This window comes from Syzygium oleosum, unplaced genomic scaffold, assembly GCF_021117445.2.
Source record: "Syzygium oleosum isolate NSW1041296 unplaced genomic scaffold, Sole_v2.1 Sole_v2.55, whole genome shotgun sequence".
NCBI classification, from domain to species: domain Eukaryota; kingdom Viridiplantae; phylum Streptophyta; class Magnoliopsida; order Myrtales; family Myrtaceae; genus Syzygium; species Syzygium oleosum.
Genome location: NW_026607539.1, coordinates 197,393 through 263,613, shown reverse-complemented (window position 1 = coordinate 263,613; position 66,221 = coordinate 197,393). Strand labels below are relative to the sequence as shown.

General features: G+C 40.1%; 2 protein-coding genes, 3 long non-coding RNA genes and 2 pseudogenes across 6 annotated transcripts; 3 read left to right on the top strand and 4 right to left on the bottom strand.

Annotated features, from left to right (window-relative positions):
- Positions 1–16,058: 16,058 nt before the first annotated feature.
- On the bottom strand, positions 16,059–16,460 carry LOC130136931 (protein PELPK1-like). Its single transcript, XM_056307556.1, has one exon. The coding sequence runs from the start codon at positions 16,458–16,460 to the stop codon at positions 16,059–16,061; it is 402 nt and encodes a 133-aa protein (XP_056163531.1).
- A 23,510-nt stretch (positions 16,461–39,970) lies between these two features.
- Positions 39,971–40,920, top strand: LOC130136946 (uncharacterized). The gene is made up of 2 exons (XR_008815625.1): positions 39,971–40,621; positions 40,737–40,920. It is a non-coding gene; the product is annotated as an uncharacterized LOC130136946 (long non-coding RNA).
- A 2,320-nt stretch (positions 40,921–43,240) lies between these two features.
- Positions 43,241–46,127, top strand: LOC130136949 (uncharacterized). Of its 2 annotated transcripts, none has more exons than XR_008815626.1 (4): positions 43,241–43,622; positions 44,320–44,448; positions 44,854–45,146; positions 45,990–46,127. It is a non-coding gene; the product is annotated as an uncharacterized LOC130136949 (long non-coding RNA). The 2 variants fall into 2 exon arrangements; XR_008815627.1 differs by lacking the exon at positions 45,990–46,127 and adding an exon at positions 45,419–45,659.
- On the bottom strand, positions 45,863–46,441 carry LOC130136948 (G-type lectin S-receptor-like serine/threonine-protein kinase At5g24080). Its single transcript, XM_056307581.1, has 2 exons — positions 46,346–46,441; positions 45,863–46,222 (listed from the first exon to the last, which is right to left on the bottom strand). The coding sequence occupies exons 1-2, from the start codon at positions 46,436–46,438 to the stop codon at positions 45,878–45,880; spliced, it is 438 nt and encodes a 145-aa protein (XP_056163556.1). The 5' UTR covers positions 46,439–46,441; the 3' UTR covers positions 45,863–45,877.
- Positions 46,442–48,551: 2,110 nt separating this feature from the next.
- LOC115687758 (uncharacterized) lies at positions 48,552–51,100 on the top strand (annotated as a pseudogene).
- Positions 51,101–53,090: 1,990 nt separating this feature from the next.
- Positions 53,091–57,689, bottom strand: LOC130136945 (uncharacterized). Its single transcript, XR_008815624.1, has 2 exons — positions 57,378–57,689; positions 53,091–53,475 (listed from the first exon to the last, which is right to left on the bottom strand). It is a non-coding gene; the product is annotated as an uncharacterized LOC130136945 (long non-coding RNA).
- Positions 53,818–56,179, bottom strand: LOC115687759 (protein FAR-RED IMPAIRED RESPONSE 1-like; annotated as a pseudogene).
- Positions 57,690–66,221: the final 8,532 nt, after the last annotated feature.

Genomic DNA, 66,221 nt, shown 5'->3' with positions numbered 1-66,221 from the left:
ACCTTGCGGCTGCGGCGTGCGGCGGCCGTTGGGGCAACGGCTACGCCCCAACGGGCATTTTTATAATAAAAAAAAACATAACCGTTGCAATTTTGCAACGGTTATGTTTTATTTTTAATTCTAAATTTTCTTCTATTTTTTTCCTATAAATTCTCTCAAATTCTCACAATACACACACAATTCTCTCAAATTCTCTCCAATTCTCTTCTCTCAAGTCTCAAATTTTCTCAATACTCGAAATTCTTTCAAATTCTCTGAAATTCTCTCAATTTTTTCAATCCACGCAATTCTTTCTTAATTCTCCCAATTAATCCGCTCAATTCTCTCAATCCATTCGAAAAATGGCAAGTGGAAGTCGAGTGCCAACCGGCAAAGGTAAGAATATCGCGACGGAATCCCATCATTCTTTTGATCCTCGTGAATATGCAGATTTTCAAGATGATGAAATCAACATTTTTCACGATGTGGAGCGCGTCCCCGACGCAAGAAAGTTTTCATCCTCCCGCTGAAATATCTACAACAAAGGAAGCGGAACGGGAATTTACATCCGACATTTGGAATCACTTCACGAAAATGGAAAGGTTTGATATCGGTCAAAAAAGGTATGATATAATTTGTAAATATTGTGGAAAAATATATAAATATACAGGTGGACAAGGATATAGAACATTTAAACGACATCTTATGAGCAAACATCCAACTGAAACGGGAATCGATATCGGGCAACAACAAATTTCTGGGTACGTCAATCCTAACACTTCCCCTTTATTTCGTTTTAATGAAAAAACTTATAAGGAAGAATTAGGCAAATTTATTTCCGTTGAGCATTTAGCATTTAATTTTGGAAAAAGATTTGGTTTTAATGAATTTGTACAAAAAGCATGTGCTCCACAAGCAAAACGTGTTTCTAGAAATATAACTAAACGAGTAATTAAAGATCTTTACAAAAATGGAAAAAATGATTTACAAAACTTTTTTATGCAATTTAATGGATGCGTGCATATAGGTAGTGATATTTGGAGTGATCATTGGCAAAATCATTCTTACATGGGCATAACATGTCATTGGATAGATGACGAGTGGACTATTCAAAAAAGAGTTATTGCATTTAGAGTTTTCGATGATCATCATACGGCAAATAATATTTATAGACTAATTATGCAAGTTTTAGAAGAATATTATTTGCTTAACAAAATTTTTTCAATTGGTTTTGATAATGCCGCAGCAAATACCGCTTCAATTGCCGAGTTAGAAAATATTTGTAAACCCGCTTTTGGTGGAAAATTTTTTCACATTAGATGTGCTTGTCATGTTTTAAATTTATGTGTACAAGATGGTTTGAAAACTCTTGATATTTTTCTTCAACCAATAAAAACGGCGATTCAATTTTTATGGAAACATCCCAAAAAAATGAAAGAATGGGGTAGATTTTGTAGAGATAATGGCAAAAAGCCAAAAAGATTTCCAAGAGATGTTCCAACTCGTTGGAATTCTACTTTCCACTTGCTTAGTGAATCTTTAGCATATAAAGATTTATTATGTGCATTCATTTCTAATAATATACCTGAGATTAATTTATACCCACAAGAGTGGCATATTTGCCAAAAAATTTTAGATCTTTTAAAAGTTTTTAATGATGCAACTTATACTTTGTCTGGTGTTTATTATCCTACTACACATTTATTTTTAGTAGAGTGTACTAATATTGTCGGAACTTTTGATGAATATGAAAATGATGTTGAATTACAACCTACTGTAGTTTCAATGAAAATGAAATGGCTTCATTATTATAGTGAAATTCCCATGATTTATTTAGTTGCTTGTGTTTTTGATCCGCGTTGCAAATTGGATGGCTTAAATGATTTTTTGCGTGCGTATTATCAATGTTTACATTATGATGTGACAAATGTTACAACCATAGTACGTGAGGTTAAAAACGTAGTAATAGAATTATATAATGAATTTTATACTAAATATAATTTAGGTGATATTAGATCTTCTCAATCTACGGAGATACAAAATGACAGTACAGGTAAAATTAGTAGAGGGTACCAACTTTTATTACATAGACAAAAAAAACAAAAGGGAGTAATAGGAAATATTTCTAAATTAGAGAGTTATCTAACCATTTTATTTGAGTTTACTGAAGCCGAAGGTGGTACATATTTTTTTTATTTTGGATTGGTGGAAGAGGCACGCAAGCCAATACCCAATCCTTTCTCTTATTGCAAAACAGATTTTTTCAACCCCTTGTTCTACATTGCGGTCGAACAAGCATTCGGTCGGAGGTAATATTTTGAACGAACATCGTTCAAGATTATATCCGAGAATCGGTGGAGATGCAAGCTTGTGTTGCTTGATTGGACGAAGGCTCAATACCGGCAACAAGAGATAGATCGGAATAATGAATCCGAATTCTTTAACGACGGAGATACTACCGCTACCACTATCGGTCTTGGAACGGGTAGTGACGATTGAGGTAAAAGAACTATTGGAGTTGGCAAATATTTCGGGAACTCTTGTTTCTCATACCGACGCCCACGTGAGCTTAGGGAAACCGAAATATAATCCGATGATATGTGACCTCCGGTCCCCTGCGCACGGAATGCTTAGGTTTTGGGATAATTTTAGGGTATATATATTGTACTCCTTTTTTTAAGATCGTTGTAATGAATTGTAATGTGCTTAATGATAATTTATTAAGTTGAAGCCCTCTCTTTCTCTCTCTTGTCTTTTTGTCCCCAAATTTGAATACAATTTACATTTTAATCACAATTTATATTGAATAATGTTCTATCACAAGAATAGTATTTTTTTTTTTTTTATTTTCATTTCTGTTTTTCCTTTTCTGTATTTCTTCTTTTTCTTTTCCTTTTCCTTTTCTGTTTTTCCTTTTTCTCTTTTGTCTTTTTCCTTGTTTCGTTTTTAAAATTATAATTTATATTTTAATTTTTTTTCTTCCTCCGCGGCGCCGGCCGGCCATGGCCGGGCCGGCGCGGAGGTCGCCGGCGTCGGGCGAGGGGCCTCGCCGGCGTCGGCGAGGCGGCCTCACTGGGGCCGGGCGAGGCCGGCCTCGCCCGGCGCGCAAGGCTCGGCCTCGCCCGCAACCGGGCTAGGCTCGACCTCGCCGGCGTCGGGCGAGGCCGGCCCTCGCCCGGGCTGGGCGAGGCCGGCCTCGCCCGGCGCCGGCAAGGCTCGGCCTCGCCCTGCAACCGGCGAGGCTCGACCTCGCCGGCGTCGGCGAGCCGGCCGGCCTCGCCCGGCCCGAGCGAGGCCGGCCTCGCCCGACGCCGGCGAGGCCGCCTCGCCTAGAGGCCGGCGACCTCCGCGCCGGCCCCGGCTATGGCCGGCCGCGGAGGAAGAAAAAAAAAAAGAAAAGGAAAAGGAAAAGAAAAAAAACAGAAAAAAACCGGAACCGGCCCGAACCAGGTTCCGAACCGAACCGGCCGAACCGGTTCCGAACCGGGCTCGCCCAGAACCGATTTGGTTCGGTTCACGCATACGAACCGGAACCGCCGGTTCCGAACCGGAACTGGTCGGTTCCGAACCGTGGCCACCTCTATGATACATACTTCTTTTCAAGTTGGTCCTTCAATTGAAATTATACACGGAAATGTGCAGAGGTGATTGTTGAATGCTGATGTATCACCTTATGTTGCATCTTATGAGGCATTTAGCCAATTACTTTACCAAAAAATATTGGGTTAATACCACGAAAAACTCTAAACTGATATAATTATGATAAATTTATCTCAAACTAATTTTTTGATCACCAAAAACCCCTAATGATACATTCATGGCATATTTACCATTTGTTAGCTGACATTGTCAATTCCACGTGAAAATTCATATCACTTTGGGCTAAATTTATCATAGGTTTATTAGTTTGGGATTTTAAGTGATCCATTTTTTTTGTCTGTTCTATCTCTAACTCTCTTTACTTTCTAACTTTTGCTCTGCCACTTGCAGAGTGCGGGAGTTGAACCCCACACTTGTAATACTAGCGTCCCCAACTCCCAATCCATTTATCAGAATTGTCGCATGCCTATTGTCTAGTGATCCAAAAATTAGTTTGAGATAAATTTGTCATAGGTGTATCGGTTTAAGTAGACTTGTCAAATGGGTGGGTTGAGTTTAGGTCGAGATATAAATGGTTCGACTCAAATTGACCCATTTAACCTGTTTATGATCCATTTATTGCAATGCTAATTTCTTGATTCATACTCGACTCGACCTATATTGCTAAAACACTTGCATACTTAACCAATCTACAAAAGCTTATTTCTTATGATTTTTTTAAAAAAAATTGCATTACTAAAATACGCTCATGCAATACAAATCTAGTTGACAATTTTTATAATTTTTTTAAAAAAAAATTGAGGTTTTGTTTGTTTCGCAGAAAATGTGACAATATTTTATGGCGTTTGGCTAAAATTTGAAAATGAACTGGAAAATATTTTTCACCATTTGGTATGGAAAATATAATTTGGTTTTTTTTCGAGCACTCTTTTTGATAATTTTTATTTTTCTTTCTTTTCTTTTTTCAAAAAATCAAATTTTTAATATTTTTTAATTTCTTTTTTATTTTTCCTTCTTCTTCGGCTAGTCGTTAGCTACTGACCGAGGAAGAAGAAAAAGAAAAAGAAAGAAGAGAAAAAAGAAAAGAAAAAAAGAAAATATAAAATCATAAAAAAATAAAAATAAGAAAGTAAAAATAAATTTAAAATGACTTCTTATTTGTTAATGATTCATTTAAGCTTGCTAGGTAACCCATTTATGACTTATTTAGGCTTGTTTCTAAATTTAAAGCAACCCTTTATGACCTACGCCATTAAATATGAGTTAAAATATACGTTATAGACCCATTTTGCCATATTTATTTTGGGATTTTTCGTGATATTAATCCAAAAATATTTTCAGAATTTCTTAAAAAAATGAAAATCTAGCAAAAATAAAAAGAAAGAGAGAAGGAGTGGGGTATCTGTAGTTGAGGTGCCATCATGGCCACAATCGCCCTAGCTACCCATGCACCGGCAAGGGGCTGGCTGTAGCGCTGCGCTTTTTTTTTTGGGATTTTCGGGATTTGCGCACTAAGGAGATATTTCCGTATAAAGGTCTCTCCCAGACTATACCTCATATAACAGCGGATGGTAATTTCCTATTTGATCTAAGTTTTTTATATTGGAGTCGCCACTAGTCATTATTGATAGGTTGACTAGAAACCTAATCGGGGTACTGGAGAAATACCATAATTTTACGAACTAGAGATTCTGAATACGAGGACTTGGTTACGCTAATGATCCTAAATTGAGATTCCTAACGTCCTTTCGGTACCTAAGAACGATACGATGCCTAACGTGTCATGCAAGTTTCTGAGTCTTACTTACTAATTCTATCCATTCTAATTACAGGGAAAATCAATCAAGAATTAAATGCACAATCAATGTTAATCAAATCAATCAATCCTAAATGGTCTCTGAAAATGAAAATCAGTTAAAACATCCAAACCCTAATGAAGTCCTAGAGGGTTGTTCATTTCATGATTTGTGTATTTTAGGGTTTTAGGATTTTTTAGGGTTTATAACCCCCTGAATTTGAGGTTTTCTAAAAATGTCACTTGGGCACTTCCAAAAATTCAAATTTCACTTTCTAAGGTTAGCCACAGTGTTTTTGAACTATTATGTGAATTTTTGAAATTTTTGATTTTTTTTTGAAAATTGAATTTCTGATTATTTCATTAACTAAGAATTGATTTTTATGATTTTCTGAAAATTTTATGAATTTTCCATTTCTTTAATTTTTTTATTGATTTTCTAAATTTTTCACATTTTTATTTGTATTTTCTAAATTTTCTAAATTTTATGAATTTTCTGAAAATTTTTATCTTTTATGAATTTCCTATTTTTCTGAAATTTTTTATGTTTTCCAAAATTTTCAGAATTTTTTAGATTTTTATTATTTTTCAATTATTTTTCAATTTTTAGATTTTTTAATTTGGATTTTTATTTAAATTTCCCGCCGAAGTGGTGAACCAGATCGGCCCGGTTCAACCCAGTTTAGCTTGACCAAACCGGGCTTCACTGGTGCCAGTTGCCGGTCGTCCTCTTTGACGAGCTCAATCGCTAAAACGGCGTTGTTTTTGGCTCTTTTCATTGAGGCATTTTGTCGAACATGTGGTGTGCATGATTTTGTATTAAGCATTTTCGAGGTCGCCGATTCGAGCCCATATTTGGTGAACTTCTGACGAATGTTTTACCATTTCTTTTGATCCATTACCAAGCTCATATGTTCTAATATGGATCTAGCCTAATCATAGTGCCGCCGGACGTTTGCCGGCCAGCGAGAAATTGGTCTAAAAACCTTAACTTGCAAACTGTTTTTGACAAGTTTTTCCAGAATACAAATCTTGATCCGTGCTGCCCCAGCTTGGTTCTGACCAGACAGCGACGGTGAGAGGCCGCCGCCATTCGTCACTCTACAGCTGCGAATAGGGGAGAACAGGGGAAGAGAAAGCGACCGGAGTGGGGGGGAAGAAGGAAGGAGAAGGGGAACTGGGCCGGGCCAGGCCAGCCCGAGCGGGGAAAAGAAGAAAAGAAAAGAAAAGCGGGCTGGGCCTGCGCGAAAGGGAAAAAGAAAAGAAAAAAGAATGGGCTGGGCCCATGCAGGGGAAAAAAAAAGAAATGAGAAAAGCGCCGGGTCGCCCCAGCCTGGCCCGGCCAAACTCGAGAATTTTTTTTTTAATTTTTTTAAAAATATGATTTAATATGCCCTATTAATGTAAATATGCCTAATGTCTATATGCAATGCAATTAGAAACTAAATAATTTTTTGCTTAGGAATTAAGGACATTAATTCCTAAATTTTTGTGTAATTAATTTTGGACAATTAAAAATAGGTGCCAACAATTATATATAGTTAAAACTGGAGTTAAGAGAGCGTTTGCTCTTATACTCGCCACATGGGACTTCTCTTTAGATTTATGCTTGCCATGTCGCATCAAACTCGGCATTGCATTGCCACGTGCCCCAATAACCTTACCAATGACTTACATGTGATCACGCACTCTTTTATGTTATTGTCAAAATGTAGATAAAGTTAATTATCTTCATATGCTAAAAGAATATACAATATATTTATCCAAGACAATTAATTTAAACTTACCAAAATAATTGAATTAAACTAAGAATTGGATAGAGATGTGTGTTTTATGTATTATAAATGGAAAGTACATTCTGCATTAATAATCTTCCTCCTCCACCTCCTTTGATACATTCTCAAATGGGTTAATAATCATTTTTCTTTTGCATGGCTCTAACATGTGCTTATAGTGTTATTTTTGCATTGCTTTTCAATTTGCCCTTTTTGTGTTGATTTTTTTAACATATTTTGTTGTTTTGGTTTTTTTTTCATATGAATTGGAAATTGTGCACACTTCGGAGAAAATAGTAAATGATGAAAATTCAATTAGAAAAATAGTAGTCGAAGAAGCTAGATTTAGGAGAAAAGAAATGGGGAGTGAGTTGAGTGAATATGCATCTGAGCTTGTACTACACCATTTTTACGGAAAAATTATCCAATCAGTTCTAAACTTATTATACAGGTGTCAATTAAATCCTAAACTTTTCAATATTGTCAATTGAGTCCTAAAATGTTGCACGAAATTCTAATATAGTTCTTTCGACCAATTTTTGCTGGAAATTGCTGACGTGATGGTATGCCATGCAAGACGGCCGGTAATGTTAAGATCGTTACATTAACGATTTCTAGCAAAAATTGACCATAAAGATTATATTGAAATTTCGTGCAAATGTGTTGAATTCAATTGGCATTCGCACAATAGATTTATGACTAATTGAGCAATTTTCCCGTTTTGTTATTGATTGTGCAATTCTATTTTTTCGCAGTTGCTAATGCAATTTTATATTTTAGTTGATTGTCGAGGAGGCTGGACAGCTCTTTATATCATAATTTGATTCGGAATTTTGTTTTACTTTTGGATTGATCATCAAGGATGGTAGATCACCTTTAGGTATTGATATGATCTTGGTTTTTTAGGTTCATCATCGAGGAGACTGGAATACTATGTCATGTATTGCTAGATTATGAAAACATTTGTTTAATTTTATATTTTCTCATTTGCTTAGTTTATGATGTGTCAATAGCTGCAAAAACAGAATTAAAAATACCTAGATTTGCAAAAGCAATCCAAAATATAAATTCGAAATTTGCAAAGGACTTTTAGCAATAAAACTTCGTATCGAATAATATACTTTGGGCCACGAAATTACTCGATGTTGTCGCCAAGGTCTACCCCGACTTCTCCGCCACGAAAATCCAGGCTTCTAGCGACGAAATTCCACCGTGGCCAAAAGTCGATTTTCTTGTAGGGTCCACTCTCTACTAACGACGGAAAAAGGAGTATAAAGCAGCACGTGGGAAACTCTTCTTTATATTATTGGTGTTTGTTATGATTACTTTTTTTGGTTTTGCTAGAAGTGTTTGTTATGATTACTAAATAAGCTTATAAGGAGATAATTGCCCAAAAAATTTTAAACTTATCGTACGATGGCCAATTTAGTCATAAACCTTTTAATTATGTAAATTTAGTAATAAACCTTTCAATTGAGTCGATTAAATCCTAAACTTGTTATTTAGATATTTGGCTGGAAGGACTACATTGGCAAATCGTCAAAACGATTATGACTAAATTGGTAAATCATTAAAAGGTTTAGGACTAAATTGATACAATTAAAATGTTTAGTACTGAATTGACCTCCGTACAATATGTTTAGGACTTTTTGGACAATTTTCCCCGTTTGGAAGCGGTGAAAAGGACATAATACAAGAATGGAAGCCAAGTCACTGATCAATACGTATCAAAGTAGGTAGGTACAAGATACTGGAAAAACATTTATTCGCAGCAAAAGAGCTCACTAGGAAACAATGTGAATGACAAATAGAATCCCAAAATACATCTCATGACACAACACACGTATACATGAACATTCTTACACACATAACGGGGGACGCCAACAATTTGAAAATACTGAGGTGACCTCACATGATGTTGAAATCTTCAAGGGCTGGTGGCTGGAGGTGGAGTGAGGAAAGGAATAGAAGGAATCTTAGGGAGAGAGGTAGGGATGCTTGGCATTGGCGGCAAGGTGGTCGGCATGGTTGGCAAGCTCGGAAGTGGTGGCAGAGTAGTTGTGGGGAGTGTAGGTTGTGTGGTGGGCAGCGTCGGTAGTGTGGGTTGAGGCAGGGTCGTTGGGATGGCGGGCATAGGCGGCATGGCGACCTTTGGCAATGTGGGCATGGATGGCAATGGCGGCAGTGACGTCGGTATTGGTAGGGTTGGTATTGTGGGAAGAGATGGTATAGATGGCATAGTTGTTTGCAACAGATGACGAGCTCCGAAGCTCATATTGATGGTTGAGAAAATTAGGGCAACGAAGAGAACAAAGCTCTTTGAAGAAGAAGCCATATCGATAAATGAAGTCTAGCTCTTTTGTTGTGATAGGCTCAAGGACTTGAAATCGATGAGCTGAGAGGAATGGGTTGCTAATTGTGTCTGGGTAAATGGAGGAAGGGGATGGGAGTTTATATAGCAGGAGATAGTCATATAGAATTTTGGGTTGTGATGATAAGTTGGTGACTGGCCTTTGGATATGGTTAGGGAAAAAAGAAAAGTAGAACATCTCTTTATAAATTCTTTGTTAGCTCACCTCCTCAGCTCAATCTTCCACCGGCAAAAATAAATAAATAAAGGTCAAATCTGCTGTTCTTGTTCTGACAAGTGGCCATGCTTTCATGAAGTCAAGCTTCGCATACAAGTCTTGGTGGAAGGTAACTGAACAACTTGCTTCATAACATCCCATTTTCTAGGTTGGTTGTTAACTTGTTTCTTGATTTTAACATGTCAATCTAGGTTTGTGTTGGCTTGACTGATCTCTCCGAACGTTGGACTTCATCAATTACGTGGTCTTCTGTTCGAGGGATGGGCTTTAGCCTTTAGGTACTGTTTTTCTTTTTGTTACACAAACGATAAAAAGAACGAAAACAAGACACAAACATTCCACCGAAATATAGTTCTGGTCTTACATCCTTTGATATTGGTGTTAAGCTTTAACAAACAAGTTATTTTCCTAGGATTCTACCTAATATATGTAGTTTAAGCTGGTGTTGAGAGAAAGTTCGCTCCTTTACTCGTCGTGGGGCACTTCTCTTTAGGTCCGCCCTTGCCACGTGGCATGACACTTGGCATTGTGCTGCCACGTAGCTCACCAACCTTAACAACTATTGACATATCATCCTGTATTCTTATATTTTATTCTCAAATGCCGATAATAGACGAAGATAATATATAATTATCTTCCAATACTAAAAACAAAAAATCTAGAGTAAACTTACTTTAAGAAATTAATTTAATCTTATTCAAAATCATTGAATTAAACTAAGAATATGATAAAGATGTGTGTTTTCTAAGGGTGATTAGTTTTATGGTGGATAGGTTCAAGACTTAGAATGTATTAGGGTCGGTTCCTAGTTTTTGGAGTTGGGAACCGACCCTGTTGTCCCTAGAACTGAATCAAGGTCTACTCAAGAATTGGTCGGTTTTTTTTTTCTTTTTTTGATTCATTTTATTATATATGCAATATACATGTGTCAATCATGACTATAGTTCTTCTGTTGAGGATAATATATCAAACTGATTCAATTTTAACATATATTTTCTGTTATAAAAAGAGAGTAAAAGACTTATTTAGGGTTATAGGTTTACTAATTCCTAAAGGTGTGGTTCCTGATTCTAGGTTTCAAATTCCTAGGTAAAACTGACAAGTTCAGGGTATAGAACTAGTCAAGACCAATTTTTAGTTTTTGAATCAAGAACCAAACCGGTCCCCGAATGAGCTGGCAAGAATAGGCCAGTTCGGGCCGGTTCTCGAGTTGAACCGACCCCGTTGCTTACCTTTATGTTTTCTGGGTTATTAATGGATAGTCCACACTGCAGAAATTGTCTTCTTCCTCCTCCTTTGATACATTTTCACATAGGCTTGTAGCCCTTTCTTTGCTGCATAGCTCTAACACACGTGCTTAGTATGCTATTTTTGCATTTCTTTTTAATTTGCGCATAGCTTCTTTAATGATATTTGAACATATTTTGTTGTTTCGTTTTTTTATTTGGAAATCATGCATAGTATGGAGAAAATAATAAATGATGAAACTTCAATTAGAAAAATAGTAGACGAAGTAGCTAGATTTAGGAGAAAAGTAATGGGGAGTGGGTTGATGTGGGAGCAAGGCAGAATTACGTAAATGCAATATCCTTGATCAATTCTCTTATGCAGCATTTAATAGTTCTAATTTTTTTTCTAACTTTAATCGTATTACCAGGAGAAGACATCAGAGATGCGGACAAAGGCGATTTTTTGACAGGAGGGACCGAGGCGAGGTATTACGAGTTTTAAGTGCTACCGATGCAACTATTCGTTTTGCAATGATAAACATACGAACTTTTTGTGAAATCCCTAGATTAATTCACTTGAGGTATTGTCCATTTTGGCCAATCTAATACCAAGCCTCGTGATTTTGTTCTTTGGCATACAAGTGAGCACTTTCTTAGGAGGGTACCCATTCGAGTAGTACTTCCACCTAAGCATGCTTAACTTTGAAGTATTGAAGGTAAGCATTTTTGTTACGTCAAAAAGTGCCTCTGTGAGTTACTTCAAGTTTTCACGTATATATCTCAAGTATGCTCACCCCCTTTTTGGTGTGTAATTCGATTCATTCCAGCTCTCTTCGCTATCATAAAAGTAGCTTCTTGTCCGAATCCTCTGGACCCGGCGACCACTCCCACCCTCGTTAGACCAGGTTATTACAATCCCACTAGCTTCTAAATGGTTCGTCCCCGAACCACACAAATACTGGAGAAGGTCCCACTCTGATACCCTGTTGTGACATACCTGGATTAATTCATTGAGGTAGTGTTCGCTTTGGCTTGCCTCACGATTTTGTCTTTTGGCGTATGTGTGGGCACTTTTCTAGGAGATCACCCATCCTGATAGTGCTCTCATAGGTTCCAAAGCTAAGCATCGTGTTTCGTCAAAAGGCGCCTCCTTGATTTAATTTCCGTTGTCACACATATATATTTCAAACATGCTCTACCCATGTTTGATGTGCAATTCGGTTCATTCCTGCCCTTTTCACTATCTTAGAAGCCTGTCATGAGCCGGTCCTTGTTCGAGCTCTGTGGCTTTGACGACCACTCCCCGCCTTCATCGGATTGGGTCGCTACGCTTTTAGTCACGAAATATTTTGTCGCCTCGAAATTTCAGGTATAAAAATTTCTAGGCTAAAATTACGGATTTTTCTCACAACGTTTTTCGCCATAAAATATTTCGTGGACAAAGATGATATAATCGCTTCCAAATTTGACGCTTCGGTCACAAATAATTTCCTGGCCTAATGTCATTAGCCACAATTTTTCGTGCCTCCAAAACTACAACAATCCATGAAATTTTCGTCGCAAAAGGTTGGCCCTTCAGCCACAAATGAAAGTCGTCAATATCGATGATTTTCTTTTTACGCCTTTTGCCATGAAATATATTTGTGCTGAAAAGTATACTTACTTTCATGAAATATCAGGCTTCTAGCCATGAAATAGCGTCGGGGCGAAAGGTCAATTTTCTTGTTGGGTCTACTCTCTATTAACAATGAAAAGAAGGTGGATAAAGCTGTACGAGGAAAGTACTTTTTTCTACGGACGGTGTACATTATAACTGCTGACAAGCTTTGGAAGCGGCGGAAAGAACGTAAAAAGAACGGGAACTGATCAATAGATATCATAGGAGGTTGACACAACACACTGGAATAAACATTTATTCGCAGCAAAAGAGCTCACTAGGAAACAATGTGAATGATAAATAGAGTCCCAAAATACATCTCAGGACACAACACACATATATGCGAACAATCTTACAGACATAACGGGGGACGCCAACAATTTAAAAATACTCCGAAGTGACCTCACACGATGCTATAATCTTCAAGGGCTGGTGGCTGGAGGTGGAGTGAGGAAAGGAATAGAGGGAATCTTAGGGAGAGAAGTAGGGATGCTTGGCATGGGCGGCAAGGTGGTTGGCATGGTTGGCATGGTTGGCAAGCTTGGAAGCGGTGGCAGAGTAGTCGTGGGGAGTGTTGGTCGCGTGGTGGGCAGCGTCGGCAGTGTGGGCTGAGGTAGGGTCGTGGGGATGGCAGGCAATGGCAGCATGGCGACCTTTGGCAATGTGGGCATGGCCGGTAGCGGAGGCAACGATGTTGGTAAAGTTGGTATGGTGGGAAGAGATGGAATGGATGGCATAGTTGTTTGCAGCAGATGACGAGCTCCGAAGCTCATATTGATGGTTGAGAAAATTAGGGCGATGAAGAGAACAAAGCTCTTTGAAGAAGAAGCCATATCGGTAAATGAAGTCTAGATCTTTTGTCGTGATAAGCTCAAGGACTTGAAATTGATGAGCTGAGAGGAATGGATTGCTAATTGTGTCTGGGTAAATGGAGGAAGGGGATGGGAGTTTATATAGCAAGAGATAGTCATATAGAATTTTGGGTTGTGATGATAAGTTGGTGACTGGCCTTTGAGTATGGTTAGAACAAAAAGAAATCTTTATAAATTCTTTGTTAGCTCAGCTCCTCAGCTCAATCTTCCACCGGCAAAAACAAAAAAAAAAAAAGGTCAAATCTGCTGTTCTTGTTCTGACAGATGGCCATGCTTTCATGAAGTCAACCTTGGCATCTATGTCTTTGTGGAAGATAAGTGAACAACTTGCTTCATAACATCCCATTATCTAGGTTGGTTGTTAACTTGTTTCTTGATTTTAACATGTCAACCTAGGCTTCTTAGGGTTGGCTTGACTGATCTCTCCGAACTTTTGTACTTCATCAGTTACATGGTCTTCTGTTCGAGGGCTGACCTTTAGCCATCAGGTACTCGTTTTCATTTTGTTACACAAACGATAAAAAGATTGAAAACTAGACACAAACATTCCACCAAAAAATAGTTCCGGTTTTACCTCCTTTGAGATTGGTGTTAAGAGCTAACAAACCAGTTATCTCCCCGGGATCGTACTTAATATATGTAGTCAAGCCTGAGTTGAGAGAAAGTTCGCTCATTTACTTGTCATGGGGCACTTCTCTTTAGGTATGCCCTTGCCACGTGACATGACTCTTGGCAATGTGTTGCCACGTGGCTCATTAACCTTGCTGATTATTGACATGTCATCCTGCACCCTTACATGTTATTGTCAAATGCTAATAACAGACAAAGATAATATATATATAAATATTTTCCATTGCTAAAAAAAAATCTAGAGTAAACTCAGTTTAAGAAATTAATTTAATCCTATTTAAAATAATTGAATTAAACTAAAAATATAACAAAGATGTGTGTTTGTTAATGGTAATCGGTTCTATGGTGGGTAGGTTTTAGATTTAAAACGTATTATGGTCGGTTCCCAGTTTTTGGAATCGGGAACTAACCTTGTTGACCCTAGAACTAAATCAAGGTCAAATCAACAATTGGCTAGTTTTTTTTTTTCTGTTTCATTTTCTTATATATGCAATATACATGTGTTAATCACGAATGCGGGTCTTCTGTTGAGGATAATATATGCAACATATTCAATTTCAACATATATTTTCTGTTATTAAAAAGGAGTACAAGACTTATTTGGGGTTATGAGTTTACTAGCTCTTAAAGGTATGATTCCCGGTTCCAGGTTCCAAGTTCTCAGGTAAAACTAACAAGTTTAGGGTATATAATAGTATTTGAATTGAGAATCAAACCGGTCACCTTATGAGCTGGTTGGACTAGGTCGGTTTGTGTCGGTTCTTGAGTTGAACTGGTTCGATTGCTCACCCTTATATTTTCTATGTTATAAATGGATAGTACATACCGCATTCATCATCTTCATCCTCCTCCTTCGATACATTTTCACATAGATTTGTAGCCTTTTCTTTGTCGCATAGCTCTAACATGTGCTTACAATGTTCTTATTGCATTTATTTTTAATTTGCGCATAGCTTCTGTAATGATATTTGAACATATTTTGTTTTTTGGTGCTTTTTTTATTTGGAAACCATGCACAATATGGAGAGAATAGTAAATGATGAAAATTCAATTAGAAAAATAGTAGCCGAAGGAGCTAAATTGGGAGAAAAGTAATGGGGAGTGGGTTGATGAGGAAACAAGGCAGAATTATTTAAGTGCAATATCCTTGATCGATTCTCTTATTGCAGCATTTTAATAGGTTCTAATTCTTTTTTAACTTTAATTGTGGGAAAATTACCAAAATGTGCCAAATTTATTGTATGAATTCCAATTGAGTACTAAACCTTTCAATTTTGCCAGTTAAGTTATAAACCTTTTGATGATTTATCAATATAATCCTCCTAGCCACTAGTCGTCCTTCGTGGCCGGCACTAACATTTAAATTTTTAAGAATTTTCTAATTTTTTTTATTTTCTTCTTTTTTATTTCTTTCTTATCCTTTTTTTCTACCAAGTTCGGCGAGGGCTAGCGACCCTCGCCACCCACAGCTGAGGGCCGCGATGCCATTGCTGGTTGTAGGCGAGGGTTGCGGCCCTCACCCGAACGGCCACTAGGCGAGGAAATTATGTTGCCATGGGCCTTTCGCCACGACTTGTTTCACGAAATATTAGGCTTCTAGCCACGATATTATGTCAGGGCAAAAGGTCAATTCTCTTTATTAACAATGAAAAGGTGCATAAAGCTGTACGTGGAAAACATTTTTTTTTTATACTGACGGTGTACGTTATAACTGCTGACAAGCTTTGGAAGCGGTGGAAAGGACATAAAAAGAATGTGAGCCAAAATCACTGATCAATACATATCATTCTAGGAATCAATATGAATGATAAATAGAATCCCAAAATACATATCAGGACACAACACACGTATATGCGAACAATCTTACAGACATAACGGGGGACGCCAACAATTTAAAAATACTCCGAAGTGACCTCACACGATGCTATAATCTTCAAGGGCTGGTGGCTGGAGGTGGAGTGAGGAAAGGAATAGAGGGAATCTTAGGGAGAGAAGTAGGGATGCTTGGCATGGGCGGCAAGGTGGTCGGCATGGTTGGCAAGCTTGGAAGCGGCGGCAGAGTAGTCGTGGGGAGTGTTGGTTGTGTGGTGGGCAGCGTCGGCAGTGTGGGCTGAGGTAGGGTCGTGGGGATGACAGGCAATGGCGGCATGGCGACCTTTGGCAATGTGGGCATGGCCGGTAGCGGAGGCAACGGCGTTGGTAAAGCTGGTATGGTGGGAAGAGACGGTATTGATGGCATAGTTGTTTGAAGCAGTTGACGAGCTCCGAAGCTCATATTGATGGTTGAGAAAACTAGGGTGATGACGAGAGCAAAGTTCTTTGAGGAAGAAGTCATGTTGGTAAATGAAGTCTAGATCTTTTGTTGTGATAGGCTGAAGGACTTGAAATCAATGAGCTGAGAGGAATGGATTGCTAATTGTGTCTGGGTAAATGGAGGAAGGGGGATATGAGTTTATATAGCAAGAGATAGTCATATAGAATTTTGGATTGTGTATTAAGTTGGTGACTGGCATTTGGTTATGGGTAGGAAAAGAGCAGAACGTCTCCTTATTGGTACTTAGTTAGCTCACCTCCTAAGCTCAATCTTCCACTTGAAAAAAAGCAAGAAAGGGTCATATCTGTTGTTCTTCTTCTGCCAGATGACCGTGCTTTCATGAAGTCAAACTTCGCATCTATGTCTTTGGGAAAGGTAACCGAACAACTTGCTTCATAACTTACTAATATCTTGGTTGATTAGTAACTTGCTTCTGGAGTTTAACATAGTAATCCAGGTTTCTTTGAGTTGCCTTGACTGATCTCTCCGAACTTTGGATTCCATTAATTAGATGGTCAACTGTTACGGTGATGGGCTTCAGCCTTTACGCACTCCGGTTTTTTTTTTTTTGGGTGACTCAAATGATAATAAAGAATAAAAAGTAGACACAAACATTCCACAAAAAAAATAGTTTTGGTCTTATCTCCTTTGAAATTGGTGTTAAGTGTTACCAAACAAGTTATCATAGTAGGGTTGTACTTATTATATATAATTAAAATCAGAGTTGGGAGAGCGTTCACTCATGTGCTCGTCGCGTGGCACTTCTCTTTAGCTCTGCGCTTGCCACGTGACATGACATTTGGGATTGTGTCGGCACGTGACCCGATAACCTTACCAATTATTTACATGTCATCCTTTACTCTTTCATGTTATTTTCGAATGTTAACAATAGATAGAGTCTATATTTAAACATCTTTAAATGCTAAAAGGATCTAGAGTAAGCTTCGTCAAAACAATTAATTGAAACTTAGCTAAAATGATTGAATCAAGCTAAGATTGGGATAGAGATGCGCGTTTTCTGTGCCATAAGCAGATAACACATGCATCATTAATCGTCTTCTTCCTCCTCCTTTGATATATACTTTCACAAACGTTAATAACCTTTTCTTTTCTGCATAGCTCTTAACATGTGCTTGCTTACACTACCACTTTTGCATTTCTGTTTAATTTGCTATAGCTTCTGTTTCGATTTTTCAACATATTTTCTTCTTTCATGCTTTTATGATTGGGAAATAATGCAAACTATGGTGAAAATAGTAAATCATGAAAAATTCAATCAGAAAAACAGTAGCAGAAGAAGCCAGATTTAGGAGAAAAGTAATGGGGAGTGGGTGGATGAGCGAGGAAGGCACAATTGCAGAAGTGTAATATCCTCGATCAATTCTCTTAATGCAGCATTTAATGTTTTAATTTTTCCTAAAACTTTGATTGTTTAACCAAGAGAAGATGCTAGAGATACGCACAACAACGATTTCGTGTTCGACACTAGAGACCGGAGGCAAGGTATCACGGGTCGGACCACTATGTCATATATCACTAAATTATGAATCTAATGTTTCAACTTTATATTTGCTTATTGGGGTTAATTTATGATATGCATAAACAACTGCAAAAAAAAAAAAATTAACAATACTCAGATTTGCAAATGGGACCTATAATATAAAATCAAAATTTGCAAAGGACTTTTAGCAACGAGCGAATTTGCACCCTTTTAACCAGGCAAAAAAATTTTTTTATGTACAAATGAATTTAGCAACGAAATTTTCATGGTGGAAAAGTTGCAAGTAAACTCACATGAACTTTTAGCCACGAAAAGTTTAGTGGCCCGATGTGTCGATTTGTTTCATGGCAAAAAGTATATAGACTTTTAATAAGGAATGTGGTGTTGCCAAGAAATTTCACCTACGAAAATTTCATGGCTAAAAGTATAGGTTTTTCCCACGACGTTGTTGCCACGAAATATTTTGTGAGCAAAGATAATTCAACCTCTATGGAATTTGACGCTTCGATCATGAATTTTTCCTTGCCTAATATGATTAGCCACGAGATTTTGTGCTGCCAAAGCTACGACAACTCACGAAATTTTCGTCACAAAAGGTTGGCTCTTTAGGTTGAGCATCTATTTCACGCCTTTTGCCGTGAATTATCTTCGTGGGGAAAAGAGTACTTTCGGCTACGAAATTGCTCGATCTCGACAAGGTCTACTGCTGCATGCCTTCAACTACGACTGATCAGCCACGAAATTCCAGGCTTCCATCCACCGAATTCCGCCGCGGTGAAAGGTTAATTTTTTTGTAGCGCCCACTCAACATTAACAATGGAAAACAAGGTTGATAAAGTCGTGTGCAGAGGACACTTTTTGTACTGACAGAATGTAATAATCAGTAACAAGCTTGGATGCAGTGGGAAGGACATAACAAGGATGTGTTGACACCTATTTTTAATTTGCCCAAAATTAATTGCACAAAATTTAGGAGTTAATTTTCATTAATTCCTAAAACAAAACAAATATTTCTATTTAAATGCATTGCATATAGAAATTAGGCACATTTTATATTAATAAGGTCTATTAGAATGTTTTTTTTTAAAAAAAAATTAATTAAAACAAAATCTCTAGTTGGGCCGGGTCGAGGCCGGGTCGACCCGGCCCTTTTCTTTTTTCCTTTTCTTCCCTGCATGGGCCCAGCCCACCTTCTCTTTTCTTTTCCTCTTCCCGCGTGAGCTGGGCCCGACCCGGCCCAGCCTCCTTTCTCTTCCACCTCCCCCGATTCAGCCTCCCCCCTGCTCCTCTGTTCTGGTCTGTCCCGGCCCCCACTGCAGAAGCGCGGATTATCCGCTCCACCACGCAAAATTGCCACGAAATTCATGGCCCGTGCAGAGCATTGAAGGGAGCAGAGGGTGGAGTCATCATCGTCGGATATACAGAGGCCAGCGAGAGAGAGAGAGAAGGGGGGTTGGCTGGGTTCGGTTTTGAGAAAAAAAAGAACAGAGAGGTGGTGAGTGAGAGAACCAGAGAAAAACAGAGAAGAGAGAGGAGCCTGGGGGTGTCTTGAGGTCCCAGTCAGCCTCGCCGTCTCCAGCAAACCGACCGGCAATCCCCGGAAGCACCCCCCCCCCCCCCGTTCGGCCATTTTCATTGAGAAACAGAGGAGAGAGAAACTGAGAGATAAGAGAGAGAATAGAGAGGGAGAGGGAGCAAATCGAGGCTTGTGTGTTTTCTGTGCCATAAGCAGATAACACATGCCGCATTAATCGTCTTCTTCCTCCTCCTTTGATGTATACTTTCACAAACGTTAATATTCTTTTCTTTTCTGCATAGCTCTTAACATGTGCTTGCTTACACTACTACTTTTGCATTTCTGTTTAATTTGCTATAGCTTCTGTTTCGATTTTTCAACATATTTTCTTCTTTCATGCTTTTATGATTGGGAAATAATGCAAACTATGGTGAAAATAGTAAATCATGAAAAATTCAATCAGAAAAACAGTAGCAGAATAAGCCAGATTTAGGAGAAAAGTAATGGGGAGTGGGTGGATGAGCGAGGAAGGCAGAATTGCAGAAGTGTAATATCCTCGATCAATTCTCTTAATGCAGCATTTAATGTTTTAATTTTTCCTAAAACTTTGATTGTTTAACCAAGAGAAGATGCTAGAGATACGCAAAAAAACGATTTCGTGTTCGACACTAGAGACCGGAGGCAAGGTATCACGGGTCGGACCACTATGTCATATATCACTAAATTATGAATCTAATGTTTTAACTTTATATTTGCTTATTGGGGTTAATTTATGGTATGCATAAACAACTGCAAAAAAAAAAAAATTAACAATACTCAGATTTGCAAATGGGACCTATAATATAAAATTAAAATTTGCAAAGATTTTAAATTTATCCTTTTAAACAGGCAAAAAATTTTTTATGTACAAATGAATTTAATTAAATTTTTATGGTGGAAAAATTGCAAGTAAACTAACATGAACTTTTTGCCACGAAAAGTTTTGTGGCCCGATGTCTGTCGATTTTTTTTCATGGCAAAAAAAATATCAGACTTTTTTTTTAAAAAAGAAATGTGCCTGTTGCCAAGAAATTATATCCAATGTTTAAATTTCATGGCTAAAAGTATTAGTTATGCATGTTATTGCCTTGTTTTGTGAAATTAGATAATTCAACCTCTATGGAATTTGACGCGTCGATCATGAATTTTGCCTATGCCTATTATGATTAGCCACGTTTGTTTTTTATGCATGCTTTTAGTACAACTCACGAAATTTTCGTCACAAAAGGTTGGCTCTTTAAGTTGAGCATCTATTTCACGCCTTTTGCCGTGAATTATCTTCGTGGTGAAAAGTATACTTTCGGCCACGAAATTGCTCAATCTCGACAAGGTCTACTGCTGCATGCCTTCAGCTATGACTGATCAGCCACGAAATTCCAGGCTTCTATCCACCGAATTCCGCCGCGGTGAAAGGTTAATTTTTGTAGCGCCCAACTTCAACATTAACAATGGAAAACAAGGTTGATAAAGTCGTGTGCGGCGGAACTTTTGTACTGACAGAATGTAATAATCAGTAACAAGCTTGGAAGCAGTGGGAAGGACATAACAAGGATGGAAGGCAAGTCAACTCGATCAATAGATATCATAGTAGCAGATCAAAAAGGAGCTCAGACATCGGGGAAGTCTCATGACAACACATATATATATGTCAATCTTACACGCATAAGGGGGGCGCCAACAATTAAAAATACTCGAAGTGACGCCACGTGATGCTAAAATCTTCAAGGATTTTTCTGATTTTGGGGGAAAACAAGTCAACTGATCAATAGATATCATAGTAGCAGATACAAGATATTGGATAACATTCATTCGCACCAAAAGAGCTCACTAGAAAACAACGCGAATGTTGAATAGAATCCGGAGAAGACATCTCATGACAACACACATATATATGCGAACAATCTTACACGCATAAGGGGGGACGCCAACAATTAAAAATACTCTGAAGTGACGTCACGTGATGCTAAAATCTTCAAGGGCTGGTGGCTGGAGTTGGAGTGAGGAAAGGAATAGAGGGAATTTTAGCGGGAGAAGTAGGGATGCTTGGCATTGGCGGCAACATGGTAGGTGCGGTTGGCAAGGTCGGAGGCGGCAGCAAAGTAGTTGCGGGCAGTGTTGGTTGTGTGGCGAGCACCGTTGGCAGTGTGGGCTGAGCCCAGGTTGTTGGGATGGCAGCCATTGGTAGCATGGTGACCTTTGGCAATGTCGGCATGGTCGGCAGCATAGGCAATGATGTTGGTAAAGTTGGTACGGTGGGACGAGACGGAATAAATGCCATAGCTGTTTGAAATAGATGATGAGCTCCGAAACTCATATTGATGGTTGAGAAAATTAGGGCGATGAAGAGAACAAAGCCCTTAGAGGAAGAAGCCATATCAGTATATGGAGTCTGGATGTTGTGCTGTGATAGGCTCAAAGGACTGGAAATCAATGAGCTGAGAGGAATGGAATGGCTAATTGTGTCTGTGTAAATGGAGGAAGGGGATGGGAGTTTATCTAGCAAGAGATGGTCATATAAAATCTAGGGTTGTGATCATAAGTTGGTGACTGGTTTTTGGGTATGGTTAGGACAGAAAAACAGAACATCTCTTTATAGGTTCTTTGTTAGGTCGCAACCTCAGCCCAATCTTCCACCGGCTAAAAGGAAAAACAAAGGTCAAATCTGTTGTTCTTGTTCTGCCAGATGGCCACGCTTTCATGAATCCAAGCTTCTGGATTTTAACGTATCAATCTAGGGTTTCTACATGTTGCCTCGACTGATTCCTCCGATACTTTTGACATCGTCAATGTCATTTTGGGTGAACTCCTAGTACTTGAAGAAGTTGAGACTTGTGGGACTTCAACAACCGAATCGAGCCTAAAATACGAAGATAAGTTTATGTTCATTGAAACATGTGACAATGCAACTGCATAAGTCTAGCATGTTTGACGTCATATGGAAACGATGATAAACATGTTAGCGACATTTCACTGAAGTTTTTTTTCTCCTCTATTTTTTCAAAATTTGAAGTATATAACTACCACAGATGATGCCAGCATTGCGAAACATTTTCCCTAGTTTATTTAATAGAATGAGCTACGTAAACCAAATATATGGTGCAAGGACTCAATTTCACATAAAAATCCTTAGTGTTCTCCTTAAACAATTAGAAAGGGTTGAAGAACAAATGGTGTCTTGACCCCAACTAGAATTGCCATCAAAATTTGGGGGGAACATCCTCAAGTCTGTATGGTACTCCTCTTTATCTCGATGTATTTCAGCCGCCGTTGATCAAAACCTCATTTTTATAAATTCACAATTTTTTGAGTAACAAAAAGGAGCTCCGTACTGGATGGAGGATCCACACCCGAAATTTATGTTACTGCAAATTCATCCGAAACAATGTGGAATGACATTTCGGAGATCTCCAGCAAATTGCTTGGCAAATGAACCCACCAAAAAAAAATCAATCAGGGAGAAAACACACTGCTCTCCATAAATTCCAATCGATCGTATCCATCTTTTAACTCCATAAAAATGCTTTTAACAGTGATGGACTTCCAAATTAGACAAAGAAATCAACTCCATTTGATTATCTAGCTAAAAGCAACCGTTATAAAATGTTCGATAGGGCACAAACACATGCGAGTAATACACCATTTTATGTGAATGTGGAAGAGACAGGTTGAGGAACGATGCCAATTCAGTATAGATGTAGCACTTTTGGTTAAGTTGCTTTTCTATTTGAATCTTCTCCTCATAAATCAAATTGATTGTACTGCACGTAACAATAAGTTTGGAAGATGGAAAATACATAACAAAATGTGAGTCTAGTAACAGATCAATACATATATATCATAAATACATAGGTACATCACAATGGAAAAGACTTTTATTCACACCCAAATATCTCCCTAGAAAACAATATGAATGATCCATAGAATCCCAAAGGACGTCATAACACGACATGAATTCGAACAATTATACAAACAAAAGGAGGCACTCCAACATATGAAAAATACTCTCAGGTAAACTCGTATGGTACTAAAATCTTCAAGGGCTGGTGGCTGGAGGAGGAGTAAGGAAAGGAATAGAAGGGATTTTAGGGAGATAAGTAGGGATGCTTGGCATCGGCGGCAAGGTGGTCGGCATGGCTGGCAAGCTTGGAAGCGGCGGTAGAGTGGTTGGCATGGTTGGCAAGCTCGGTAGCGTTGGCTGGGTGGTGGGTAGCGTCGGCAGTGTGGGCTGAGGTAGGGTCGTTGGGATGGTAGGCATTGGTGGCATGGCGACCTTAGGCAATGTCGGCAGCGGTGGCAGCGACGTCGGGTTTGGTAAAGTTGGTATTGTGGGAAGAGATGGTATGGATGGCATAGTTGTTTGCAATAGATGACGGGCTCCGAAGCTCATGTTGATGGTTGAGAAAATTAGGGTGATGAAGAGAACAAAACTTTTAGAGGAAGAAGCCATGTTGGTGTATAAAGTCTGGATTGTGTTGTGACAGGCTCAAGGACTGGGAATCAATGAGCTGAGAGGAATGGACTGCTTATTATGTCTGAGTAAATGGAGGAAGGAGATGGGAGTTTATATAGCAAGAGACAGTCATATAAAATTTAGGGTTTTGATAATAAGTTGGTTACTGGCCTTTGGGTATGGTTAGGAATAAAAAGAACATCTCCTCATTGGTTCTTTGTTAGCTCACCTTCTCAGCTCAATCTTCCACAGGCAAAAATAATAAAGAAGGGACCAAACTTTGTCTTCTATATTGTTCGGTCGAATGGTCATGATTTCATGAAAGTCAAGCTTCTGATCTATGTCCTTGTGGATGGTAAGTAGATAACTTGTTTCGTAACTACGGCTAACTACGGTTATTGATAACTTGCTTCTGGATTTTAACGTATCAATCTAGGTTTCCTGCGTGTGGCCTTGACGGATCCCTTCGTAGTTCGGACATCTTCAATGCTTTTCAATTTGTTCATATTTGGTTCCCTCCTTGTACTTTTTTTTTTTTGGCCCAATCCTCCTTGTACTTGAAGAAGTTAAAATTTGTGGGACTTTATTTCCTTCCGAGTCTAGCCTATTTACGAAGATATATGCAAAGTCAACTCTCTCTCTCTCTCTCTCTCTCTCTCTCTCTCTCAAATTTGGAGCTCTATTAGTGCCTATCCCAAATATTTTTTATTTTTCTAAGAATTTCCTATTTTTTTAAATTTTCTTAAATTAGCACATTAGATTAGTAAAGTATGTTTAGTAGAAATAACCAGTAAAACCATGCAATTGAATGGTTGAAAAATATGGTTACATCTCCTAATCAATAGCCAGTATTTTTTTTCTTCTATTATTTACTTTTTATGGTATCCGTTCTAATATATCTATTTTTTTCCCAACCACATATTTCTTTGGTAAGTTTAAGGGTTAGTGGTGGCAATTTTCCCTCGTTATACATATATTCTTTTAAATTTTAGTTGGTTGGAACATTTTATACAAAATTAAAGAAAATATTGTGCTTTAAACTGCCCCCCGCGAAAGGAATGTGTGCAATACATGATAACGGAAGAAGTTAACGAGTATTTTTTTTGTCTGTCCTACTCTAACTATTAACTCACTCTCAAACTTTTGCCTCCAATAAACCTTTAAAAAAAAAAAAAGATATGAATAGTAGCATTCGTGGAATCTTGAAAGCTCATATCTGAATTTAGAACGCTCGGCCAAATCTTAACCAAATACTCTAGCATTTTGGGAGGGGCTTGAGGCCAAAGCCCCTTCCCAAAAAAACACCCAAATCCCCCCTTTTTCCCTTTTTTTTTTATTTGGAATGAAACCTAATTCCTAATCTAAAACTCTCCCCCTCCTTAATCCCCGAGAAGATGAGATATCAAACTCTCCACCTCCTCTTCCCAAGAAGGAAGGGTGTCCGAGCAAACCCCAACGCAACTTTTTAAAGTTCGGAATTTAACGTCCACTAACCCTGAAGGCTAAAGCTGAGGGGTTAAATGAAATTGTGTTCCAAATAAATTAACATGTGCCAAAAAATACATGAGCAGCCACCTGCACTAATAACCATACTAAAGAGTAAAAGGTCGTGCAGGACAACGCAATTGTGATTTTGTCTTCTTCCCGTTTCACATCGAATAAATTGCCACCATGATAATAATTGGTATTATGTGGAAGTTGGCACTAAAGGGGGAAATTTACCATTAGCATCTTCCTTACAAAAGAAAGGAACAGCAAATCTCATAATTTTACGATCGATTCATTTTGTATTTCCTTTTCTAGATGACAAATTTTCTCATTTATATTATGTGTCGAATGTACTAATATCCTATTACATCCATCTAGAACTCCCCACATTCTTCAACCATGATGGAGTTCCACAACATTGAAGAAATTAACTCCATTTAGTTATGCCCCTAAAAGCAACGATTATAAATAATCTGATAGGGCGCAACCCCATGTGAGTAATACACCATTTATTGAAAATGTGAAATATGCGAATTGCGGTACTTTGTCATTTCAGTATAGTTATAGCGCTTTTCAATTCAATTTCTTTTCTATGTGAATCTTTTTCTCATCATAAATCCAGTTGATTGTACTGCACGTAATAATGAGCTTGGAAGCGATGGAAAGAACACAATAAAATGTGAGCTAAGTTAGCGGTTGATATATAAATATGAACGATATATAGAAAGCAACATGAATGATACATAGAATCCCAAAAGACATCATAACACAAGCCCTGTATTCGAACAATTCTACAAATTAAAGGAGGCACTCCAACAAATCGAAAATACTCTCGGGTGACCTCGTATGGTACTAAAATCTTCAAGGGCTGGTGGCTGGAGGAGGAGTGAGGAAAGGAATAGAAGGAATTTTCGGGAGAGAAGTAGGGATGCTTGGCATCGGCGGCAAGGTGGTCGGCATGGTTGGCAAGCTCGGAAGCGGCGGTAGAGTGGTCGGCATGGTTGGCAAGCTCGGTAGCGTTGGCTGGGTGGTGGGTAGCGTTGGCAATGTGGGCTGAGGCAGGGTCGGGATGGCAGGCATAGGCGGCACGGCGACCTTTGGTAGTGTCGGCATGGCCGGTAGCGGCGGCAAAGAAGTCGGCAGAGTAGGTATGGTTGGAAGCGACGGTATCGATGGCATAGTTGTCTGCAACAGATGGTGAGCTCCGAAGCTCATATGAATGGTTGAGAAAATTAAGGCAACGAAGAGAATGAAGCTCTTTGAGGAAGAAGCCATATTGGTAAACGGAGAATGAGTTCTATGTTTTGTATAGGCTCAAGAGGAGAATGATTGCTACTTGTGATGCCTTAGTGAGGAGAATGATTGGAGTATATATAGCAAGAAATATTGTGTAGAAAATTGGCGTTGTGATGATGAGTTGGTGACTAGTCTTCTGGTGCGGGTAGGAAAGAAATACGAGATGAGGTGTTTATTGGTCCTTAGTTAGCTCACCTCCTCATTTCCATCTTGACATCGGCAAAAGAAAAAGGTCAAACTGTTGTTCTCTTCTGCCAGATGGGAATGTGTTCATGAAGTCATAGCTTCAATCGCGTCTTTTGTCTTGATTCTATTGGTTGTCTTGACTTTCCCTTCGTACTTTGAAATTCACAAATAGTAATGAAACGAGAATTCCAATTTATTCATTTGGTTGTAAGAAGAAAAAAGAATACTGGGAGCCAAATGGTATGAGAGCTTTTTTGTTTGATTGTAAGAAAATGGTGAGAATCGAATAGATTGAGATGGGATTCCAAAATAAATTTGATTTAGGATTGCCAATGCATTTTTTAAAAAATAATACTTGAACATAAGAAATTTTAAATTACAAGTAATAAATTAATAATCATAATAAAAAAATGAAAATTGGAAAATGTATTGCATTTGTAAAGAAATTAGCAACAACATCAAGTAAATTAATTTGATTGGTGTAAAATTTAATTTTAATTAATCCGATATTCTCAATTATCATAATAATTTTTTAGACTTAGTTAAGTAAATTATTATAGCTTGTAAATAGTATGTAAATAGTCGATATAATTGTTGTAAGTTATATTTTTTTAGTTCATGAAATAATACATTGTAATTTCATAGCATACGTGGTTACAAATGGTAGCAGTTAAGATTACATTATGAAGAGAGTCTAGTAATAAGTAAATTTGGTTATAAATTGTAGTTTAACTTGGAATGGAGTTCTCATTCCATGGCCTAAGCAGAAGAATGTTCATTCCAGAAAGCTGGTGGAATCAACATTCTTGTGGAATCAGACATTCAAAATTGGGGTAGTTGAACTGCAATTCTATATGTATGGCTCAAAACGAATATTTCATGTCAAGTACAAATCATCATAGTGTGAGGAGGCTTTGCCCCCGGAGAGGGTCCCGGGTGGCCTGCCGTCGGCAGGCGTCGCTCCCCTCTCTCTGGTTGACGGTGGAGCCGATGATTTCACCACCCCCAAACGCTGTCCTACGTCGTCGTTGTCGGCTTCTGGCTGAACGTTCATGTGTACATATGTGTACGTATGTATCTGTATCTATATATCTATGCATATGTTTCGCTCCGACCCAAAAAATTAAAAAGCACACATCATGAAAATGGTATATTTATATACACATTAAATAGAAAAATAATGGTTCTCACATGATAGCTTATGAAGTTGCATGTTGCGTTAAATCATTTTGGAAAGCAGGGGATAGTTTTGACCTTTCCCTTTGGTGTCGAAAAAAAAAGATGAAATTTCATAAAATAAATTGAGAGTACTCCATTTAGCGAACCAATTTCACTCATACTCTTTAGTGTGATTCTATTAGTAAAAATATTTTAAAAACTATTCTTTCACTTATTTCTTATATTGATTTATCAGACTGTATTTTTCTACATGGTAATAACAATTAATGCTAATTCTAAAGTCTAATACGTTGAAAATGTCGGGGCTCCTTCCCTTACCAAAAAAAAAAAAAAAATGTCGGGGCTCCTTCCCTTTGTTAAGAATTCTAGCTCTGTCACAGTAGTACGTGATTGCATATCGATTGTAGCACTTCTATCTTAAAAGTCAAAACACTTATGAACAAGTCATTCGAAACACAAAATTGTTTGGGGTCTCAATCTAAATATAAATGCACCAGGCAAGACCAGCATGGAGTTGACTAAACTTGGCGCTTGAGATGGGAACAACAAACCGATATCACGGAAATCAAAAAACGATAACACTTGCGAACAAGAAAAAATTGCATTATGGCAAGAATGGCGCACCCGAGCTGTTCTACTGGGCTCCACTCCGGGTGCCCTTCTTCTTCTTCTTTTCCTTCTCCCTCAAGCTTTAGGGAGACCCGTCGATTATGTGGTGCATATAATTGCATAAAGTTGGTGAATTGGTGCAGGGAAGGTTCTGATCTTAATTGAATCAATTGGACTAAGCCCGCAAGAGCACAAAATTTGGCCAAGCCCAATGAAAATATATAGTGGAGGAAAAATTACATGTGAGGAACACATGGAGAATGTTAAGTTAAGAAAGATATATTCTGAACATTCCTATCTTTCGGCCACAAGAAGAGAGTGCTAAAAGCCACATATTCTCAAAATCTCAAAGAGTGGAGAGTCAAATTATATTGGGACTGCTCAACGAGAGAAGGTTGGTCAGCCAAATAAGCACCAACGCTATTGTTGAATATCAAAATTTTAACTGGACGTAGAGGAGAAAAAGGAAAGATACCAAGACCATATTCATGTAAGGAACACTTGAGGAACGCTTGGCTATAATCTGTTCTTGGTTACCTATTCATAAAGAGGGCAGAGGCACTATAATAATTTTTTATTTTCTTTCCAGGATTCACTCACGTTCGCCACATACAGAACACGCCCAACGTTGGAGAATACAAAGGGAGAAAACTCACGGACATGCCCAAATGGAAAGAACATCCGTGGAGGCTACTTTTGGTCCGGAATAGCTGTGCTCCACCAATACACCGCGATTCGTTCCAGCATCAACCGCCATCTGATTCCTGCCGAATCTCCGATTCTCTCCGGTCGCTGTCCGACAACCTCCAGCTAGTGCTTTGGAGTCCTTGCAGCAGTTTCGGTGAGGCCAGCAGCAACTTCGAACTCCGGGGAGCCATCGACAACAACTTCAACGATTCCTGCTGCAAAACCAGTAGCCCGACGAGCTCCAATCGTTGCTGTGCTTCGCTCTCCAGTCCAAGTTCTCTGGCGTCTCCTTGCTCTCGCTACTTGACCAGTAGGTCCAGTTCCTGGCTGAGTCCATCAAGTTTCCGTCGAGCCGGTTCACATCGTGTTGCTCACTCCCTCGTCGGTCACTGTGAGCCTCCCCACGCCAATCCACAAGCCGGAGTCCATGCCGAACGTTGACGATGGTCCCTCATCGTGGGTCTTGTCGGAATTGAAACCCGATTTAGGTAATTATGTAAGCCATACTCAATTCAAATATATAATTTCCTAAATTGTGTTTATTGAGATTCTAACATGATATATTTTTTTTTTGGCAAAAGTACACCACAAGTGCCATAACTTGTGTACGGCGATCACTTTGGTACCATAACTTTTTTTCGGATCACTTTGGTGCCAAGTCGGAAGAAAAGAGATCACTTTAGTGCCAATTTGGCAGGAAATCCGGCGTGGCATTTTTTATTAATTTTTTACGCTGACGTGGCTCGCCAGAGGCTGAGTCAGCGTGTACAGTCAGCATTTTTTATTTTAAATATTTTTTTCCAGCGTGTACAGTCAGCATTTTTAATTTTAAATATTTTTTTCCTTTTTTTTTTTCTTCTTTCCTTTTTCTTTTCTTTTCTTTTCTCCCCTCGCCGGCCGGCCACCGGCGAAGCCCGGAAGGGTCAGGCGAGGGCGGCCTTGCCCATGGCCGGCGAGGGGCGGCCTCGCAAACAGATCTGGGCGAGGCGACCCTCGCCGGCGACAGTGCGAGGCCGCCTCCTCGCCCGCAAGGCCGCGCCTCGCCGGTCCCAGGCGAGGGCTGCCCTCGCCGGATCTAGCGAGGGTGACCCTTGTCGGCGTCGGGCGAGGATCGCCCACGCCCGACTCAGGCGAGGGTGACCCTTGCCCGCCCAGGCGAGGGCTTCCCTCACCCGACGCCGGCGAGGGTCGCCCTCGCCAGATCCAGCGAGGGTAGCCCTCGCCTGGGCCGGCGAGGGCCAGCCTCGCCTGTCGTCGGCGAGGGTCGCCTCGCCGAGATCTGGCGAGGCCACCCCTCGCCGGCCATGGGCAAGGCCGTCCTTGCCCAGCCCTTCCCGGGTTTCGCCGGTGGCTGGCCGGCAACCGGCCGGCGAGGGGAGAAAAGAAAAGAAAAAGGAAAGAAGAAAAAAAAAAGGAAAAAAATATTTAAAATAAAAATGCTGACTGTACACGCTGACTCAGCTTCCGGCGAGCCACGTCAGCGTCAAAAATTAATAAAAAATGCCACGTCGGATTTCCGACCAAATTGGCACTAAAGTGATCTATTTTCCTCCGATTTCACCAAAGTGATCCGAAAAAAAGTTATGGCACCAAAGTGATCGACGTGCACAAGTTATGGCACTTGTGGTGTACTTTTGCCTTTTTGTTAAAATATTTTTAGGCATACCCAATTAAGAAAATTTCCGTATTGAAAATCTTAATAATCAAGAATTCGAGCTGTGAGACGTGAGATCGATTTTTGGTTATTTTGATTTGCTGTTTTGGGTCGTGGAGAATATATTGATTATATGGGTTTATTAAATTGCATGAGTTTATTTTAAGAAATTTTCCTATTTTGAAAAAAATACAAAAAAATAGCATTGCATGGGTTAGTTTCTTAGTTTAGAATTGCATGTTTAGAGTAATGTAGTAGTTTAGGAAATTTACTAATTTAGAATAGGATTTAATTTAATATTTCCTTATTTAAATTAGGTAATTACATATTTTAGGTAGTTTTCTATTTTAATTTTAAAAAAAATCACAAAAATAACATGCATATATCATATAGAATTAGTTGCCTCTATTCTATGTCATTACATTGCCACCTCATCGAGGCCACATAATCGGTCATAATTTCCTTGTCATTAGTGATTACATGTTCAGGGTCATGTTAGAATAGCTCATATTAATTTTACCTATCATTAGAATTAGGTCATATAAATTGCATGTCACGTGTCATGAATCACTCGTGCACGATAAACTTAGATTTAAATTGATCAAATGTTGACCAGGTATAATTTTTTCATCCAATGCCTGTTTTACTCTTTTTATGTTAATGGAAAGCTTGCGACCTAAATTTTTCGAAAATGTGATTTGATATTTGAAATTTTTTTGCCTTCATTACGTAGTGTGATAGTCATCCAAGAAAATTATAAATATAATATAATAATAAAGAAGCTTTGTTTTTTCAACATAAATAGGTGATATTAATCAGCTAGTAAATTCTGCACGGTCGACAACCCTAAGATTGTGAAGCAATTTGGGTCATTATTGTCGTGAGAGTAATCTTCGGGATATATTTGTGTAGTTAAGTGGTGTAAATTTTACGAGTAATTGTGAATATCATGTTGTGAATAGATTATTACTGAATATCTATTTATGTACTGTGCAGAATTGTTTTTAAAATTTGTGAATGACGAAATAGATCTCAATTATATTGTTCACAATTCATCGTAGAAGAAAGAGAAAAATCATTATAAGACTATCGTTAAGGGCTGCTATCAGGATGATTTTGTTGCCCTGAAACATTCTCAATTTCTTATTCGGGCATTTTCATAAAAATGTTGTGCATAATCACGCAGTAACCTATTATTATAGGATTGGATTGTTGTTCCAGAGCTATGTGCTTGTAGTTTGCAAGATTGAAGCAGTATTGCCTTCTTCGGATTTCACTGTCTTTGATAATGATGCACTATCAGTAATTTATTTTTACAAAAAATTGACCATACTTTGATCGGAGTATAACTTTTTCATCATATTCTCGATTCACTCAATTTTTACCTGGAAAGCTCGCGACCTAAATTTTTCTGAAATGCCATTCAATCTTAAAAAGTGTCGGGATTGCAAATTTCAAGGATGTTGCTACTGATGATGCCTTGCTTATGGATTCCTCAAGTGTCAAAGTCTTAGAGGAAATCGGGCTAGGCGAACAGGACCGGTCTTCAACGGTTGCTATCAGGTGATTTTGTTGTCTTGAAAAGATTCCCTTGTGGTCACGTTCATATAAATGAAAACATTCTCAGTTTCTTATCTGGCCTTCCAACATCCAAATGTGGTACATAATCGTGGAGAAACCTACCACAGGGAATTCAGATTTCTTGTTCTAGAGCTATGTGCTTGTAGTTTGCAAGATTTGATTGAAGCACTATCGCCTTCTTCAGATTTCACTGTCTTCGATAATGATGCACCATTAGTGATTCGTAATTATTTTTACACAAATTTGACCGTACTTTGATCGGATATAACTTTTTCATCATATCCTCGACTCACTCGATTTTTACTGCAACGGAAAGCTCACAACCACACTTTTCCAAAATGCAATTCGATCTTAAAAGAGTGTCGGAATCACATATTTTGAGGATGTCGTTCATGATGATGCCTTTCTTATTGAATTCTCGAGTGTCAAAGTCTTAGAGGAAATCGAGAAAGGGCGAAACGGGACCACGGTGCTTAAGGCATGCTATCAAGGTGATTTTGTTGCCCTGAAAAGATTCCCTGTGGTCACGTTGGGTGGTGTAAATGAAAACATTCTCAATTTCTTATCCGGGCATCGCATAGAAATGCTGTACATAATATGTGCTTGTAGTTTCCCAGATTGAAGCATTATTGCTTTCTTCGGATTTTATTGTCTTCAATATCGATGCACAATCGGTGATTCGTAATTTATTTTTACACAAATGTGACCATACTTTGACCGGATATAACTTTTTCATCCTATCCTCGATTCACTCGATTTTTACCCCAATGAAAAGCTCGCGACCTAAACTTGTTCGAAATACAATTTGATCTTCAAAAAGTGTCCGAATCTTGGATTTCAAGGAATCAGGCCAATCGAACTACCGTGGTGAAAAGTTATGATATTTTCTCCGTTAAAAATTTAATCATAGTGATTTGTGCGGTGCCGAAAAGCTTATGACTTGCTTTTTGAGGTGGAATTAATTGATCGGGCTAAGTTATAAAATTTGCGACACCTCACAATCAAACGTGATTAAAAGATCTTATATCTTAAGATGCCACCTTTGATTTTGACAAATTGGGAATTCTTGAAAAGTACTTCACGAGTATGACCGACTAAGCAAGTGACTCCTTCTATTATTTGGCTTAAGTGGGGATGGAGAAGCGCTACATGACTAACTTGCCCTTTTCATTTTACATTTCCAATGAAAACAACCAATTATAGTGCAATCGTGACTTTTTTTTTTTTCATTTTATTAATATATTTTGTGAGAGGAGGCAAAAACCGCATCTATTTTAGCAGAGATTCTCTTTCTCCTTCTTTTCCTTCTTCACCTTGTTCTCTATTGATCATCTCTTTTTCTCCTTCATACTTCTCATAGCGACTACAATTCTTACTTGCAGCTCCAAATGCTTAGTGGCAATAGACCAATCAAGTCATTAGCCTCTAAGTTGTACGGGCTCAGCTCGTTTCTCCATCCAATTGCACTGCAATGATGTTAAGAGAGCGTGTCAAATGAAGTGGACCTCTCAAATTGAGGACAATGAAGGGCCTCGGGGATCTCGGGGGCATGGAGAAACTGAAAGATGAGGAAGTGGAGGCCCACGGAGAGCTGGAGGATGGCGACGCGGTTGTTGACGCCTTTTAAGTTGGATAGCCACTCGATGTCAAAGCCGACGATGAGAGGTTGGGAGCAGCTGTAAATGGATGTAAATGTTGGTTGACAAGTATTCGATTCTCGAGAAATGAATGCATTGCAGGAGTATCATTTCTGGCTATGCTCATTCCTATTCCACATTTGAAGACATTGTAAATTTGACAGATTTGGTGCATTAATTCGAATTTTTCGCACTATGCTTGAACATACGCTACATTACGAAACAAATGCATTGTCCATATTTTTTTGTTGTGCACACACTGACAGGGATTTTGATGCACATGAAGTTGGTGACGATACATAAACATTTTACTAGGATTCTAGACGATCCTTTGCTTATAATTTTTCCATCTTCACTCTTCGAGAAGAGGATGCAATTCAAGGACTTGCAGGACCTAATCAAGAATCCCTCTCTCCTCTAGTGAGCTTCCCTACTCTGCTCTCTCTTCTCTAGTCTCTTTGCTTCTTCTTCTTTACACTATGTCTTCGACCACGATGATGATCTTCCACCACAATCTACGAAAGCGACCACAAGCTCCTCGAAAGTACCCATTACCTCTACAACATCACCTTCTACGGCCAGAGTGTCCATACCCTCGAAGGAGTGGATAGGGAAAGAGACAAACGCTCTCACATGGTGGAAGTGAAAATGCTTTAACAAAAGGATGCTAGTATTTGCTCTCTTTTCCATGGGAAATGTTGATGAATTATAAAATTTTATAGGTTCATCTTACTAGTTGCAACTCTCCACTTCATCGACTTCGTCAAGCTTGTGACGCAATTTCTGGATATGTATGCGGAGCCAGCGTCTCCAGCCTCTCACACTTTCCATTTGGAAGACATCCGCTACCACCATTCCCGCTCCTAAAATGGACCGAGCAAGCTGTGACTACCAATAACCCAGAGAACCGAGCCAGGATGCCCAAGAATTCAAGGTCGAAATCACTGTGACGAGAGACATTGAGACATTTCACTGCTAGCATGTAGACTGCTAATTTTCGCTGACAGGTCCAATAGGGTAAAAACTCGAGACTTGGGATTCCTGATCATGACATGGTCCGTTCTCGGCCAAAAAAGAGTCTTTTGAGTGGATCACCAACATCTGAACTGAACGCCACGGTGGATCGCTCAAAACAGCTCACATAATCAGCGGCTCTCTATAAAAAATAAAGGGAGAAGGAAAACAAGAAGAATCATAAAATCCCACTTGAAAGGGCCAAAGATGCCCAGAGGCCATGTGCCTTGCTCATTCGGTGCCATGTCCACGTGGAAATAGTGCTGGGCGGGACCGATCTTGTGATTGCCACGTGCCAATTGCAGGGAAAAATGCCAAAAAAGTCCTAAACCTTTTGCATTGGTGCCAATTTAGTCCTAAATTTTTTTTGATGTCAATTCAGTCCTAAACCTTTTGCATTGGTGCCAATTGAGTCTTAAACCTTTTTTTGGTGCCAATTGAGTCCTAAACCTTTTGCATTGGTGCCAATTCAGTCCTAAACCTTTTGTCTTTGTGCTAATTCAGTCATTCCGATCAATTTTGGCTGGATTTTGCTGACGTGGACGCCGACCGGCCGGCGGTCGGTCACCGGCGCTGACGTGGACAACTTTAATAATATTTTAATATTTTTTTGATTTTTTATTAATTTTTTTAATTTTTTTAATATTTTAATATTTTTTTAATATTGGCTGACCGATCGGGTGGCCGAGGCCGCGCGAGAGCGGCCTCGCGTTGGGCGAGGCCCGACCTCGCCAGATCCGGCGAGGTCGTGCCTCGCCCAGTCGCTGGCGAGGCTCGACCTCGCCAGATCCGGCGAGGTTGGGCCTCGCCCGGCCCGCCGCGGCGAGGCTCGCCCTCGCTAGCGACGGCGAAGGCGAGCCTCGCCATGGTTGGGCAAGGCCCGACCTCGCCAAATCCGGCGAGGTCGGACCCCGCCCAGCCGCCGGCGAGGCTCGCCCTCGCCAGCGACGGCGAAGGCGAGCCTCGCCCGGCCGCCGCCGGCGAGCCTCGCCCTCGCCGGCGACGGCGAGGCGAGCCTCGCCCGGCCGCCGGCGAGCCTCGCCTCGCCGGCGACGGCGAAGGCGAGCCTCGCCCGGCCATGGCGAGCCTCGAGCCCTCGCCGGCCGGCCTCGGGCGAGGGCTCGAGCCTCGCCATGGCTGGGCGAGGCCGCCCTCGCCAGTGGCTGACGAGGGCCAATGGCCGGCAAGGGCGAGCCTCGCTGGCCACGGCCTCTGGCCTCTGGCCACCGGTCCAGCGACCGGCTGGAGGAGGGGAGAGAAAAAAAAAAGAAAAGAAAAAAATTCAAAAAAATTCAAAAAAAATATTAAAACATTATTAAAGTTATCCATGTCAACGCCGGTGACCGGCCGCCGGCCGGTCGGCGTCCACGTCAGCAAAATCTGGCCAAAATTGACCGAAGGACTGAATTGGCACAAAGACAAAAGGTTTAGGACTGAATTGGCACCAATGCAAAAGGTTTATGACTCAATTGGCACCAAAAAAAGGTTTAGGACTAAATTGGCACCAATGCAAAAGGTTTAGGACTAAATTGACAAAAAAAGGTTTAGGACTAAATTGGCACCAATGCAAAAGATTTAGGACTTTTTTGGCACTTTTCCCGCCAATTGCAGGTTGGTCAGTAATCATTATTTTTAAGATGATATTTTATTTTTATTTTTATTTTTATACAATATTGATCAAACTTTGACTGGGTATAATTTTTTCATCCAATGTCCGATTCACTCGATTTTTATGCCAACAGAAAGCTCGCAACCTGAACTTTTCGAAAATGTGATTTTATATTTGAAAATTTTTTGTCTTCATTACATTTTGTGATAGTCATCCAAGGAATTTATCAATACAATCTAGTAATAAAGAAGCTTTGTTTTTTCAACATAAATAGGTGATATTTGTTAGCTAGTAAATTCTACACGGTCGAAAACCCTAAGATCGTGAAGCATAACTGTTGTCGTGCGAATAGTCATTGAGATATATTGGTGTAGCTAAGCGGTGTAAATTTTAAGAGTATTTGTGAATGTCATGTTGTGAATAGATTATTACCGGACATCTCTATCCACGTGCTGTGCAGAAGTTTTCTTAAAATTTGTGAATGAAGAAATATATCTCAATTACATTGTTCCCAATTCATCGTAAAAAAGAAAAAAGAAAAATCATTACAAGACAGCGATAGCAGTATTTGAGTGGAAGATGTTCATCTTTTTTTTTTGTTTTATCCAAATGGGGTGCTTTATCTTTCAGCTAGCTAATTTCTAGCTCCCATGACCCCAAATCACATTCAACATTAGATAGGTGAGATAAGTCCGATGTAACATAACGGTGAATACGATTTGACTCGCATGAATCGAGTTTTTCAATCCTTGCTCTTTTCTTTATCCCTACTACCTACCCACCAATTCCATAAAAGATTGAATAGCCCCTAATACCGCCACATTCGTCCCTCTCCTAGATTTTTTTATCAATTAATTAATATATATGATAGTGTATTACAAGTCATAAAATTTATCATGAAAGTGCATTGCAAGTCCTAAAACTTGTCATGAAAATGCAATTGAGTCTTAAAACTTTCAAAAAGTGCAATCAATATATGAACTTGATTGGACTAATTTGATAAGTTTTCGGACTTGATTGTATTTTTTTTAAAGTTTTAGGAATATATGCACTTTCGTGATAACTTTTATGACTTGATTGTGCTTTTTGAAAGTTTTAAGACTTAATTGTACTTTTGTGACAAGTTTTGGGACTTGCAATGCACTTAGCCCTTAATTTATTGTAGTGCGAGTCCCACTCCGATCTAATAAATTCTACTAATGAAAAGATTGAAACTTTACAATGGGTAAATTATTAATTAAAATTCTTGTAAGATCAAAGAGCATTCAAAAAAACGACCAACAAATTGCACATTTCAATAATAAAATGTAAGATATCCGATATCAGTGTCTAAACCAGCCCACAAAAGGCTGAAAAACAAAGTTAAAAACAAGAGAGCGACACTAAGTGTGAAAAGCATGAATTTAGCAGTGGACAACTGTAATACTCCCATGAAGATCGAAAGTACCATTCATCCTATTTTTTGAATCGATAGTCAATCTTGGAGTTCTTTTTAATGTTACAAGCTGATATTAAATATTCACTGTAGATCAAACTTGGGATCCTCAATAAAACCTCAATCTGATGTATGTTATTCAAACAAAACAGAACAATATCACCATGACTTGCTTTTTGAACTAGTGAAACTCAATAGACTAAAGCAATGATTTTTGAGTAATCTCGATCACCATCAATACAGCGCATGACATGTTGAAACACTTAAAAAAACCTGACGTATTATAAGTGTTTCTTATTTAAATCATTCAAAATATCAATATCCTTCTTCAGATAAAAATCTCAAAAAAAAAAATAGATGGAAAAACTTTTTTCTTTTTATTCTGATTTTCTAGACCCAAAGTTGTTTGAATCTCAATAAATAATATAATGCACCAAAGACGACCAGCTACACAAGCTTGGCATAGAAAGGCCTCAGGCTTGAGTATACTTTACACTTGACATGGCGACAACTAGCCAACATCATGGCAATCGTAATGATAACACTTGTGAACAAAAGAAAATGCATTATGGCGAGAATGGCGTACCTGTGGCGTCTCCCGTGGGCTCTACTCCAAGCGCCACTCTTCTTCTTCTTTGCCTTCCGCCTCAGCTTTTTTAGGGAGACCAACCAACTGTATAAGGTGCTTCAAGCGATTTTTGGTGGCGTTCAATTCAGATTATTGGTGGTCCAGCTCCGCGACACATCCCACACAAGTAGCGACACAAGCTTAATGAAATCGATGACGTGTGGAGTCGCGACCAGTAAGATGAGTGTGACCGCCATCCAAGCTTCTCCGTAGTACACCTTGGCATGCAGAAATGAGCCTGAGCACTAGCCCGAGCACCACAAATTAGATGCTTGTGAGTTGTTTGAGTTATCGCTAATAGAATATTTAAATATTAAATCACGCATTTATTTAATATGTTAAGTTTTTAGAACAGTTGATAACGATCCCATAAAATCTTACATGATATTAAATAGGAGGTCCTGAGTTCAAATCTTTCTGGGCCCTATTTTCCTCTCCCAATCAAATTAGTACTAAACAAAAAAGACCAGAGTAAGCGTGAAGGGTAAGAAATGTAGTACCTCCAAGAGGAATAAGGAGGAGGAGAAGATATACCGTGGAGAAGGAGAAAAAGGTTTACATTTTTTTAGACTCTATTTGCCTCCTCAATTAAATTAGTACCGGGCAAAAAAGACTAGACTAAATGTGAGGGGTAAAAAATGTAGTCTTGCCAAGAGGAACAAGGAGGAGAAGAGGGTGGAGAAGGAGAATAAGGGAGACTCTACTAAAACAATTGTGGTTTTTTCTTCTTGAAAATAATAATAATAATAATAAATAAATGTCATGATCACACGGGAATAGATTGGTTTCAATGAAAGAATTAAAGGAAGTGATGTTGCGCTTCTCCATCCCCTCTTTAAGCCAAAAGAAAGGAAGGATGAATCGAGAAAATATTGGGTGGTCCGGGACCTCCACGGAGGCGTGGTCCCGTACCACTCAGGAAGCGCCACGTGGTCCACGTGGCACTTGTGGGGCCGACTCGCCAGGCCACGATTTTCTCCGCAAAAAATAATTTCCATCCTCTTTCCTAGCCTTCACGCTAGCCCTACGTGCCCTCTCCCTCTGCTCTGCAATTCACTCTCCTCTCCTCTCCGTCCTTTCCTTTCCTCATCAGAAGACGAACAAGAAAAGCAAATATATTTCCTCTCCAGCGTCTCTCTCTCCAGCAAACGCGCTTTCAAATTTTGAATCTCTTTTTTGGGCTCTCAGATTTTGCTTCTCCGCTCGTTTCTACTCGGGCGTTCGTCAAGCGGCCGTTCCCCGCTCGTTTCTACTCCGGCGTTCGTCAAGCGGCCGTTCCCCGCCGTCGCCGACGAAGCACATTAAGGCCGCCCCTCGCGCGCTCTTAAGGGAGTGAGGCAGAGGCCGAGGGGCGGTCACCCGCCCCTCAACAAGAGCTTCGGGTTATCGCAGTTTTTCGGGAGCAACAACGAGCTTAGGGACGAGGTTGGGAGAGGGCAATTATTTTTTTTTTTCTCTTTTTGGTCGAAGGCGGCAGCTCCCAAGGCAAAGGCTGCTTCTGCCGCCAAGCCCAAAGGAGCTGTGGTGGGTGTGAAGAGAAAGGCGGCCGAGAAGCCGAAGTTGAAGCCCGCGGCGAAGCCGGTGCAGACTTCTGCGAAGGCGACGCCCTGTGAAGAAGGTTGCCCCCGCGAGGCTGAAGACGACGCCGGTGAAGAAGGCCAAGAAATGAGTCGGTGCTGTGTTCTTTACTAGAGTAGGGGACGGTAATTTTGTAGTCGATCATGTTCATTCGCAGCATGAACCCATGTTATATGCTTGCTGTCCATTTTGTAGCCGAAAAGACAACAGGGGATCTAATTTTGTGGTGTTGTCTCATTCAACTGGGGAAGACCTTGTCTTGAATTACTCAGGAAATAGTAGCTGCTGATTCAACAGAGTGTCCAGTAGTCTTTTGTAGTCCTTCTTACTTCTATTTGGTGTGAAGTATTCGAAGATCTGTGATGCGATTTTAGCATTTTGATTTCCGCTCGAAGAGGGTTTCGTGTTGCTTTGATTGTTTCTTGCTTTAATTGATGTAGGCTTCGGATCATACACAGATGTTAGATTTTGGTTGTCGTGGGGTTACAGGTTCGGTATTGTTGCAGCTTCATGTTCCCTGCTCGGACGTCACATTTAGCATGATTCGAAACTGCATGATCCCTATTTGGTAATCTGATTTAGGTGAAAAACACTTGCTTATTGATCACCTCGGTATATGATACGACGCCCAAGGCTCTTCAAGCACCCGAGCACCGTGAGTTGAGCTTTTAAGTGGCAACAATTTACAATTTTATTCTTGTGACAAATGCTTTGTCTCTCTCGACTTTCCCCGGTTAATCAAGCACAGTAAGATATTTAAGTGGCAACAATTTACAATTTTATTCTTGTGACAAATGCTTTGTCTCTCTCGACTTTCCCCGGTTAATCAAGCACAGTAAGATATCGAGGATCTTCCAGTTTGCTCAATATCAACAGGATTACAGTTTTGTCAATTTTTTTCTTGATGTCGCTGAGTGACTAACGAGTGTCCAACTAAGAACAACACTGCAAGTACTGATGGGGATGAATTGTGAGCAACCGGAGTTACGATCTAGTCCCAACTAACGAAATTCAGTATCTTTGTAGTAAGTAGGTGATAATCACCGTAAGAAAAGACCGAATTTTTCGTACAGGTACATAGGATTTATGGACAATTTTCACTCCAATGGTTTCGGTTGATTCCCAAGTTGAAAGCTGCTCATTTTGTCAAACACCCAACAAATGGAGAGCTAGATTTGAGAAAATGGTACTCATACTAGACAGGAAGCTTCTTTAGAAAGTAACAAAACCAAATTCTATTTGAACTGGTAACAACATGCCACAAAACAGCATATGTTGTCGTATTGACTGAGACAATTAAGCATCGTGTTCGTGAATATGACCTTCAATAAGTTAATTTCATCAATCTATAACCAAGTGAGGGGGAGAGCTGAGGTCATCTCATGGAGCTTGGATTTTCCGGCAGTAAGACAGAACCATCACGAATTCTTTGGCCAAGGTCCCGGCAGACGCGGTCACCCTCTTCAACGATGCCGCGGTCCGGAACCGACTTCAGCTTCGCGGGGGCAACCTTCTTCACAGGGCGTCGCCTTCGCAGAAGTCAGCACCGGCTTCGCCGCGGGCTTCAACTTCGGCTTCTCGGCCGCCTTTCTCTTCACACCCACCACAGCTGCTTTGGGCTTGGCGGCAGAAGCAGCCTTTGCCTTGGGAGCTGCCGCCTTCGACCAAAAAGAGAAAAAAAAAAAATTGCCCTCTCCCAACCTCGTCCCTAAGCTCGTTGTTGCTCCCGAAAAACTGCGATAAGCCGAAGCTCTTGTCGAGGGGCGGGTGACCGCCCCTTGGCCTCTGCCTCACTCCCTTTCGAGCGCGCGAGGGGCGGCCTTAATGTGCTTCGTCGGCGACGGCGGGGAACGGCCGCTTGACGAACGCCGGAGTAGAAACGAGCGGGGAACGGCCGCTTGACGAACGCCCGAGTAGAAACGAGCGGAGAAGCAAAATCTGAGAGCCCAAAAAAGAGATTCAAAATTTGAAAGCGCGTTTGCTGGAGAGAGAGACGCTGGAGAGGAAATATATTTGCTTTTCTTGTTCGTCTTCTGACGAGGAAAGGAAAGGAGAGATAGGAGAGGAGAGTGAATTGCAGAGCAGAGGGAGAGGGCACGTAGGGCTAGCGTGCAGGCTAGGAAAGAGGATGGAAATTATTTTTTGCGGAGAAAATCGTGGCCTGGCGAGTCGGCCCCACAAGCGCCACGTGGACCACGTGGCGCTTCCTGAGTGGTACGGGACCACGCTTCCGTGGAGATCCCGGACCACCCAATATTTTCTCGGATGAATCACCCGCTGAGGAGAAAATATTGGGTGGTTCCGGACTGCCAAGTCAGCGTGATCCCCTACCACTCACGAGGTGCCACGTGATCCACGTGGTGCGGGTGGACCCGGCAGGCCAGGATACGTGGCCCTACACGCCTCCTTTGCGCTGAGAACCTACGAGAAAATATTACGTGAGTGGAATACTCCACGTCAGCAATGCACAACTCCACTGAGCGAGTGACACTTGGCAAGCGGGCCCACAGATCAGATTTATTAAAAAATCTCACTCTTTCCCTTCTCTCTCCCGTCCTCCGTTAACTCTCCTCCGTTAGTGCTCAAATATTCACTTTTCACCTCCTGGTTTCTCTCTCCTTTACTCCTCCCGCTCTCTCTCTCTCTCTCTCCTCTTTAATTACGCGCGCTCTCTCTCTCTTCTTTCTGCGTCTTCATCCCCTCTCTCTCTCTCTCTTACTTCATTTCAAATTTCACACCTCTCATCTCTCTCCTCCCTAAGTCTTGGAAAATCCTCCGACCACCTCCGATGAGCACCACCGGACGCTCCCTCTCAACTGCTGGAAAAGGACGGAGGCTTGGTGGAATCGAGTCGGGGTCGGAGGGCTCCCTCTGAAGAACTGGTCATCGAAGAGAGATCGAGCCGTGGTTCTACCCGGAGGACCCAGAAGATAGGCGAAGTTGAACTCCCTGTCGACGGCGTCGCCTTGCCATCCTCGTCGCCATCTCCGCATTCACTGGCACTAACCGTCTTCTTAGTTGCCCGTTCATCTTCTCCTCTTCCTCCTCCTCCTCTGCCTCCTCCCATTGAGGTGATTAGTTGAGCACCACCCATCGGTGAGCTCCGCTGCTCTTGACTTGTGCATCTTCCGCTACTGTTGACTATTGCTTGAAATTTGTTGACGATTAGTTGCCTTGATTTTGTGCATCCTTAAGAGGGAAAATCGCTTGAGAAAAAAAAAAGTCCTTTTTCCTCACTGCGTTCGAACCTCGCTCACCTTCGCCCGTTGTCGTTAGCCATGGGGTCTCAGGAGGGTACAAAACCATCCGTGTTCTTCTTTGTTTTGTGTCCGGAACTGATTTTTGATGATTTGGGCTATTGTTGTTTGATGCGTAAGTTTCGGATGAGAAAACTTTTGTGTTTACCTTTGTTCTTGTAGTGCACCCAACGTGTTCAACAAAATGTCCATACCGAGTCCGTATATATGATGAGTAATTGTTGGTCATTGTTTTTTTGTTTTATTATTTGCTGATGGGTAATTGTTGTATCTATTATCAGAAGCCGTGATATGATAAAAAGACCACTGAATTAAGTGTATCATACCAAAGACAAGATGTGCAAGGAACCATTATTTTTGTTTTGAACCTTTAGAGATAAAATTTGATATTTCAATCAGTAATTAAGTTTTAAAGATTCATCGTTTCCACAGCAGATATATGGAGACTGTAGGTTTTTGTTCTTCTGCATTTGTCATTCTAGATATGTGCACACACATGCCCACAGACATACTTCTGACATGCTCTTTGCTCATAGAAGTAGAAAACTCATCGCATCGTCAAAGATCAGGAGCCTTGAAAATGAGAGCATCAGAATAACGTCGACAGAGGGGACATTCTTGGACAGAGAGAGTGATGGGGCAATGGTTGAAAATTCTGCAGATGGGTATGTTAACAAAGAAGACACTTTTTGCTTTCTAAAGTACTGTGTTGGCTTTCTTCTTCTGTTTATAATTGACTGCAGCCATCAGCTAAGAGCCTTAACTTATCTGCAATAAAATTTATGTATGTGTATGTAATTATTCATGTGCATATATTGTGTGCTTGCTATGTATGATCTCAAACTATCGATTTCTGTCAGTTTACATGGAGCTGAATATTGACCCACTGAAGTGCCTTAGAACAGAGAAAATGAAATTTTTGATGGCTGACTTTTGTGAGATGAAATTGCCAATAATATCGTAATAATAGTGTAAGTTGCATCATATTTTGCACGAATGTGGATTGCATTGACCTGCTCGGTCAAATTGTCTTGGATTATTTTCTCAAGCAGATTAAACTTTTGCACCAGGGATGAACAAAACTGGCCCATTAATGTTCAAGCCACGGGGGGTCAGAATAGTGTTTTCTTGAACATTTCAAACTCCAGGGGCACTTCTGAAGTTGAAATAACTGGCAGCATCAATGACGATCTTGGTTCACCCATCAAACAAGCAAATGATGCACCCCTAGAGAAAATGGATACTGAGTTGGCAGATTCAGGTGATGACGTCCCCTCTACTGCTATAGCCAAAACGGGTATTGGTGGGAGAAGATTGAGGGCCGTGTTTGATGATGATGAGGATTAGCATAATGGAAATCAAGGTTTTGTTTCCTGGAACATCGCATTTTTCTGTAAAGGCTTTGAATAATTCTTCCAACGGTTACGGTTGCCTTGCAATGTACATAATAGTTGGGATTTTTGTACACTTGCAATGCTACTTCATGTTTTTTTTTATCCATCCTTCTCTTTTACCAGTCGGTCGATCACCTGGTAAATTGAACTGCAACCATGATGAAACCTGAACTATTAATCATATATAAATGTAGAGAACATAGAGTTGAAATGAATATGGTCAGGGGTGGGAATCAGCAAGGCTTGACTATGACCAAGTCCAGGATTGACAAATGTAATCGTTCTATGTGCGGCTTTCTTATGGTAGGGGGCGCGCTTTTCCAAATATGAAATGTGCATCATGTTCATATGTATCATGTTGTGGTCAAGGTATTACGACGATCTCTCCGATTATAGTGCCTCTATTTAAGGCCACGTTTAAAACTTGAATGACGATCCCACAGTCATATCTGTATGAGGTTTTGAAACCTACACATCATTGTACCTACATTTTCTTAATGGATATTTGGTAATTGGTATATCCTTTTAATTCTTTTATCTAAAGCATTTCGATTGATCATTTGAGGTTAGCTATGGCTTATCAACGATCTTTTGGAGGACTAGAATCGGATCGACCTGCAATTTGACATTCAGTCATACTTGCAAAAAAAGTGCGAAGAATCTATTTCATTTGATCGGTCGTTCTTTCCTCTAATCCTGTCTATATTATCTTAAGTGACATCGTCGAGTAACGACAAGTTGCATTAGACGACAGATGGATGGTGATAGTAAAAGAGCTGGACTGATTATATTCTCTTTTCATTGCCTTGTAGACTTGATCTAGCCCTTCTTCAACTAATTCAAGAACAGTCTGCGGCATTGGAGGTGCGTTGATCTCCACCGAGCCTTCTAGCATCCGCACCACTTCCCCCATTGTCGGTTTCACGACCACTTCATCTTGAATACACCAGAATGCGACTCTCAATGCTCTTATTAGCTCTTCCTCTTGCACGGCCCCTTCTAGTCGTCTATCCGCCACTTTAATTGGTGTTCCTTTCACCAATTCCTAAGAGGAGGTTGACAGGATTTATAACGGCGAAAGCATATGAAAAAAAGGAATGCGCTGAACTGCTATAATAGGAAATGCGAACACTATTAGACACTATAAATTCCTGGTTCAAGAGGGTACCTTAAAAGCCCAGCCAGGGTAGAAGAAGTCTTGAGCGTCAAAAGACATGTCCAGGTTTCTCCGTCCTGACGATCTCCAAAAGAAGCATCCCATAACTATAGACGTAGTTATAGGCCGGTTACTAACCCATTCCGGTTATGTAATAGGCCGGTTACTAACCCATTCCGGAGCAAAGTAGCCTCTGGTTCCTCTAACCATGGTCATGACTTGTGAATGCTCTCTCCCCATCAACTTAGCTAGCCCGAAATCTGAAACTTTGGGACAGAAATTCTCATCCAGTAGAATATTTTCCGGCTTAATGTCGCAGTGTATGATCCTGATCCTGCACTGCTCGTGAAAGTATGAGATCCCTTGTGCCATCCCAATGGCTATTCGGAAGCGGGTTTGCCAATCTAGCAATCTGTCTCGCGAGCTGAACGAAGGGAAAATCCACTTGTCCAAGGACCCGTTTTTCATGAACTCGTAAACAAGAAGCCTGTCCATTACCAATCAAAGAATCCAGAAGAATGAAAATGAAGCATGAAAAAACCCATCTGCTTACGAGTCTCTATAATGGTTCTTTGCACATCTTGTCTTTGGTATGATACACTTAATTCAGTGGTCTTTTTATCATATCACGGCTTCTGATAATAGATACAACAATTACCCATCAGCAAATAATAAAACAAAAAAACAATATGACCAACAATTACTCATCATATATACGGACTCGGTATGGACATTTTGTTGAACACGTTGGGTGCACTACAAGAACAAAGGTAAACACAAAAGTCTTCTCATCCGAAACTTACGCATCAAACAACAACAGCCCAAATCATCAAAAATCAGTTCCGGACACAAAACAAAGAAGAACACGGATGGTTTTGTACCCTCCTGAGACCCCATGGCTAACGACAACGGGCGAAGGTGAGCGAGGTTCGAACGCAGTAAGGAAAAAGGACTTTTTTTTTTCTCAAGCGATTTTCCCTCTTAAGGATGCACAAAATCAAGGCAACTAATCGTCAACAAATTTCAAGCAATAGTCAACAGTAGCGGAAGATGCACAAGTCAAGAGCAGCGGAGCTCACCGATGGGTGGTGCTCAACTAATCACCTCAATGGGAGGAGGCAGAGGAGGAGGAGGAAGAGGAGAAGATGAACGGGCAACTAAGAAGACGGTTAGTGCCAGTGAATGCGGAGATGACGACGAGGATGGCAAGGCGACGCCATCGACAGGGAGTTCAACTTCGCCTATCTTCTGGGTCCTCCGGGTAGAACCACGGCTCGATCTCTCTTCGATGACCAGTTCTTCAGAGGGAGCCCTCCGACCCCGACTCGATTCCACCAAGCCTCCGTCCTTTTCCAGCAGTTGAGAGGGAGCGTCCGGTGGTGCTCATCGGAGGTGGTCGGAGGATTTTCCAAGACTTAGGGAGGAGAGAGATGAGAGGTGTGAAATTTGAAATGAAGTAAGAGAGAGAGAGAGAGAGGGGATGAAGACGCAGAAAGAAGAGAGAGAGAGCGCGCGTAATTAAAGAGGAGAGAGAGAGAGAGAGAGCGGGAGGAGTAAAGGAGAGAGAAACCAGGAGGTGAAAAGTGAATATTTGAGCACTAACGGAGGAGAGTTAACGGAGGACGGGAGAGAGAAGGGAAAGAGTGAGATTTTTTAATAAATCTGATCTGTGGGCCCGCTTGCCAAGTGTCACTCGTTCAGTGGAGTTGTGCATTGCTGACGTGGAGTATTCCACTCACGCAATATTTCCAGTCGAGTCTCTCCCCTCTCTCTCTCTCTTTATTAATGGCAGCCTCCTCCTTCTCTCTCCTTCTCTCTCTCCTCAGCGCTCCCTCTCTCTTCTCACTCACGAAGCTCACATTATCACTCTGTTTTTTCAAAAGTTGCTCCCGCCCAAGAGCAAGCCGCCTGCCCGCCGGTCTCAACCTCCATCATCGCCTCCGCCCGCCCAAGAGCAGCTAGGTCCTAAACCTCTTACCGCCGTCGCCTCCGACCTCCTCTCTCCCAAGAACAAGCCGCCTGCCCAACCAAGAGCAGTTGGGTCCCGAACCTCTCACCGCCGTCGCCTCCGCCCGCTCCAGAGCAACCCGCCCGCCCACCGGTCCCGAATAACCTGAAGCTGCTACATATCCCAAATTTGGTACAATGTGGTACATGCCATTTATGTGCTCGATCCCTAGACCACAAGTGGATGTCATTGAAATTTTGCTACAGGGAGGTGCAAGTATTAAAAAGAGATTTTGCTTTTTGGGCCATTTTTGTTTTTTGTTTTTATTTTTTATTTTTTATCTTGCACCCTTTTTGTCTTCGATAAAGTGGTGATGCCTGCAACTGAGCTAAATTCGCCAGTGTTCTCTAGAGCCTCAAGTATAACAGGTTTTAGCCTGCACATAATTTGGTTGAATCTTGTGGTCCTCTGTGTAGCGGAACTACTAGCCACGAACAAATTGTCAGAGTTGGCATGCTTGGCCTTGTATCTAATGTATGAGAAGAAGCAAGGGAAGAAGTCTTTCTGGTACCCTTACATAAGGAGCTTGATCGTCAGCGAGGAAGGGGCTTGATGGCAGTGGAAACTCCGCTTTTGTGGGCAGAAACTGAAAGGCAGTCCAACAAAGGTACTACAATGCTATGTTTTGTTGTTGCTCTGTAATAAATGCTTCGACAACTACATCAAAGTTTATTAATTTGTTTTATGTTTCAAAAGTCTGAAACTCTACATTCTGTGTCGGAGCATTAGGCCGAAGTTCTTGAGAGAGCTGAAGGGATTAGAAGACAATACCATGAGCTCGACACTGTTTGGTTTATGGCTGGTTCTTTGTTTCAGGTAATAATTTTTGCTCTTATACTTTGTCTGTCCAGTTCCTATTACCAGTAATTTTCTTTTATGTACTTTTGCTAGTAATTATGCTAGCTCAGTGAGTCTATTTATTTTGATTTTGCAGCAATACCCTTATGATATTCCGACTGAGGCCTTTCCGTTTTGAGATTTTCAAGCAAGCCTTTGTGGCAATTCAATCTTGCGTGGCGCATTTGCATGTGCTGCTCTTCATACCTTTTGCATGGGGAAATAAGCACTGTTGCTCTCACTAGATAACTTACATTTTGTAGATGTTAAATCAGATGACTCCTGTTTGATTTCACAAAGTCAGTCTTGCACGAAGATTTGCTTTAGTTCCTCTTGGTCCCCCCATTGCTAGCATATAGAAGCAATTGCAAGACAATGTTGACAGCTATTGATGGTGCTGTTGAACTAGTAGTTGATCGTGCATATAAGGCTGGAGAACCAATAGCTGTTTGGTATGAATTCTTCTCTTGTTGAAGTTGGCTTTTCAGTGTAAAATCGAGGTCTTCCTTCTTTTCTTGTTGATCCTTAAGGCATCCTTGTTCTGCACTTCAATGCAATCTTAATGGTTGTTATATTTGGTCTTAGATGTGGACCGCAGCCTAACTCAAGATTGCTTTTGAATTACGGTTTTGTTGATGAAGAAAACTCTTACGATTGGCTTGGGGTTGAGGTAAAAATGTCTGCTCTTTTCCGTGCGATTTCATCATATGCTTGTCAAACATTCTAATATGCTTTTCTCCTTCTTGTCTGTTTAGGCTTCTTTGAATACTGAGGATCCACAATATCAGGATAAAAGAATGGTTGCTCAACGGAACGGAAAGCTTTCGAAACAAGTTTTTTTATGTATGAAACTTTTTGCGGCAAATTAGTAGCTTGGATTTGCCTCTCATGAGTATTGTATTGCTTTGTTGTGCAGGTGTACGGCGGAAAGGAAAGGGAAGTTGTGTTCGATATGCTTCCTTATTTGCGATTGGGCTATGTTTCAGATCCTTTGGATATGCAGTCAATCATTTCATCCCAAGGTCCAATCTGTCCGGTAAGTTTCATCCTTTGAAATCAATTTTAGTGTTAAAGTGCTCTCATGTTGTGGTTAATTCATATATTATTTATCTAGCATTTAGCTTATATAGTCTGAATAATAGATTAAACTTTGGTGGATTACATGTTAGTTTTCGGCTCCTGTTTTTGGTTTTTCTGATTCTCGATGCATCTCCTAGAGTGACCTCATGTGCAGTTCACTGATACTACTCCAGAGAGAAGAGCGTTCACTAATAATGTTTTGCTTTAGAAGCTTCGTCAGTCTTCTCATGTCATTTTGGCAAGAATTAATTTGTGAAATGTCAGATGTTTTCTTCAGGTGAGTCCTTGCACAGAGAGCGCTGTCTTGGATTAACTAGTTGAATATTTCGAGTCACGTATTGCTGACTATCCTACAACCTTGAGCGAAGATGAGTCTTTGGTAATTTGACTTTGCTGTACTCCATTTTATTTCTTCAACTGCTCCACATTTTGTGCAGGTACAGTGGGAAAGATGGGTACGGCTTTGTCAAAAATGAGTTGAAGTGGAACCCCACCTCCGCGGGTTTTGATCCAGGCCTTAAGACAAGAGTGTGCACTGTGTTTTAGGTTCAAGGAAGACATGCACTGGTTCCACGATGAAGAGACTCTCGCTAGGCCTCCCTTATTCCTTACTATTGTTAAGATGCTAACTAGTCCCCTGTCCCTGCCCCTTTCCTCATAGCAGGTCTTTTGTGTGACTTTCATGTGAAGTGTTCATCTTTTTATGAGGCAAGAAGATGTTATTTTGCAGGCACAATTTGCTTTGTAAGCACTAGTGCGGGATATTTCCTTGCCGCCTTTTGTAAATGTAAGTGTACACATAGACGACTGATGGCAATTTAAACTTGCTCCTGTGCTTGACCCTTTAGATTCCACAATTTTCAAGTACTTCATTTGCTATTTTCAACTTGAGTTATGAGAAAAAAGGGCTTACATCATTTCTTCCCACAGAAGTATTCCATAGGGAGGGCTAAAAGGAAATATTAATTGGGATACAATTGAAGATCACCTAATTCTTTTGAGAATTAAGAGTTTATTTGGAGTGTGGTCCGACTATTTCGGGGACGACCTTTGGAAGATCTAGCATGAAATATGTTGAAGGAAATGCATATGGCAATTGAAAGAAAATCGCCCCGAGAGCTTGTCATCCCCGAGCCTATAAATTATATAAGAACGAGATGAATATAATCACATCAGTAACTCATATACTTAGGTGCGCATGGAATGCATTCCGGAATAAAATTTGTTCCGAATGCATTCCGAATAGAATGGCGTTTGTTAAAAATTTCCAATGCATTCGGAGCGATTTTGCATTCCTAAATAAAAATGCGTTTGTTAAAAATACTTGATTCCGACGCATTCTTGATTCCGTAACGCATTTTGATTCCGGAATGAGTTTTTGAAAAAAGTTAAGCTACTTTTGTAGCTTCTCGATTCGAACGCATTCTCCCTATTTTCTCATAAATTTTTTTCAGAAAATGCATAAAATTTGAAAAATTCTAGAAAAATTCATAAAAATTTCCAGAAAATAAAAAAAAGTCAGATTTCGGGAAAATATGAAATTTGGTGAATTTTTTTAAAAATAAAAAAAATCAAAAATTTCAAAACTTCAAATAGCTTAAAACACATGCGCCACCCACTTTTAAATGAAATTTAAATTTTTTGAGGTCCAAAAATCAAAATTTCAAAACTTCACAAAATGGCTTAAAATACCTGCGCCACCTACTTTTGAAATAAATTTAAATTTTTGAGGCTACCAAAAAAGAAAAATAATAAAAAATAAAAATTTTCAAAACTTCACAAAATAAATTTTAAAATACCAGCTGCCACCCACTTGAAATGAAATTTAAATTTTTGAGAGTGCCCAAAAAAAAAAATAAAAATTTCAAAACTTCACAGAATTGGCTTAAAATATCTCGTAGACCACCCACTGGAGTAAAATTTAAATTTTTGAGGTGCCCAAAAAATAAAAAATAAAACAATTCAAAACTTCACAAAATGGCTTAGAATACATGCGCCACCCATTTTGAGTGAAATTTAAATTTTTTAGGTGCCCAAAAAATTTAAAAAAAAAAAATTTCAAAACTTTACAGAATGGCTTATAATACATGCACCACCCACTTTGAGTAAAATTTAAATTTTTTAGGTGCAAAAAATCAATAAATCAAAACAGATTGCTCCAGTAAATCAATTCCTGGAGCGACTAGTCATGTTTTACCAAACAGATTTCTCCTCCGTAAATCAATTTCTGGTAAGAATTCCGTAAATCAATTTCTGCAAGAATTTGATTTCCGAGAATTGGTTACCATTCGCACCCTTAGGCTATTTTCAATCGCGGCACGATGAGGATGGGATTTCTTTCTTTCGGTATGTTGTGAACCGGATATTGACATACCCACAAATGACTCAAATTTACAAGGTACTAAAAATAAAGTGTCCCAAATGTGATCGGTTGAATCAACCTGTAAACTCCCATAGCCACTCTCGCTTTTGGCTCAGGATGCTGACCACCATGGTCTGGTGGCTACTGCATTCAGGTCTAGATCTCATGGGAGAGAGGGAGCCTGTGCCACTTAGGCCACCACCGCGAGATGATTGAGAGAGAGACAGAGAGATCATCGTCGCTGTGGTCATTTGAGACCATGGTGATGGCTGCTAGCACCGCCATCATGCGGCTGTCTCCTACGACCTTGAGCTTTAACTTCTCCCTTTATTTTTTCATTGTCCATATCCTTTCCAGGTAGGATTAACTCATGGACTAGTCCGGATTGATCAGATTCATAACATGACACTGAACATTTGGATAGGATAGTTTATATAGCCTTGGGCATCCGAGTCCTTTCTCCTTGAACATTTGTAAATGCTCTCCTCTATTCAATTCAATACAGTCTACCACTTTTGCACAAAGATGTAAAAACTGCGGTTAAATAATTATATGCCTCGCTTAAGTAGAAAGATTGAGGAAAGAATATACTTGGACTATTTACCTGGCCTAGAGAAAATGTGTGAAAAAGAAGAAAAAAAAATCTAAGCTAAGACAATGCTTCAGAGGGTTGACTTCACGCAACTCGCATCACAGTCTCAATTTGGTCCTCCACATGTCTCCAATGACCATCTTAGGTTGCGGATTATCTCGCCCTCGATCCCGCTGCCCCAATGTAAAGTACAACCAGCCGTCCCAAAAGCCTGCAATTGCGGTTTTGACGCTGTAAGGAAACTTCCCGATCACCATCCATTTCTGCCACACAGCATCACAGTCCACATATGTATGGCCATACAAGTGCAAAAGTAATAGAACATCAAGTACTGCATTAGAATAGACTTCAAATGGCAAATCTTTTTCTGCTTTTCATCGAACTTTGGATGGGAAAAGGTTTTTCACCTGCCTGCATCATCAATCTTACATATTCAACGAGAGAGAAGAAATCGCACCAGTCCAAATCAAACCAGAAGACCTCCCCGACTCATATCATCCTCTTGTTTATTGGATGCTTCTCAGTGGTACCTACTTGCATCATCAATCTGGTTGCCATTACCTGCAATAGATCAGCTGCATCATGGCAACTTCATCGACTTAGAGGCCTCCTACTTGTGATAAAAAAAGTGAAGATGGAAAAAGGCATATACACATAAAAAGAGCAAGTTGTATCTACTATCACTATGTCGTCCCCAAAGCTAAGGATCTTTGATACGCAACGCTGTCACCTATGGAACGTATAGATGCTATATTCGCTTCTGCTATCTTCCGCCTTCCGACGAATTATGGTGCGACCGTGCATTGTCTATGCCTTCAGAATAGTTCAATTCATTCATCCTAGAATGTTGAAAAAAATTTGATGGCCCCTGTGCAAAGGTATAAATAATACATTGAGAAAAGGCGGTATGCTAAACAATGTGCTTGCATAAATATTATCTCAAATAATCCCACGTCAAAAAAAGTGAGGCAATTTGTACTTGACTCAAAATGTTTCCATGGGATCTATTATGGTACTCCAACATCTATCGACAAAAAACCATTATCAATAAGCATTAGAATAGTTTACTAAAATGAAACAACACTAGGATCTAAAATAATTTTCATAATAGGTACCTGACTAGTGAATGGAGAAAATTCATTTATAACCCCTGGTGGCATGATATATGGTGGTTGCATCTATATAAAAAAACGACCTCATTAGTAGAATGTAACAAAATGCATCCACGGGATCTATTTTGCTACTCCAACATCTATAAACGATACACCACTAACAATACACCTTAGAATTTGCAACAAATATCAGCTAATATAGTAACCCAAACTTCTAAAAACCTAACTAGTGAATGAGGAAAATCCATTCATAATCCCTATTGGCATAACATATGGTGGTTGCATCTATATAAAAAAACGACCTCATCAGTAGAATGTAACAAAATGCTTCCATGGGATCTATTTTGTTACACCAAAATCTATAAACGATAAACCACTAACATGGCAACAAAATTTGCAACAAATTTCAGCCAAACATTAGAATAGTAACCCAAACTTCTATATACCTGATTAGTAAATGGGGAAAATTCATTTATAATCCCGAGCGGCATGATGTCTGGTGGTTGCATCTATATAAAAAAATTTAACCAATTAGTAGAATGTAAATATAAATGTTGAAGTCAGAGGGACACACCTGATTATGGAGATTGAGATTTACTATAGGGCCACCAATGTTGCTATGACGCAAGGTATTTCGAGTCTGATTTGAATATCTTGAATAATTTGGTAAATTAGTCACATACTCCGTTGCTTGGATTGCTAGCTCTACATTGTAAAATAAGCAGTATATTAATTGCCATCATGTAGCATAAGTATAAAAATAAACTAAACATATTAACTAGAACTCTACATCGGTCAGCTCACCTCGACTTTCTATTAGCGACAGGGGTGTTCCTTTCTTAGATTTTTTTTTTCTCACTTGAGCTTTTAAGCCTTCCATAAGTAGTTCCCTTTTCTTTCTTTCGAAGGGGATCCAATGTCGGCATCTCACACAAAGAAGTCTCATCATTATCATCATCACTAGCATCATCTATCACAACGAGACTTGAGTCGTATGCTGAAATTTCGGTCACTGTTACATCCAAGTTCTTCTTCGCTATCCTCATACTATTTTCATCTTGGGTTCCCAAACTCATCACTTCAAAAGAATTTCTCATTAACGTGGAAAATCGATTAAATGTAGAAGGACCTGGTGACATTTCATGAGATTCATCATTCACACACCCTTTGCTTTGCACCCTTACTCCATCTTTTCAATATATAGGAAGATGGAGTGACTGAAACCAATATGTTCCTATTCAACACGTGCAAAGCATGGCGACACAATCACCCATTTGATTCAAATACTTTGCAGGTATAAGAAATTGAAAGGTCAACAGGGTTAAATTTGACAACATGCTCACCTTCAATTCCCTCACGTATGAGAGTGTAGTGAAAAATTACCCCATCAAAAGCTTCACTTGAAACAAGTTCGGAGATACCTTGAAGAAATTCTTCATGAAACCTTTGAAAAATGGTATGAGTATACACCGAACCGGCATGCTTCACTATCCTGTTATCCGAAATCCACGATTTGGGCATCCCACGAGATTTATAATCATATTGACCTTCAATTGCTCTCATATGTTTCAATTGTTCTTCATAGTGGTGAACAAATTCTACAAGGGTCAATGTCTTAGTTGACATTTTTTGGAAGACATTGTTAGTACTCTTGCTCCTTTAACTTGATCTTATTCCACAAGAAAAAATATCACGACCAAAAGCCGAACTCCATTCATGTCTAAGGTCGTATAACCTCTGAAGCCAACTGTTATTCTCAGTACCCCACTCCTCTTCCATTTTCCTCCAAGTACATTCAAATTCATCCTCTGATTTGCACTTATACATAAGTTTTGAGAAATATTTATCCTTGAACTCTGACTAATGGTAAAGATGTGGAATGTTTTGATTGCATTTTTCCCAATGTGCCATGTGCATAAACAGTGTTGAGTATTTGGAAACACCGTTCGAATGGCTATTGCCATGGCTTGGTCTTGATCGGTGAAAATGGTTTTTGGAGCCTTATTTTCCATAAACTTCAAAAACACCTCAAATAACCAAATAAATGAATTTGCGGTCTCATCCAACAAAAATGCACAACCAAACAAATTATCAATGATGATTAATTCCAACAAAAGGTACACATATCATATTATACTTGTTAGTACGATATGTGGTATCAAAAACCACCACATCACCGAAACAATCATAATCAAATTTGGCCAAACTATCTCTCCAAAATAGATTTGTCAATCTACCATCTTGATCTACCTGTTGTGCATAGAAAAACATTGGATTTTGCATTTACATGCAATGAAAATGATTCAGAAGACTTTGACAATCTCCCTCACTTATATGAGTTGATCTTTCACTTTTCAAAAAATTTTGACAATCGCGCAGGATGAAACCCAAGTCTTGGCTTCCTCCTGCTTCATTTGCCAAGAACTTAGATGCCATGGTCCCTCTAATACCAGCCTTAGCTATATCAACTAAAATACCCTTGCAAGTATCGGAAATCATTCTTCCACATCTTATCAAGTGCCTTTGATGTTCAGGTATAAATCCATGATTATGCTTGGGAACATACTCTATAACTTCATAAATACCATTCTCAACCTTAAATATGATAAATGTAGGATAGCCACATCTAACTTCAAGTCTTTCATATTTTCTTTCTTGTTCAAATGAGTTGGCAGAATAATCCTCACAATTACACACAAAAGTGCGTCGAGTTATATCTCCTTTGTCATTTTTTTCTAGTCTTAGACTTCCTCACTCCAAATCCTTTACCTATAGCATAGGCTACATATTTATGATATGTTTCAAGTTCACTTATAAAAACCATTCCTACCATAAACTCGAAATCTTTTTTCAAGTCACGGGTAACATGTGCTATTTCACGCTGCAAGCAAAGAACAAAAAGTATTTAATGTTGTGCTTTCACAAGCAAAATAACATCCAGCAAATATGCTTCACATAGTATGAGTTAAAGATTATCTCCGACTCAGCCATCGGATAACCTTACACTTGCGAATTAACTGACTAATCGCGAGCGAATCAGAGAGAGATGGAACCTAGGACACTCGATAGTTCCTTGCACAGGGCCAACTTAGCACAACCAGGTATTCTTGAGATATGAGAAATCAAAACATAATGACCACATTTGAAGTAACAAATTATCCACAAGAAGAATTATAAGATGAGAATTTTTTGAGACCAATCTATGTTTGCTCAAACCAATAACTAATGATCTAAAAAGAAAGAAATAACAAAGTGGTGCTGCAACTAAGACAAAAAAAAAATCTTGCAGAAACTGGACATATATAAAAAAACTCCTGACAACTAACAGTTTGAGATAGATAAAATCTGATTGTTAAAGAGGCTAACATTTCATAAAACCAAAAGCGAGTGATGAAATTGAAACGAACAGCGAGTGACAGGGGAACAAGGAAGACGACATCGAAGTTACGAGAAATCTGCATTGCAAACCAAACAACATTAAAAACCATAAACAACTCAAAAATCTGAAAAGTATCCATCTAGTCATGGTTTTAAAACTGTACTGCTAACTATGAAGAAAGTATCCATCTAGTCATGGTCTATTAACTTTTCTTTTTGAAATGTCATGCATGTGCTGCCTTCGAGCACTTACCAAACTTCTAATATTGGGTTGATTAAGTACCTTTGCCTTACGATTTGCCTGCACCAATGACCATTGAATGCCACATACTATTCAACACATACAACAGCTTGCTTCAACAGACATACTCTTTGCTCTTCATCCAGGCATAAAACTTGAGGTTCTACTATATTCGATAACCGAATTACGCAAGTTACAAATTACGAAAAATGGATAAAGTAAGATATTTTTCTGCTTGTAAAAAGATCCAAAGTTTGGAAAGAGAAGAACCCGAGAAGCAACAGCAAGATGTAGAACATCCACGAAATGTTTGCTAACATGCATAAGATCATGCAGATCACATGCAAACACATACAGAAAGGATGTAATTTTTTTCCTGAAAATTTCCCAACCTTGTTAATTAGAAATTTTAGAGAGCAAAATTCCAATGAAGGCAATAGAGATTGATATTATGATTTATTTTGTAGTTAACATACATGATTCCCCATGATAGGAATGTTTGGCTAACTACCAGACATGGCACTGGTGCGCTTTTTCAGTAAGAAGAACCATACTTGAAGCAATTGAACTAAATCCAGAAAAAAGCAGGATTTATCAAGCTGAGCTCGGGACGAAAATGACATTAAGGCAATTGATAGCAGGACATAGGTAAAGGTTTTAACCTTTTTCCTTACCACACTCCTGAGTGTAACAAATCCAAAATGAATTATGTACTTGGAACCCACAACCCCAATCTTTTTCATTCGATCACCCTGTTGAAAGAACATTTGGGAGATTAGTCGTATGGGAAGAAAAAGCATTCTATCTTAAAGGAAAATTTCGCGACAAGAAAATGCCTGAACACAGTAGCCGAGCTAAAAATCCAATCCCCATGCATGATTTAAGTCATTCTGCAAAAAGAACAGAAAAGATATGAGAAAGAGATGAATTGATAGAAGACGTAGACTCCAACAACAGAGAATGAAAAACAGTACAAAGTTTTCAAGGTCAATATTTTGTAGTAGAAGTTCCTCTTGAAGCATAAACGGGGCTTCGATTGTGTAGCACAATCAATTTACTGAATATATGACCATGCCTTTGGTATGCCTTAGTACTATTGGGCGAAGGTCAGGATCGGCGAGTGGGTAGGTTGCTCTCAGGCGGGCGGACGCGACGGCATAGGTCGAAGGCGACAGCAGTGACAGGTTCGGGACCCAGCTGCTCTTGGGCGGGTGGAGGTTAGAGGCTGCGGTAATGAGAAGTTTGGGACTCAACTGCTCTTGAGCGGGCGGGTGGCTTGCTCTTGGGCAGGCGAAGGTCGGAGGCGAGGGCGGTTAGAGGTTCGGGACCCAGCTGCTCTTGGGCAGACGGGCGGCTTGCTCTTGGACAGGCGAAGGTTGGGACCGGAGGGAGGGTGGCTTGCTCTTGGGCGGGTGGAGGTTAGAGACGACGGCGGTGAGAGGTTCAGGACCCAGCTGCTCTTGGGCTGGCGGAAGCGACGACAGAGGTCGGGACCGGCGGGAAGGTGGCTTGCTCTCAGGCGGGAGCAATTTTTGAAAAAATAAAGAGAGAATGTGGGCTTCATGAGTGAGAAGAGAGGGGGAGCGCTGAGGAGATAGAGAAGGAGAAAGAAGGAGGAGGCCGCCATTAATGAAGAGAGAGAGAAAGGGGAGAGACTCGATTTGAAAGGGGGTATACGTTCTTAGCGCAAAGGAGGCGTGCAGGGCTAAAGGAGAAAAAACATTAATTTTTTGTGCAAAAAATGTATCCTGACCGGCCAGGCCCACCCGCGCCACGTGGACCACCTAGCGCCTCGTGAGTGGTCAGGGACTACACTGACTTGGCGGTCCGGGACCACCCAATATTTTCTCCCCGCGGAGGGACTCACGACCCTTTGTAATGACGTGGCAAATTGCTTTACTGAAGACTTGTTGGGTCGGTTGTTTGCATTGCATGCGCTTATTAGCTTTTGAAAGAGTTGTTGGGGAAATTTGATTGCTGATGAAGATAGAGAAGTAGTAATAGATCCTTGATACTTTGATACGTGATGACAATCATTGTCCTTAAGGTATTATTTGCCCCCACTATTGTTGTTGCCGGGTTTAGAACAAGGGTTAATACCACGAAAAACCCTAAACTGGTACACTTGTGATACATTTACCCCAAACTATTTTTTTTACCATAAAAAACCCCAAACTGGTACACTTGTGATAATTTTACCCTGAACTATTTTTTTGACCACCAAAAATCCCAAACTGGTACACCTGTGACAATTTTACCCTCAACTTACCACAAAAAACCCCAAACTGGTACATATGTGACAATTTTACCCTGAATTAAAATTTTAATATTATTTTTTTATTTTTTTCGAATTTTTATTTATTTTTTATTCTTTTCTTTTCTTTTTTTTTTCATCTTCAAACTCTGGCCGGTCGCCGGTCTGGCGACCGGCCAGAGGCGGAAGCCGGCAAGGGCCGCCCTTGTCGGCGTCGGGCGAGGGCCGTCCTCGCCCATCCAGGGCAAGGGCGACCCTCGCCCAACTCAGGCGAGGGTGGCCCTCGTCCGACGCAGGCGAGGGTCGCCCTCGCCTGGGATCCGGCGAGGGGCGACCCTCGCCGGTATCGGAGAGGGTTGCCCTCGCTCGGCGGCGGGCGGCCCTTACTGGATGCTTGGATCCGCGAAGGCCGCCCTCGCTGCGTCGGGCGAGGCCGCCCTCGCTGCGTGGGCGAGGGCGCCCTTGCCCCGGGCGGCGAGCACGGCCCTTGCCCGACGCAGCGAGGGTCGCCCTCGCTAGATCCGGCGTCGGGCGAGGGCCGCCCGACGCCGGCGAGGGCAACCCTCGCCCAATACCGACGAGGGTCGCCCTCGCCGGATCCGGCGAGGGCGGCCCTCGCCGGCTTCCGCCTCTGGCCGGTCGCCGGACCGGCGACCTGCCAGAGGTTGAAGGTGAAGAAAAAAAAAAGAAAAGAAAAGAAAAAAGAAAAAATTCAAAAAATAAAAAAAATAATATTAAAAATTAGTTCGGGGTAAAATTGTCACATGTGTACTAGTTTAGGGTTTTTTGTGGTATATTTAGGGTAAAATTGTCACAGGTGTACCAGTTTGGGATTTTTTATGGTCAAAAAAATAGTTTGGGGTAAATGTGTCACAAGTGTACCAGTTTAGGGTTTTTCGTGGTATTAACTTTTAGAACAAATATACCTCCAGGATATACACCAAAGCCGTAGAGAACTGAGTTCAGCAATTAGTTCATTTCTCTATTAGAATTTCACCTTGAATGTGTTAAAGTTGTGTGAATAAAAAAAGTAAAAGAGAGTATTCTGAAGAAGTTGTAGTTATGAACAATTGTAGTTATAATAAATAATGTGTGATTTAGTCTATATTTATAGACAACCAATCAACACATCTCTTGAAAATAAGTACCTTATATCCAACCACCACCACTCTTCATGTTAAAAATAACTTCCGTTCATAACTACCGATAAACTTATTTTAGGACGAAGAGTCACCTCTTTTCATAAAGAGTCACATCTTCTCTTAATCAAGAGTCACATCTTTTATGATAACAAACTATTTTAACAAAAGTTTCACTACCTTTAGTTAGCACTATTTTTCTACTAAATAAATACAATAAAAAGAAAATAAAAATGAGAACAAAAAAATTAAACAATGGTCTCAAAAAATATTGTGGAAAAAAATATGTGCTTAGGTTTTGCTTTGACAAGGAAGATGAATATATGAATTGTTCATCCATATATGATATTTCTAAATAAATTTAGTGATGATAATTAAGATTTCATGTCATCAATTTTCATCTATAACCACATATAGAATATCTTTACGTAGTATAACATATATCAAGTAATTTGCTACTTCAATTCAGTTGAGTCCTGTGCCACTTCCTACTTAGAGAGCCATGGAGCAGAGTTCACATCCACCTTACTTGTTCTTTCTAAAAATTTGTGGCCATGCATATTCTTTTTTTCAGTTGCAAGACAGTAGCTAATTGGTAATCAAAATGCTAAAATGAAGAGGCCGTGCGGATTTCAGGGTAGGACTTGAGCCTGTCTCCTGCTAACACTAATTTTAGACTTTTGAGAATTGGAACAGGTCTCCGATTACCAACCTGATCTTGGATTCCGGTTCCAAGTTCGATATGTCACATAACTATTTCTGTTTCTCTAGGCACTGCAAGAGAGATGTAGAACAGAAGAAGAAGAAGAAGAAGACAATCAACGAAGAGGATAGCTCAGTGTATGTCCACAACATGTTTGGCATCTATAGCGCAAGAGATGCTGTTGTCAAGTCTTGCGAGTCAATTTGGTTGTCATTTAGGTTTCGGGTTGTGTTACTGAACATAGCATTGATTATGATCTCCATGCACTAAAGCAAAAACTGGTTTTGTAGATAGATCCAACCAGGGGAGAACGCGACAACTTCGTTACTCTCAACAGCCCTGCCATCAATGAGATGAATGGAGGAGGGGTATACAATTTTGGTTCTTTCTTTTCCATTGGTTCTTCCGTTGACATTGTCGAGTTTTGGCTTAAAGCTTTTCAATGGATGGTTGATTGGAGCCAATGATGTGAAGACTAGAGGAGACAGATCGAGTTTTGATCAAGACAGTTAGGGACTTAGCGATGAGAGGGGCAGAGGTGTTGACTGGGTCCACCTTATGTGGGTCCCAGCCAGCACAAAACAAAATAAAAGAGAAAAGAAACAAAAGTCAAAAAAGAAAAGAACAAAAAGAAGTACTTCGTGTGTGGAGGGTGTGCCAACGGAAGAGAGAGAAAAACAGAGGGTCCTCACCGAGAGCACGAGATAATATGGGAGAAGAAAAGGGGCTATGGCTTGTGGTCCCGATTCGAGGGCCAAACGTTGTTGGAATTAGCTCAAATTTTAGTATGTTGTTCATAAGACCAAGGGCTACGGGTTGATCGGTTTCGTTCGTTGAGAATCTCCTCCGAACTCTCCATTCACGTTTAGGATTTTCTCCTCTGTTTTATGTAAATCCACCTTCGCGATGATAAAAATGATGTTGTAATGTTGATGTCGTGCCTCTAATGTGTGACTAGAGAAGAACTTGGTGTATCTTACTCTTCTTGGTGATTAGTGGAAGTTTTTGGGGTGGTCTGTGGTTTTTCCCGCATTGGGTTTCCACGTTAAATCTTGGTGTCGTTGTTACATTTGTCTCCTTATTATTTCAAGGTTGAATTGCTAGAATATTGTTGGTTGTTGCTAGGATTAAGTCGATTTCGGTCGGTTTAATTGTGGGGGAGATATTGATCCTGGATTGGGTTTTGTTCTTGATGAATTGTTGCCTTGTTCTCCCCAACAAAGTGGTATCAGAGCTAGCGTTGATATTCTAGTATTGAATGAAGGAAACTAGTGGCACCATGTTTAAGTTAAATGCCTCGAATTACAACATTTGGAAGCCTCGGATGGAAGACTTGTTATATTGCAAAAAATTATTTGATCCCGTTGAGGGTGATAAGGCTAAAGGAGATAAGGAAGACAAAGAATGTGAGTGAATGAATCGGAAAACGGTTGGGCTTATTCGACAATGGATTGATGATAGTGTGTTTCATCATGTTACTCAAGAAACGAAAGCGGACACTTTGTGGAAGAAATAGCAAGATCTCTATGAGAGGAGAACCCCACAAAATAAAGCTTTTCTAGTTAAAAGACTTGTGAATTTGAGATACAAGGAGGGAAGTAGCACGTCGAAACACTTGAGTAAATTTCAAGATGTTGTAAATCAATTGACAAATCTTGAGATTGACTTAGGTGATGAATTGCAAGCATGTCTATTGCTTGGTACTCTTCCCGATAGTTGGGACACTTTAGTTGTGGCACGAAACAATTCGGCTCCTTCCAACGTGTTTTCCATGAGCATGGTCAAAGAAAGCCTATTCAATGAAGAAACAAGGAGAAAAGGTTTGAATTATGCTTCTAAATCGGAGGCTCTTGTCATAGAAAACAGGGTGAGAACTCAATCAAGAAAGCTTCAGAGTAATGATGACAGGGGCAAGTCAAGAGGAAGATCGAAGTCAGGGCTGAGGAGGAGTGTGAAGTACTACAATTGTGGCAAGATGGGACATTATGCTAAGGAATGTAGGTTGCCAAAAAGAGAAAAATCTCATGATAGAAATGAAGAACGAAAGAAAGAAGAAAAGCAAGTTACAACGGCAGTTGCATCCGATGGCGATATTGTGTTCATTTGTGATGATACTTGTGTGAACATTACATGTCAAGACTCTTGTTGGGTTGTTGATTCCGAAGCTTCATTTCATGTCACCTCACAGCGTGACTACTATTTTACTTCCTATCGCAGTGGTGATTTTGGTTGTGTTAGGATGGGAAACAGTAGTGTTTCCAAGGTTATCGGCATGGGAGACGTTCATTTGGAGACCGATGTTGGATGTAGTTTGCTTCTGAAAAATGTGAGACATGTTCCGGATATTCGACATTACGTGATCTCCACAGGTGCATTAGATGATGATGGTTATTACAATACCTTCAGTGACCGCAAATCGAATTGACTAAGGGTTCTATGATAGTGGCTAAGGGTAAGAAGACATGCACTCCCTACGCCATGCAAGCTAGGTTGGCCAAGGAAGATGTAAATGTAGTGGATGACTCCTCAGTTGACCTATGTCATATGAGACTCGATCATCTCAACGAGAAGGGGCTTGAAACTCTTGCGAGAAAGGATCTCCTACCATTAAAGGAGAGAAATCTGAAGGAATGTACTCATTGCCTTACAAGTAAGCAACATAGATTCTCATTTCATAGTTCCTCTTCACATACGAAATCAAATGTACTTGATTTAGTTTACACTGATGTTTGTTACATGGATATTAGAACACTTGGTGGTGCATTGTACTTTGTGAAATTTATTGATGGTTACTCTAGAAAGTGTGGGCTGTTGCTTTAAAATCTAAAAACCAGGTGCTTGTGGCTTTCAAACAATTTCATGTCAATGTGGAAAGAGAAACCGGGAAGAAGTTGAAATGTGTTCCAGATGACAATGGTGGTGAATATAGAGGCCTGTTTGAACGTTATTGCAGGGATTATGGTATCAAGCTTGAGAAGACTGTTCCAAAAACACCACAACAAAATGGAGTGGCGGAGAGAATGAACCAGACAATTAATGAACGGATTCGGTGTATGCTCTCTCATGCGAAGTTGCCCAAGTCATTTTGGGGTGAAGCAATGAGAACAGCAATGGACTTGATAAATCTTTCTCCATCAGTTCCTCTTAAGGGGGATGTTTCGCAAAGAGTTTAGAGTGGGAAAGATGTTTCGTATAATTGCCTGAAAGTGTTCGGTTGCTAGGCATTTGTGCATGTTCCAAGAGATGAAAGGTCGAAGCTTGATAACAAATCTAAACAGTGTTTCTTCTTGGGTTATGGACATGAAGAGTTTGGCTACAGGTTATGGGATCCAGTTGCAAAGAAAGTCATTAAAAGTCGAGATGTGGTATTCTTTTAGCATCAAACCATTGAAGACATTGATAAGCCAGGGGGGCCAAAGAATGTAGCTCAACATTATGTTAGTTTCAGTCCAAGTCCTCCTATCGTATTTGGTGGAAATCACAGGAGAGAAGTACATAGAAATCATGAAGATGGTGAATCCTCACAAAATGTTGATTCTTTAGTTGAGACGGGTGAAACAGTTGAGCAAGAACAACCAGTTAAGCCCATGGAGCCAGTTGAGCAAGAATAGCCAGTCATACCTCAAGTTAGAAGATCTGAAAGATAACGTAGGCCCTTATAGAAATATCAGTCGCATGAGTATGTGTTACTCACTGATGTAGGAGAGCCAAAAACTTATGAAGAGGCTATGTCATGTGATCAAAAGAACAAGTGGTATGAAGCCATGCAAGAGGAACTCAAATCATTGCATGAGAACCACACATGTGAATTGGTGAAGTTGCCTAAAAGTAAGAGAACACTCACAACTAAGTGGGTGTACAAGTTGAAGACGGAAGAAAGTAGTTTGCAGCCACGATATAAGGCTAGGCTTGTTGTGAAGGGCTTTCGTCAAAAGAAAGGAATTGACTTTGAAGAGATATTTTCACCGGTTGTAAAAATGCCTTATATTCAAGTTGTTCTTGGGTTGGCCGCCATCTTGAATTTAGAAATTGAATAACTTGATGTAAAGACGGCTTTTCTTCATGGAAACTTAAAGGAAGAAATATATATAGAGCAACCGGAGGGTTTTATAGTCGAAGGCAAGGAGCACCTTGTATGTAGATTGAAAAAAAGTTTGTATGGTCTCAAGCAAGCGCCAAGGC

Bases quoted from the DNA above. Each gene is read 5' to 3' on its own strand.
- LOC130136948 (XM_056307581.1), bottom strand. From the start codon at position 46,438: ATGGGATGCTTCTTTTGGAGATCGTCAGGACGGAGAAACCTGGACATG. The intron at 46,223-46,345 runs GTACCCTCTTGA...ACCTCCTCTTAG, and splicing joins ACCCTGGCTGGGCTTTTAAG to GAATTGGTGAAAGGAACACC.
- LOC130136931 (XM_056307556.1), bottom strand. From the start codon at position 16,460: ATGACTTCTTCCTCAAAGAACTTTGCTCTCGTCATCACCCTAGTTTTC.